Source organism: Engystomops pustulosus, chromosome 7 (genome assembly GCF_040894005.1).
Source record: "Engystomops pustulosus chromosome 7, aEngPut4.maternal, whole genome shotgun sequence".
In the NCBI taxonomy this organism is placed as follows: Eukaryota; Metazoa; Chordata; class Amphibia; order Anura; family Leptodactylidae; genus Engystomops; species Engystomops pustulosus.
Window position 1 is genome coordinate 134,060,970 of NC_092417.1, and position 72,089 is coordinate 134,133,058.

At 43.8% G+C, this 72,089-nt stretch overlaps 1 long non-coding RNA gene across 1 annotated transcript; it reads left to right on the forward strand.

Annotated features, from left to right (window-relative positions):
• Positions 1 to 18,380: 18,380 nt before the first annotated feature.
• LOC140068962 (uncharacterized) lies at positions 18,381 to 42,061 on the forward strand. The gene is made up of 3 exons (XR_011848659.1): positions 18,381 to 18,452; positions 39,385 to 39,826; positions 40,916 to 42,061. It is a non-coding gene; the product is annotated as an uncharacterized lncRNA (long non-coding RNA).
• The last annotated feature ends 30,028 nt before the right edge of the window (positions 42,062 to 72,089 follow it).

A 72,089-nucleotide genomic window follows, 5' to 3' on the forward strand; every position in this document is an offset into this window, starting at 1 on the left:
GTGAGCAAATCAGACAGATTGGGGTATGTCTTGAGGAAACGCTGCACTATCAGATTTAACACATGGGCCAGGCATGGCACATGTGTCAGTCTGCCGAGTTGCAGAGCCGCCACCAGGTTACGGCCGTTGTCACACACAACCATTCCCGGCTTGAGGTTCAGCGGTGCCAGCCACAGATCAGTCTGCGCCGTGATGCCCTGTAATAGCTCTTGGGCGGTGTGCCTTTTGTCGCCTAGGCTCAGCAGTTTGAGCACCGCCTGCTGTCGCTTAGCGACGGCACTGCTGCTGTGCCTAGAGCTACCGACTGATGGCGCCGTGCCCACGGATGGTAGTTCGGAGGAGGAGGTGGAGGAGGGGTGGGAGGAGGAGGAGGCATAGTAGGCCTGAAACACCTGGACCGAGGTAGGCCCCGCAATCCTCGGCGTCGGCAGTATATGAGCAGCCCCAGGGTCATACTCGGTCCCAGCCTCCACCAAGTTAACCCAATGTGCCGTCAGCGATATATAGTGGCCCTGCCCGGCAGCACTCGTCCACGTGTCCGTGGTCAGGTGGACCTTGTCAGAAACGGCGTTGGTCAGGGCACGGATGATGTTGTCTGACACGTGCTGGTGCAGGGCTGGGACGGCACATCGGGAAAAGTAGTGGCGGCTGGGGACCGAATACCGAGGGGCGGCCGCCGCCATGAGGTTGCGAAAGGCCTCGGTCTCTACTAGCCTATAGGGCAGCATCTCCAGGCTAAGCAATCTGGAGATGTGCACATTAAGGGCTTGGGCGTGCGGGTGGGTTGCACTATATTTGCGTTTCCGCTCCAGCGTCTGGGGTATGGAGAGCTGAACGCTGGTGGATGCTGTGGAGGATCGTGGAGGCGACGATGGGGTTTTTGTGCCAGGGTCCTGGGCAGGGGGCTGACTAGCAGCTGACACAGGGGAAGGAGCAGTGGTGTGCACGGCCGGAGGTGAACGGGCTTGTTGCCACTGAGTGGGGTGCTTAGCATTCATATGCCTGCGCATACTGGTGGTAGTTAAGCTAGTAGTGGTGGAACCCCTGCTGAGCCTGGTTTGGCAAATGTTGCACACCACAGTCCGTCGGTCATCCGGTGTTTCCTTAAAGAACCTCCACACTTCTGAAGATCTAGCCCTCGCCGCAAGAGCCCTCACCACGGGAGCTTCACTAGTTGACAGTGGCGCTGATGCACCAGCTCTGGCCCTGCCTCTCCGTCTGGCCCCACCACTGCCTCTTCCAACCTGTTCAGGTCGAGGACTCTCCTCCGTCTCAGAAGCACTGTGTTCACCCGGCCTCTCAACCCAGCTTGGGTCTGTCACCTCATCATCCTCCGATCCCTCAGTCTGCTCCCCCCTCGGACTTCCTGCCCTGACAACAACTTCCCCACTGTCTGACAACCGTGTCTCCTCATCGTCGGACACCTCTTTACACACTTCCACTACGTCAAGAAGGTCATCATCACCCACAGACTGTGACTGGTGGAAAACCTGGGCATCGGAAAATTGCTCAGCAGCAACCGGACAAGTGGTTTGTGACTGTGGGAAGGGTCCAGAAAACAGTTCCTCAGAGTATGCCGGTTCAAATGGCAAATTTTCCTGGGAGGGGGCAGACTGGGGGGGAGGAGGCTGAGGTGCAGGAGCTGGAGGAGTGGGGATTTCGGTGACATGGGTGGACTGCGTGGAAGACTGACTGGTGGTGGACAAATTGCTCGAAGCATTGTCAGCAATCCACGACATCACCTGTTCGCACTGTTCTGGCCTCAACAGTGCTCTACCACGAGTCCCAGTAACTTCAGACATGAACCTAGGGAGTGTAGCTCTGCGGCGTTCCCCTGCTCCTTCATCAGCAGGTGGTGTCTCACCCCGCCCAGGACCACGGCCTCTGACCCCTGCAGTAGTTGGACGCCCACGTCCCCGCCCTCGTCCTCTACCCCTAGCCCTCGGGTTAAACATTTTTAAAATGAGAGTTATAACTTTTTTTTTTTTTTTACTTCTTTTTGTTTTTTTTTGTGTTTTTTTGTGTTTTTTTTTTTTTTGTGTTTTTTTTTTTTTTTTTGAGTTTTTAAAACCAAACAATCCTATCCTATTGCTATGGCTATTTTCTAGCCAAGTATCAAAGGAAGCACACTACTATGCCAGATGAGATGACACTGAGTTAGTGCCTAATAGAAATCCAACCCCTACTGAATTTTGCCACTTCGGCCTTTGCTATGGATATGTGCGCCACTAAGCGCAGAACACAGCGGTCGCAAGTCTCACTACAAATTGCTCAGAATTGGCAAGTACATGCACTGCAGAAACTACAGCCACCAGCAGATCAACCAGAAATCAAATATATAGAACGCTACTGTAGGCTTCAAGAAGCTGTTTGTATTCTCCTATGGCTATTTTCTAGCCAAGTATCAAAGGAAGCACACTACTATGCCAGATGAGATGACACTGAGTTATTGCCTAATAGAAATCCAACCCCTACTGAATTTTCCCACTTCGGCCTTTGCTATGGATATGTGCGCCACTAAGCGCAGAACACAGCGGTCGCAAGTCTCACTACAAATTGCTCAGAATTGGCAAGTACATGCACTGCAGAAACTACAGCCACCAGCAGATCAACCAGAAATCAAATATATAGAACGCTACTGTAGGCTTCAAGAAGCTGTTTGTATTCTCCTATGGCTATTTTCTAGCCAAGTATCAAAGGAAGCACACTACTATGCCAGATGAGATGACACTGAGTTATTGCCTAATAGAAATCCAACCCCTACTGAATTTTCCCACTTCGGCCTTTGCTATGGATATGTGCGCCACTAAGCGCAGAACACAGCGGTCGCAAGTCTCACTACAAATTGCTCAGAATTGGCAAGTACATGCACTGCAGAAACTACAGCCACCAGCAGATCAACCAGAAATCAAATATATAGAACGCTACTGTAGGCTTCAAGAAGCTGTTTGTATTCTCCTATGGCTATTTTCTAGCCAAGTATCAAAGGAAGCACACTACTATGCCAGATGAGATGACACTGAGTTATTGCCTAATAGAAATCCAACCCCTACTGAATTTTCCCACTTCGGCCTTTGCTATGGATATGTGCGCCACTAAGCGCAGAACACAGCGGTCGCAAGTCTCACTACAAATTGCTCAGAATTGGCAAGTACATGCACTGCAGAAACTACAGCCACCAGCAGATCAACCAGAAATCAAATATATAGAACGCTACTGTAGGCTTCAAGAAGCTGTTTGTATTCTCCTATGGCTATTTTCTAGCCAAGTATCAAAGGAAGCACACTACTATGCCAGATGAGATGACACTGAGTTATTGCCTAATAGAAATCCAACCCCTACTGAATTTTCCCACTTCGGTCTTTGCTATGGATATGTGTGCCACTAAGAGCTAAACACAACGGTAGCAAGTCCCCCTGCTAATTCCTCACAAAATGGTAATAGATGCAAATTAAAATAAAAAAAGTAGAACGTTATTGTAGCCCTAAGAAGGGCTGTTGGGTTCTTTGAGAATCACTCCTGCCTAACAGTAAGCTAATAGAACACCCTAACGCTTTCCCTGACCAGCAGCAGCTCTCTCCCTAGCGGCATCCAGAGACAGAATGATCCGAGCAGCGCGGCCAGCGGCTAGTCTATCCCAGGGTCACCTGATCTGGCCAGCCAACCACTGCTATCGACGTGTAAGGGTACCACGTCATGCTGGGTGGAGTGCAGAGTCTCCTGGCTTGTGATTGGCTCTGTTTCTGGCCGCCAAAAAGCAAAACGGCGGGAGCTGCCATTTTCTCGAGCGGGCGAAGTATTCGTCCGAGTAACGAGCAGTTTCGAGTACCCTAATGCTCGACCGAGCATCAAGCTCGGACGAGCATGTTCGCTCATCTCTAGTAACCATATAATATTTAATTATGTAAAAATCCTGTTTTACAGTCAGGATTACAGAAACCAAGACTGTCACACCTTCCTGAATGGGAAGTAATATAATCTTTTGTACAGTGTGACAGTAGCATCTTTTAATGAAAATTTCTGTTAAACATTTAGTCATATGACTCTAAAAATAAGAAAAAAAAATATGGAAATAGAATCAAGGAGTAAGTAGTATTTTAATATGATGGATTAGAGAAGAACTAGAAAATCCAGATGGTAATGCAGCTTTAATCACTGAATGAGATATTAGATTTCAGCCTCACACCAGACCCTTTGGTAGCACACATGGATAAATCCATTCTAAGGGAAACATAAAGCAATTACCCATATGTTCCAAGCTTTCAATTCTGTATGACACCAATTAAAATCACTGATAATATAAAAGGCAATCAAGGGAGTTGTGCGATATGGAAATCTGTGAAGAGCATAAAGCAAACACATCAACAAATGCAGACATTATCTATCTACTGTATATTCAACAAAACTGCTCCGAGAGCTGTGTCATCACTTTATAGTATAGTATATGGAAATAACTGCTGTTAGCCTTGAGCTCTCTAGATTCTAATCATCCATGTACATTTTTTTCATCCATGAAAATACTCATTTTCTTTTTGTATTTCTGTTCAGTAGTTCACATCCATTTAACAAAATGGAAGGCAAAGGAATGGAAGGAGGTTAATTTTGGGCTCAAGACTGAACAAATGCAGTGTAACCTGGTAAAGCAATGGTCCATTATTAACAGACCCCACACAGATAATATCCATGTCCACTGGGATAATATTTACATATACTATATATCTCTGTGAGAGTTCCAGTGGAGACTAAAGCAAAAAAGTTCTGCCAGTTCCGACCAGTTTTCTGCCCATATTCAGAGGACAGTCTTTTAATAAATTCCCCCATCCCCAGTGTGTATATCAGGTTCTTGGGCTTGACTGAAATAAGAATGGTGGGGTGTCTCTTATATACAAAATCCTGCCTTAAAGGAAATCTAGCAACAGGATCGTAAACCATTTGTGCTGTCAAATGTCTGATAAAGGAGGGCAAGCTGTAGGAATATTGAATGGATAGAAGAGTGAACCTGTTAGATGATGAACAGAGGTATTGTTTGGGTGACAGTGTCGTTGTCTATTTGCAGGTTGGGGTCATCAAGGATTTTTATTTTTTTTTTAAGACTTAAAAAGTGTGGTTCTTGCCTTCACAAGCATCAACTTGGCTTAAAGTGTAAAATGGAAATGGTCTCCCTAAAGGACATTGTTCCACAAGAAATATTGTGGATTGTTCAGACAACAACTTTTACAAGGTTAAAGGGGCATTTCCATTTCAGAAAATGATGGATATTGTTTGTATAATGAAAAGATATGCAGGTGTATGGCACATTATTACACACTGCTCTGATTAATCTTTGTGATACTTGAGAAGTGCACCTGTGTGACCATGGTCAGATTTCTGTCCACTGGAAATAAACAATGAAACTATCTATCTATATAAGGACAGCAAGCAGAGATCCAGAAAACCATGAGGAATTGATACAGAAAGTATACTGGAAATATTATTTTTTATCATACAAGCAATAACATTAATTTGCCGAAGTGGGAATACCACTTTAAAGAGGACCTGTCACCTGTAAAAACTGCACTAGGTGCTTCAACAGACGCAGCAGTGTTACACTGCTAGCATTATCGGAAACCTCTGATAACAAACACTGCTGCGATATACAGTAGAAACGCCGGATCGCTCTCAAAGCATCCTGGTCTCATGAGGGGGAGGGATTAGGGTCGGTGACTTCAGAATGACGGGTGGCAGTCAACGCTGGCCTATGGAGTGAGCGGGGCAGTCAGATAAGGTTTCCGGGGCGGTCCGATTAGGTTTCCAATAATGCTAGCAGTGTAACACTGCTGCATCTGTTTAAGGGTCACAGGTCCTCTTTAAAGCTTTGCAACTTTCTATTTTTGTTTTGAATTATTTCAAGGGGGGTTGTTTGCTTGCTTTTTTTTTCTAGAAAGAAGAGGCTTTCTATAGACATCACTTCCAAATACTAGTATTTTTTATTGTTCTGTCATGAACATGAACATTTAAAATGCCTGTAGAGCATAACATGTGAGCCTTGCAAGGTTTGTATTTGGGGTGAATTTGTTGGGAACTCCACTCCTGGTAAGCTTGTCAACTATACTGATTGTTTTACATTTGTGAGTGATCTTTGATGGACTTTGATGAAATTTTTATAAAACATTTTGCATATTATTTAATTACTGATATATTCATTGTGTTAACATACATGCATAGATCAACACATTTCCATACTGTTTGCTTTTATATAAGTGGTCACAATCAGGATCATTTGATTAGTATAACCAGGCTTCTGCTGGATAATTCCTACGAAAGCAGTAAGGGTGAACTTATTTTTTCAGACATTTCTTCTGGTGTCTTTTGGACTTGTTTTTTAAAAGTACAGTGGAATTTGTTATGAGAAAGACCTAGAACTGTGTTTACAATAACCAATGGTGTAGGTTCCAACAATCCCCATTATGCATAGATGTGCTTTGGAACCTCTAGAGGGTTTTTGTGAAATTTGCCCAAGAGGGGACAATTCTAATGCTCTGGAGTGCTCCTGGTGGTGCTAAAATACCAAATATCAGCAACAAAATTGTTGGTAAATTTGTAATAGGTAAGAATTTGAAATGGTATAAAAAACAGACATCAACATCACCAAAACAATGTGAACAAGGCCCGAATGATTACTGTTTACATTTCCATGTGTTACTTACTTATGTTGGCATTTAAAATCTTATGTTTTGGGGTCCACAACAACAAATATTAACTCTTCAGTAATGCTCTTATCCTGCATCCTTAAGCATGTGATGTACATATACATTAGACAATTAAACATATTAATATTCACGGTGCCAAGATAGGGCAATACTCTAGGGGGATTCTGTCTTCTAATTAATTGTTTCTCTACATGTTTCTTTTATTAGACCTTACTAGAAAATGTGCTGCCACAAATACAAATAGAGAGACTAATAAGAAACGTTTTCTCATGTGACTTTTTTCTCGAATATTTTCTTTAACCCTTTCATATCTGGATGTATATGTTCCAGACGAGCAGCCAATAAAACATGCAAGTCACAAACTAATTGTCACAAAAACAGACAATCATGTTTAGTACTAAAACCATTGTTTGAGGAAAACTACCATCAAAACCAAGCATGATTAACCAAGGGCATTTACTCTTATATCCAGAGACTGTGACTGTGGTAATCTTCTTATATTGGTTATCCATTGCCTCCTTACTTCTAAAATCAACTTTTACAATTATGCTAATGAGCCTTGAGTGCCCCAGAGCCTCTCTGTTCTCTGGATTCATAGGTTGTTACACTATGGAGGAACACTTCTCATCCTCCGTCATGTTCCCTTGACACTTCCTCCCCTCCTTCTGCCTGCTGTTATCTCATGAGGTTTAACACAAAGTGGGAGGGGGAAGTGCCCTTACGCAGTGTAACAGCCTACAAAGAATGACTTTTGTATAGCACCCTATTATAATAATTTTAAACATTAATTTTAGGAGGAATGGGGCCATGGATAAAAAATATAAGAAGATTACCACTGTCATAGTAACTGTATCTAGGAGTAAGCATAAACAGGTGGGCAAATGTGTTCTAGAACATATAAACACATCCAACCAGTAAAATGTACACTATATAAAAAAGTAGATGTGTATAGAAAGAAAATGATTTATTATAACACCAAAGTGCAGAATTAAAAACACCTAAAATAGGCAACCAAACCAAAACATTCCTAAATACCCTGAAGCGGCACTTAGTACATGTAAGTGGTAACAATGAATGATAATGGACAACAATAGGCAGAAACTGTATCCTGTATCATGTTCTTAATAAATATTTTACTTTTAAAATAGTAAAAATCATACAAATGAATAATAGTGGTCAAATAAAATGTGTACATGAGTCTAATATAGACACTGCAAATATCTATCAATGAGACCATAGGACAAATACATTACCAGATTCAAAGTCATCAGGAAGGGAGTGGATAAGACCCCATGCATATTGCCTGTCAAGAAGGCTTCCTCAGGGGATATTACAGATATACAGATTCGTACCTGACAAATGTTAGTCAGCCTTGGCGTGGAACAACTCTGGAGACCACTCCCGATCTATTAGTAAGTGTTCCCCATTTATCATCCATCTTGATAGATTTCCTTTCAGGTAAGTTCCTGCAGTTATTGGGTCCACTGTAATAGAACATGGTGATGTAATAAGAACATTACCAAAATCCAACTGTGACACAGACAAGAGAATGTCTGTAGGACATCATATGTAAGCAGATCTGTATATGAGGGATATATCATGCCAACAATGCTTTCTTAAGAAAGGGTATCAAGTAAAAGTATATCTATAAAAATGAAAACATAACAAAATAACATGATTAAGAAAATTAAGAAACAATCCTACAACTACAATTTAAAACTAATTTTCCTAACAGGTCTGTGTCATCAAGAACGTCCTGCATGGCACGAACTTTCCAAACTTTTATTACTTATGCACCAATATCAGGCAAAATATATTATCTCAAATTAAATTTGTAAATTTTTTATCTATTTGGTCCCCTTAAAATGTGATGTCATTGGGGATGATCACTTGCAATGACAGCCGTGGGTATCTTTGATGGTTCCATGCCATGTCATTAAGCACAATCTATTACAGCCTGCCAGAGCCCATCAAACTCCATAAGGTTCAAACACCTTAGGGGGTCATAAAACATGGCCAACATGGCCGGACGCAACTGAGCAGAGCTCCGTGTGGACCCCTACACATCCGCCTAAAATCCTGCAGGACCGGTGACCCAGAGGTGACATAAGCCCCCTGTGCACCCCTGAGGCCACTTACCACTTACCGGAGCAGACACAGGATGACGCGGAGGAACGGGAGTGAGGCGCCCAACATCGCGGCCCGTGACACGTGTGTGGGCCTAGCCGGAAGTGTCGCACCGCTCGCTGTAGTTCTGGCGCACGGGCTCCCCTGGACGAGCACACTAGCCACTTCCCGGAGCGGTTACAGGACGGCGTGGAGGAACGAGAGGGAGACGTCAGCCCGAGACTCGTGTGCGGACCCAGCCGGGAGTGTCGCACCGTTCAGCACAGTTTTGGCGCACGAGATCTGGCGCACGGACAGTGAGTGGCGCGAAACCCAGCATCCCCAAGGCAGGAAGCTGCACTTAATCAGCGCTGGGTAAGCTGAGAAGAGGGGAGCGCAGCACCTACAAGCAAGGGCTCACAATCTGAGGAGCCGAGGAGCTGTGGCAGCACATCCACACAGGGCTAACAGGGGCAGGGGCAAGGCCACGACCCCGGACAGAACAAGAGATTACAATACCTGGGCTATCACACAGGAATAGACAGTGCCGCAGTATATTCAGAGCACTACAGGACATTATACTCCCAGAGTGCACACGAGAATCCATAGGGCTGCAGCCCTCAACACCCTTCAGAATGGGCCCCACCAAAGCAAATGCAGCGGATAGGCTGCGAGAATTTGCCCGTACAGAGCAGGGAGAAACGTCCCGTGCCTCACAATCCCAACGCTCATCTCAGGCTAGAGCAAAGCAAAGTTCCAGTGGCCCTGCAGCAACTGAGGAGGAAACAGAAGAACCCAACCTGAAGCAGGTCACCTCTCAAGTGCTAGCTGCGATAGACGCATGCAAAAGTTCTCTGACTGGGAAATTAGATGAGGTCAGGGTGGATGTCAGCTTGCTCAGGCAGGATCTTCAGAGCTTGAGAGACAGAGTGCATAATGCGGAGGAGAGGATATCGCAAATAGAAGACAGAAATGCTAATATACCCAGAACTGTCACCACCTTGAAATCAGACTCTGAGGCACTGAAACAAAAGGCGGATGATATGGAGAATCGCCTGAGGCGTAATAATATAAGAATCATTGGCCTCCCTGAACGTACTGAAGGCCGTTCTCCAGAAGACTATGTAGAGAGATGGATAAAAGGCTTATTTCCAGAAGCGCACTTCTCTACAGCTTTTGCAGTTGAAAGGGCTCACAGAGTGCCAGCCACAGCACCACCTCCTGGTGCTCCACCAAGACCGTTGCTAGCCAGATTTCTGAATAGTAGAGACCGGGACATTATTTTGCAGCAGGCCCGCAGAAAGGCGGACATCAGAGTAGACAACGCAAGAGTGTCCATTTTTCCAGACTTCTCGCTGGAGCTGCAGAAGAAGCGGGCAACATTCCTTGACGTCAAGAAGAGGCTTCGCGACAAGAATCTTCCGTACTCTATGGCCTATCCTGCACGTCTCAGAGTTGTGGATGGCGACAGAGTCTTGTTCTTCGTGACCCCGAGCGAAGCCAACGACTGGCTGGCACAACATAGAAGATCTCCAACTCGCTAAAGGAGCGGTGTTACATATGAGACTTCTAGTATCCTTTTTGCTTCAATACTGTTCTACATGGGCATACTTGAAGCCCTGTGGGTTTGGTTATATGTTATACGTCATATGTTACATGATATATAAGATCTGGGACTAGATTGCGCAGAGACTTAGGGGTACCTTTTTATTTTTCTGCAAAATGTTGATTGATTATGTTGCCCGGGCACCTGGGTCATGGTTAAATGGTAAGGGTCCATAGAAATGGAGTACATACTACATGCCTATGTTACATCCCACGAGGCATGAGTATCCCATAACGCTAGCCAGTTGTGCCCTGATCCACCTTGCGCGGAGGAACCGGAAAGGTTACTGCCTCCAAAGCAAAGGGGGATTGGGAGCATTCACGTTACAATGCTGTTGTTATTACAGGTTTTTAGTTATAGTTTATAAGTGTCGTGTCGGACCCCCACATGCTCAGAGTGGAGTAAGAATGGTGACAGATACTCAACCCCTCTCGACAACTCACCTCTGCACAAACATGTCAATGACTCGACATGTCGGAGCTTAGATTCCTTACATGGAACGTCCGAGGCCTAGGTAACCCTAATAAACGACTGATGGTAGCTACACACCTGAAACAATTGAACCCGCACATAATTTGTCTGCAGGAGACACATCTTATCCCTTCCAAGGTACAGTTTCTGCACAAACCTTGGATCCAGTGGGGTGCACACTCCTGTTATAACACCTCATCAAGAGGGGTCTCAGTGTTAGTACACAAAGCAGTTCGGTGGGAGGTGAAAATGCAACTAACCGACCCAGAGGGTAGGTTCGTGTTCATACATGCTCATATAGATGGAGCCCCATATAATGTGATGGCACTGTATATTCCACCACCTGCTTCTTTGCAGGTCCTGCGGCAAGCAGCTTTATTTGCAGTGTCTCACCCACAAGCGAAAAACATATGCCTGGGGGACTTTAATATGTGCTTAGACCAATCACTGGACAGGTTCCACAACACGCGGACCCCCCCAGTAGGAACGCAATATAGTAGCCTATCAAGGTTCTTGGCAGAAATGGGGTGGGCGGATTTCTGGAGGCAAAGAAACCCAGTAGCTAAGACCTTTTCATGCTACAGTGCCTCCCATAAGTCTTTATCCCGGATAGATTACATCATAGGATCTACAAACATGATTCCACACATACAAGACATACAGTATCATCCCAGAGGCATATCCGACCATTCCCCACTGACCTGTGTCATGGGGAAGCGATCTGCCTCTACAATGCATAAGGTCATGATCCACCCCTTCTGGTTAGAGCTCATAGGTCCATCAGACAGGGTGCCTGAACAGTTAGACGCATTTTTCCAAGCCCACAACCCAGAGACTGCCTACACATCGCTCTGGGAAGCAACAAAGGCCTATATGCGCACTTGTTTACAATCTGCGATTTCCTTCATTAAGAAGGAATCAGTAAAGAAAGAGATAGAACTAGCAACACGATGCCAGTCCCTAGAGCAACAATACATCGAAGATCCGTCCGAGGCAAACAGAGTAACATGGCTGCACACGGGTCGCCTGTACCTTCATGCTTTAAAGGAGAAAGCGGATAACAAGATGTTTTTTATAAGCAGACCGCGTTTGAATTAGGTAACCAGTCAGCGAAATTACTAGCGCATCTAGCGAGACAGCACACTATGTCCCCACCTATATTGGAGGTTAGAAATGAACATGGATCACTTTTAAAAACCCATGCAGAAATACTGAATAGGTTCACAGAATTTTACACAGACCTATATAATACCAAATTAGAGAAAACAGATAATGACATCAATGCATATCTAGAGAATATACAGTTCCCATCACTAACCCAGGATCAGCGCAACCAATTGGAGGTTCCAATAACCTCAGAGGAGATAGAAGATGCGATAGATAGCTTAAACAACAACAAAGCATCAGGCCCTGATGGACTCCCCAAAGAAGTGTATGCCAGATACAAAGACCTTCTTGTTCCCCGTTTACAAGAGATGTACGCTGCTGCTTTTGAGGCAAAGGCCCTACCCCCCTCTCTATATGAGGCCACGATAGTACTAATTCTAAAGCAAGGAAAGGACCCCACAGACTGTGGGTCCTATCGTCCCATAGCATTACTCAATATTGATTACAAAATCCTTACTAGGATTTTTGCGACTAGACTGAACACTGTAATTCTCTCTCTAGTCCACCCGGATCAATGTGGCTTCATGCCAGGCAAATCCACGTCCGACAACATAAGAAGGGTGCAAGTGGCGGCACAGATAGGACAGGTGAAGGGGAGAGGGCAAGCCCTGGCTTCTTTAGACACGGCAAAGGCATTTGACTCTATAGAGTGGGCCTTTCTTAAACAGTGCATACGAAAGTTCGGATTTGGGCCTAGATTCTCCACCTGGATCGATATCCTGTATGCGTCGCCAGTTAGTAAACTGTTAATTAACGGCGAATTGTCAGACCAATTTACTTTATATAGGGGTACCCGACAGGGGTGCCCGCTTTCCCCGCTCCTCTTTGCCCTGGCAATAGAGGCTCTAGCGTTGAGACTAAGGCAAGACACAGTTTACCGTGGCATAATAGTGGGAGAAAGAGAGGACCGTGTTGGATTATACGCAGATGACATGGTGCTGTTTATGTCTGACGCAGAGACCACCTTACCGCATGCAATCTCCCTCATTAGCGAGTTTGGGAAATACTCGGGACTATTGGTGAATTGGTCCAAGTCAGTGTTCATGCCTCTGGGCTCCTCCCCATGGACGGGACCTGAAGTTGTGGAAAGGCTGAAAGTGGTAACTGAATTTGTTTATTTGGGGATCACTATTTTTAAGACATATCACAATACAAGTAAAAGGGTGACAGACCCATTGCTGGCTTTTGCTGGAAGTAAAAGCAAGGCATGGAAAACTCTTCCGCTCTCAACAGCTGGGAGAATAAACCTAGTGAAATTAATTATTTTGCCCAAATGCCTATATGTATTACAACATGCTGCAGTACCGATCCCGAAAAGGTTCTTCAAAACATTACATTCCCTTATAGGCACCTTCATATGGGGTAAATCCAGAGCCAAATTAAGTCTCGCTACCTTACAGCGCCCCAAAGAAGAGGCGGGAATGGCTCTACCAGACTTCTATCTCTACTATGTAGCAGGCCAGCTCAAATACCTTAGACACTGGGTCATTGAACAGCCACTACCAAATGCAGAACATCATCTTATGCATCACTTGGGCGTCTCTAGCCTATGGTCGGTATTAGTACCAAACCCTGACCTAGAACTGCCCCTACTCCCCCTACACAGATTAGCTAGGCAAGTATGGCAAGCTACGATTAAAGTAACGGGGTTTACAAGCACCATAGCGGAAATGCCACTCTGGAACAACCCAGTTTTACCGCAGCTACAACAGCTGGAGGGGGGCCCCCTTTGGGAAAGCAAAGGCGTACGTACACTGGCAGATATTTATGGCGCGAACGTTCTTCATTCTTTTCAGGAACTACAGCAAAAGTTTGCACTTGAGAGAAATTTTTTTTATAGATTCCTACAACTGCGACATGCCCTGGAATCTCAGTTCCCACCCCCTAGGATACCCATCTCCTCCTACCCGTTAATCGGGATATGCAAAACACAGGGCCCTAGGGGCATCATCTCTGCATTATACACCCACCTCACTCAGGGAAAGCTGGCCAACAACAAACTACCAGTATTAGATAAATGGAGGACACTTATTCCCGCATTAGAGGATGAGTCGATTGATGAGCTACTTGCTGCCCATACCAAGGTGTCCCCCTCAATAAATAATAGAATGACTCAACTATATTTCACCCATCAGGCCTACTTAACACCTGTACGTATGGCCAAAATGGGCCGAGTCCCCTCGACCGCCTGTCCAAGATGCGGTGAGCTCGGTGCAGACTTCTGGCATATGAGCTGGGTCTGTCCACCGATTCAGAAGTTCTGGAAGGACATTACTAGCTTTTTGTCCACTCTATTACATATTCCCATCTCCGAGTCCCCTGAAGCATGCCTCTTGGGCCTTCTTCCTGAAGAAGATTGGTCTCATTACCAAATCATTTTCCTGAGGGAAACTCTATTTATGGCCCGAAAGTGCATAGCACTCAGATGGTATGACCCTAATACCCCAAACGTTAACATGTGGAAAGCACAAATCAACCAAATACTACCATATGAAAAGCTAGTATATAAACATCGCAAATGTCTTGACAAATTTGATCGAGTGTGGGGAACTTGGTGTGAGTCGAGGGACACAAATTACTCCGTTCGTAGATTGAGGCAAGAACTGAGAGATATAACTTCTATAATATAGGGAAGTAGTGCATCGAAGAAATCAAATACTACCTCACCACTAGGGGAATACCCCCCTGAAACGAGGGCTAGCCGACTATGAGTGCGGCGGAGAGAGAGATAAAGGGAAAAAGTGACTGAGAATACAGCAGGGGCGATTGGAGAGAGGGAAATAAGATTAACAAGAGGGGTCACAAGCTGAGACTGGAGAAGTTGGTTGGGTCTCTAGTAGAGATGAGCGAGTATACTCGTCCGAGCTTGATGCTCGTTCGAGTATTAAGGTACTCGAAACGGCTCTTTGCTCGGACGAGTATTTCCCCTGCTCGAGATCGAGCATTTAATTAAAAAAACACAGTGAAGAACAGTGAAGAATAGAATAAAAATAGTGAACACAGTGAACACAGGATCATTTAAGTTAAAAACACAGTGAAGAACACAGTGAAGAATAGATTACAGATGTTCGGCACATCTGCTTACCTGTCGGAAGATATGCGCGGAACGGCAGCAGGGAGACATCAAGCAGCAGGGAGACATCAAGCAGCAGGGAGACATCAAGCAGCAGGGAGACAGACATCGGGCAGCACCACGGGGGACACAGACATCGGGCAGCAGCCCTGAGGACACAGACATCGGGCAGCAGCCCTGAGGACACAGACATCGGGCAGCAGCCCGGGGGACACAGACATCGGGCAGCCGCCCGGGGGACACAGACATCGGGCAGCCGCCCGGAGGACACAGACATCGGGCAGCCGCCCGGGGGACACAGACATCGGGCAGCCGCCCGGAGGACACAGACATCGGGCAGCCGCCCGGGGGACACAGACATCGGGCAGCCGCCCGGGGGACACAGACATCGGGCAGCAGCCCGGGGGACACAGACATCGGGCAGCCGCCCGGGGGACACAGACATCGGGCAGCAGCCCGGGGGACACAGACATCGGGCAGCCGCCCGGGGGACACAGACATCGGGCAGCCGCCCGGGGGACACAGACATCGGGCAGCAGCCCGGGGGACACAGACATCGGGCAGCCGCCCGGGGGACACAGACATCGGGCAGCCGCCCGGGGGACACAGACATCGGGCAGCAGCCCGGGGGACACGGACATCGGGCAGCACGGGGGACACAGACATCGGGCAGCACGGGGGACACAGACATCGGGCAGCACGGGGGACACAGACATTTGCCAGCACGGGGGAGACTTCAGTGGAAGAAGAGGAGCGGATCCCGGGACAGCGTATCACCCCGACAAGTAAGCAGATGTGCAGAACATCTGTAATCTATTCTTCACTGTGTTTTTCACTTAAATGATCCTGTGTTCACTGTTTTTATTCTATTCTTCACTGTTCTTCACATCTGTTAACTTGTCGGGAGATAATATACGCGCGGAACAGTGAAGAATAGATTGCAGATGTTTGCATACATCTGCTAACTTATCAGAAGACATTCTTTTTCAGTTAATTAACACATTTTATTCCCGAACCATGGTCCCTTTGAAAAATGCTCGAGTCTCCCATTGACTTCAATGGGGCTCGTTATTCGAGACGAGCACTCGAGCATCTGGAAAAGTTTGTCTCGAATAACGAGTACCCGAGCATTTTAGTGCTCGCTCATCTCTAGTCTCTAGTCAATTTTGCAATATAATATATTGTTTTTTTTAGTTGCTTTGTTGTTGTTTGTATTGTTCTTGTAATTTGCTAATTATCACATGTCATAGCACATTTGTATTGCAAAAAGAAAGGAGACTTAGCAGGTTTTGTAAAAGAGAGATTTTTATTCTTGCTATGTACACATATGTCATGTGCTATACCGCTGTAACTCCATCGCTTCGCGCGATATGACACAAATGCTAATGTTTCCTTGCATATTGTATTTTGTATGACTGCTATGAACATGTCGCACAATAAAATCAGTTTAAAAAAAAAAAATATTAAAACATTTTTTTTAAATACAAAAAAATAAAAGCTAAACAAGCTAAAGTTCTTATTGCACCCCTTACCTAGAATGCACATATAAATTAGTAATCATATAAAATCATAAACTTGTATGTTATCCCCACATACAAAAATGCCCAAAATATTCAAATATTAAAAAGAATTATCCCATAAGCTAAATCATGTAACAGAAAAGCTTCCAAACCAACAATTTCCACCTATAAAGAATAAAAATGAGGTACAGTTCTCATAATAAAAACAGCATGATCAACAAAAGATGACATCAAATACAACTCTGTGTGCTACAGAATGCAAAAGGTTATGAAAGTAAAGGCTTTTTTATTATAGATAAATTTTTAATTAAAAAAAAAACTATTTAAAATGTATTTTTCATGTATTAAGACCTACAGACATCAAAACATTTGGGTTTATTCAGCTTAAGAGTGACCTTATCACAATATACAAATACATGGGCAATACATAACTTTACTGTTAGAGCAATGAGTTCATGGAATTATTTTGACTGTAATATTGGGGTTGGGAAGGATTTTTTCCCTAATTTAGGTCCAGTGGCTTCAGCCTTCCAGGGTATTTTAGATCAATCCTGAAATCTTTATAGGTTGGACACCATGAAATTATAACAAAACAATATATATTTGGCATCTCTTTGATTGTAGTGAACCAGAGAATAATGTGGACAGAACATAATAAAATCCGAAAAAACAAAATGCTGTAACTTTGTTTTTTGTCAATACCACTTCAGCTTTCCAGTACATTACTAATAGAAAGTACATTATTTCCTAAGGATAACAAGTCCTCATACATCTCTTTAAATGGAAACCTATTTAAATATGGCATATGGAATGAGGGAAAAAACACATAAACCCTTGATTAATGTGGCACAAGACATTTCAGACATTTTTTGGGGGTGCAATCCTCATAAGCTGAATGGTAAATTTTCCCCAATGTAAATTGCGTTGCATTACAATTTATTTCTATTATGGATGGAGCCAGAACTAATGCTGACAATTAGCTTCAGTGTTAAAAAGTATTAGTCTTAGTCATGCTTCTATTTCCCTATATTAGGAGCAGCACAAACCTAACTGCTCATACCCGATCCATCCTAAAGAGTAATTCTAACCACTAGAAGTACACTTCATCCACAGCAGCAATGACCTCATGTGAACTTGCGATGTGTTTAGTGATTAGAATCAGGTCTCAGCAAAGATGGCATTTACAGTATGACTTGCCCTTAACCTGAGCTACTTTGAGCTAAACTCTGTTAGGGATTACTACATTTATGTTACTCTTGAGACAAAAGATAGGTCAGTTCAGAATAAAATGTCTTATTGTGAAGCAGTTGCTCTTACTCTAGTCACACTTCCATACACAGTATTTTAATCCCTTAACACAAAATCAAATTGTTTTGTGTGTCTGAATGGTGTATCAAAACCTACATTAATAATGAATGTATCAGTGTGAATTTATGCCTGTTAATAAAAAGTTAATAAATCATGTGTATCTAACAAATTGTGCCATTGAAGGCCAGGGCCGTATCTGCCATGAGGAAATATGAAGATGCTGCCTCAGGCGGCGGATGAGGGACCCTGTGAGGAGGCGGCGGGTTGCCTGAAGTATGGACACTGGCAAGTCCGTGCTTTCAGAAAAAAAATCATTTTCATTGATGTCTCTTCCCAACACTGATGCAAATGATGTGGGGAGCGAAGCTGCAGTGACACTTCAGTCAGCACTGCTCTGTCGCTCCGTATGACTAACTCGTTGTGACATCATATAGAGCGACGGAGTGTCTCTGCAATCAAGATGCTGTGCGGCTGCCTGGAGAAGAGGAGAGCAGCAGCGAGGGAGAGCAGACGTGAGTATTACTTTTATTAATTTCATTGTGGCTTACTGTATACTAAAATCATGGAGGAGGTAGTGTATTTGTAAAACCCTGGGGGATATATATTCATAAAACTCAGGCTATAGATTGGACTATGGAGGCAGTATATTAATGCTATGGGGGACTAAATATATTACTGCTTTTGAGGACTGTATATAATTTCTATGGTGGACTATATATACATAACTGCTATGAGGGACTGTATATATTACTGCTATTAGGGGACTATATATATTACTGCTATGGAGGACTATATATATTACTATTGTGGGGGGCTATATATATTTCTGATGTGGAGGGGGCTATTTATATTACTGCTATGGTGGACTATAACTCAACTAGAGGGGGTAGTATATAAATAAATTAAAGGGGCTGTATATATATAAATTTTAGGGGCCTGTATATATAAAATAGGAGAACTGTATATAAAATGGGTGGTATAAAATAAGAAGAATACACAATTAATTAATGGGGTTGCTCACATCATTTGTTTTAAAACACATTGCGAACGCATCAGACAAAACACATCACCAAATACATATTAATTTTGTAAAAAGTATGCTAATGTGTCTTGCATTATTAATAATTATTACTAATGTTGAAGGCCAAAACACATGTTGAAATTTGTATAAATAACTTACATATGTATGCATTTGGTGATGCTTTTTTCCTGATGCATTTGCACTGGATTTTAAAACAGTATATAAAAGCATCATACCTTAGGGGAGCTCTTTAATAATTAATTAGGGGGTGCTGCATGTAATCAGTTAATGGTAGTCCAATATATGTAATAAACTGGGGTTGCTATATGTACCATAATTTGATCATGGGACTATATAAGTCTATGTATGGGAATTCATATGTGGTGCCCAGAGTGGTTAGTTGTTATCCATATGACACTATACAATAAGTGATTACTCACAATGTGTGAGACAGCATCAGCCTGTATAGAAGCAATCCCAGAGCATCAGTGAGCCCCTGGCACTGTGTTGGTTATCCACATATTCTGATAAGTTTGTAGATAATAATAATCTTTATTTATATAGCGCCATCAGGTTCTGTAGCACTACAGATTGCCGGAAACATATACAAATAAAATAATGCTTGCAAAAGCTTACAGAATGAGGGGGGGGGGGGTGGACTAAAGAGGTATAAGAACTTGTATAATGGTCAAGCCAATTTTTTAAGGGAATGGAATAAAAATAATTTAATAAAAATAAATCATTCCTGCTGCTTGAACCAGCCATCACCTGCCATCTTATATACATGGGACTGCAGAGAAGCATTTTCCTTTTTGTGTATATAATTTAATGGGCTGAATATGGAAGGAGATCAGGGTATAGAGTGCGGCCGGGGGGCAGCATTACATGTTTTGCCTCGGGCAGCAAAAAGGCTAGAATCTGCCCTGTTGAAGGCTATAACTCACCCCAAAAGTTCTTTTGCTTTAATGGACAGTAAAAATGGAAATCTACTATCAAAACCAAGCATGATAATTTAGGGACACTTACTCATAAATCCAGGCACTGTGACTGGAGTAATCTTAGATTTGTCATCCATGTCCTTATGTTAATAAGCCAGAATGGCTCTGGAGTAGAGATGGGCAAATTGATTCTAACGAATCTGAAATCGGAATTTGGTTAGAATTTCAGGAAAGCTTCAATTCGTCACGAATTCGAAGTTTACGGTGATTCGTGGGAACAAAGTTTTTTTCCCCCTCCTTCATTACCAAAATGGGTACGAGCACAACGTGTTACATGGGGCAGAGAACACTGGGAAGGAGAAAGGAACACCCTCGATGACATGTGCAGACCTGTAAGCCAAGCAGCGACCGGCAGCCCTATAAAAACAGGCAGCCATTTCCAATCGCGGCATTTCCCACTGCATGTGCTGCCTGTAGCGTTCAGCTGCTTGTACTGTAATATACTGTGTTGCAGTGATTTTTGCTCCAAGTGTGTCCGTTTTGGGGGATCTGTATACACCAAATAGCAGTTCTATTTTGTTGCTGAAGTGAATAGGAAGAAATCAGTGTAAAATCCACATACTTTCTGTAGTGATTTCTGCTTCAATCCCAGAGTGTCTATTTTGGGGGATCTGTATACCACAAATAGCAGTTCTATTTTGTTACTGAAATAAATAGAAAGAAATCTGTGTAAAATCCACATACTTTCTGTAGTGATTTCTGCTTCTATTCCAGGGTGTCAGTTTTGGGGAACTGTATACCCCAAATAGCAGTTCTATTTTGTTGCTGAAGTGAATAGGAAGAAATCTGTGTAAAATCCACATAGTTTCTGTAGTGATTTTTGCTTCTATCCAAGGGTGTCTGTTTTGACAATCTGTATACACCAAATAGCAGTTCTATTTTGTTGCTGAAGTGAATAGGAAGAACTCTGTGTAGAATCCACATATTTTCTGTAGTGATTTCTGCTTCAATCCCAGGGTGTCCGTTTTGGGGGTTCTGCATACCCCAAATAGCAGTTCGTTTTTGTTGCTGAAGTGAATAGGAAGAAATCTGTGTAAAATCCACATACTTTCTGTAGTGATTTCTACTTGTATCCCAGGGTGTCAGTTCTCGTGCTTCTGTATACTCCAAATTTAAAGTTTTTCTGGTAGATAAAATAGATCCTTGTCAAATCATTATAGTTGCTTAACCAATATGTAACGCATAGAGGTGGCAGTTGGAGCAGGCACAAGTCGCAGCACAGGGGACGTCACGGCAGGGGTGACTATGTGAGGCCAGAACTGACATTGACATCTAGCGGCAGTGTGTTGATAAACAAAGGTTGTTGATTGGTTGACTCAGTCAACCACTTCCTCCCAGATGACATCTGACAATCCAAGCCAAGAGTCCGTGGGTTCGTCACATACAACACTAAGTGCTCAAGCAGCCTCTGTCCTGTTCATTTCCCTCAGCCAAAGATCTCCTAGGTGGTCTGGGCTCAGCACCATGATACAGAGAGAACAAACTCCTTGAGGACAGTCAGCAGCTGCTTGGCAGTGAAGAGGTTGGTAGACATCCTCTGCCATGTGCAGTAGAAGGGAAAGTAGAGATGTGGAGAGTGGTACGGGAGGTTATGTTGCTCTTGCAAGTAGTCGGGCTGTGCATACTGTGACCATTGAGGAAAATAGCAGTGAAAGGGAAACACAAATCAATGATGATGTAGCCGATCGCACTTGGGAGCCGGGTGAAGCCAGGGATTCATCATCATCATCATCATCAGGGGAAGAGGGTGTGAGCTTGCATGTCAGGCAGCGAAGCAGGCAGCAAGTCGCTACTGTAGCTGTGAGTCAGCAGGGTGGTAGCAGTGCGAGGACGGGAGCGAAGTGGCTGCAGGGTACAAAACCCGCTTCCCAGGTCCAAGTAAGCAGTGGCACAGGGGCTCAGCGAGGCAGGGGCATTAGTAGTCACTCAGTGCAGAGTGTTGGCAGTAAAATCACCACCTTGTCGGTATGGGAGTTTTTTTTTAAGACACCAGAGGAGCCGAGCGTGTGTGTATGTAGAATCTACGGGCAGAAAATGAAGTGTGGCCAAGGAGCTAACGTTGGCACCACGGCAATGCATCAACATATGCAACGTCACCATCCAATGGCCTGGGAGATACGTGGTACAGATGTGGAGGTCCATCCTGCTACTGCTGCAACAGCACCTAGTGGCACACATGCTGTTTCAGCCATTTAGGGCTCCAGCACTTCTGCCGAAGGGAGCTGTTTGCGTTTGACATCATGTCTGGTCCAGATGCTCCTGCTCCTCGCTATGCATGGCAGCAGCAGTCGTTGCACAAGGCGATTACAAAGAGACAACTGTATACGTCCAGCCATCCTAAGGTGCAAAAGATGACCATGCTCCTGTCCAAGTTGTTGGTACTGCAGTCTCTACCTTTCCAATTCTTGGACTCTGCATCCTTCAAACGAATGGCTTGTGCCAAACCGAGGTGGAGAGTCTAAGCTAAAAAAAAATTTCCAAAAAGGCAGTACCAGCCTTTCACAAATATGTAGAACAGAATGTGGGCCAGTCCTTGAGCTTATCGGTTTCTTCCAAGGTGCATGGCAGCACGGATGTGTGGAGCTGTAACTAAAGTAAGGGCCAGTACATGTCCTTTACGGCCCACTGGGTGAATGTGCTTCCCGCCAAGCTACACCAACAACTTGAACAAGAGACCCCGGTTTCTCCTCCACTTTGTCAAACTGCTGCTCCTGCACCAGTGTCCGCCTCCTCCGTCTCCACCACCACCTCAGCCTCCACAAGTCTAAGTGCTGCCCCGTCATACCACATGTGCAGGGCACATCAGTGTCACGCAGTTTTACACCAGGTTTGCTTGGGCGAACAAAGTCACACAGGGGAGGAAATCAATCTGTGGCTTTCTCAGTGCCAACAGAAAATCGGAATCATGGTGACAGACAATGGGAGGAACATGGTGTCCGCGCTGCAATGAGGAGGGATGACCCATGCGCCCTGCATGGCGCACATGTTCAATCTGGTTGTCAACAGGTTCCTTAAGTCTTCCACCTATCTGCAAGACATTCTAAAAATGGCCAAGAAACTGCACTTCAGCCATTCTTACAAAGCCAAGCACACCCTCCTCGAGTTGCAGCAGCAGCAGTCTGATATGCGATGTTTCCACCTGTTGGAATTCCAGCCTCCATATGTTAGACCGCCTGTATGAACAGAGAAAAGCCTTTAATGATTTTTTTGATGATGCAAGCGGACCGGAGTACTCCCCTGTGTAACTTTGATGTCAACCACTGGCAGCTCATGCGTGAAACTTGCCGTTTGTTCAGGCCCTTTGAAGGGGCCACGTTATTTGTCAGTAGCCAGGATTGCAGGATGAATAACGTCATTCCACTGCTTCATGTACTGGAACTCATGCTGCAAAATCTGTCTGGTCAGGGCACTGGAGAAGTGGCAACTACATCTCATAGCCACATGAGTCCAGTGGGTGCTGAACTGGAGGAGGAAAAGGAGGACATTGGAGCTCAAGCAGAGTCTGGTGAAGTCAGGGATTTTTCTACTCAGGTGACAAGAGAGGAGGAGCAGAAGCATCCAGCATCCGGAGGAGGTAGAAGATGAGGCAGATGACTCAGAAGCACCATGGAAGTATACAGTGGAGATGGAGGCCTGGTGTCCCTCAGAGTCACTTGTGCAGATAACCCACAGCATGCTGCTTTGCCTAACTAGTGACAGCCGAATAGTCAACATGAGTTTTGGTTCTTCACCCTCTTGGACCCTCGCTACAGGTCAAAAATAGGTGCCTTTTTTCCAGCTTTCGAGAGGGTGGAACAACTGCCATACTATAGAGAAATACTGTGCACACAGTTGACCGCTGCCCATGTGCGCCATTGTCCATCCTCAGTCAGGTCTACTGGGGATTCCTGGCAGTCATCGCTCACGTACTACTGACACGGCTGCTGTGGGAAGATGGGGGGGGGGGACCAGTAGCAGCTCCATTCGCAGCAGCTTAAGTCTGGAGTCCTTAATGAGCAGCTTCCTTCACTCACCTAGAGAGGAGGGTAGCTGCCACCAGCAGCAGCAGGACATAGAGTCTACCCTGTACCAACAGGTGGTGGCCTACTTGGAGAGCACTTTACCACCCCAGGTAGAGGATCCCCTGGACTACAGGGCAGCCAAACTTGATGCATGGCCACAACTTGCGCAGTTTGCAGTAGAGAACCTTTCCTGCCCGGCCAGTAGTGTGGCAGCAGAGCGGCGGGGGCCATCGTTACCCCAAGGAGAACCCGCTTGTCCACCCGTAATGTGGAGAGACTGACCTTTGTCAAGATTAATCAGGCTTGGATAGGTCAGTATTTCAACACACCAATGCCTTTTGCATCAGATTAGATCAGCCATGCGCCTCCCCCAAACGTTGAGAAATGAGTCTGGATTCTAACTACCTACCTCCGCCACTATTCTGATGCTGCCACCCGCCTGATGCCACACATCTGCTGCCAGTTGCTCCATCTGCCTCCCACCATCTTTACCAGGGACTGAAATTGTCTGCCACCTCTACAATCTGTCATTGTGCCACTCTGTGGCTTAACATGTGCTGCCACCTCCACACTGTCATTGTGACATTTTGTGGGCTCCTGCTGCTGATGATGACATCTCTATTCTCTAGTATTGTGACACACTGTGGCTCTCCATGTTACTGCCACCTCAAGAATTTGTAATCTTGCCACTCTCTGACCTCTTACTGTTTGTCATTGTGCATTCTGTGTGGCCTACCAGGTTGCTGCCACCTCCACACTTCGTCATTGTGCCACAATGTGGCCTCCCATGTTGCTTCCAGCTAAAGAATTTATCATCGCGCAACTCCCTGACCTTATGCTGCTGCTGCTGGTGCCACCTTTGCAGTTCTCTTTTGGCAAAGACATGATATTTTCAGGAAAATTGTTATGTATGATGCATGTGGCGTCTGTAATCTTCACATTAAAATTGAAAATTTCAACTTTAAATTTGTTTCAAACTTTGACATTGTGCCACACTGTGGCCTACCATGTTGCTGCCACCTAAAGAATTTGTCATCATGCCACTCTGTGACCTTATGCTGCTGCCGCCACCTCCATACTGTCATTGTGCCATTTTGTGGCCTACCAGGTTGCTGCCACCTCCATACTCTGTCATTGTGCCACTCTGTGGCCTCTTGCTGCTGCAGCTGCCACCTCAGCACTCTACTCTGTAGGCATTACCAGAGCCCCTTACTGCTTTAGTTTAACAGGCTGTTATACTGTGTGACCCACGCCCTCCCCCCCCCCCCCACTACCCCCTCCCTTTGGCTGCTGTAATCTCACACAGTGGGAGGAGGTAAGAGTTCCAGTACAGTGTAATAGACTGTGAAACTACAGCACAGAGGGTATTAATTAAAAATGATCTTTTTTTGAAGCATTTTTTGTGGGTTTTTTTACGGGGTTCACTTTGTGGATCTAATAACGATTCAGTTTTATTATGCAGATTGACGCAGACACAGAGATACAAAATATGTGTATATGTTTTGTGCGTTTTATTCAATTTTACTGAATAAAAACTAATTTGGAGAACATCTTGTTCATTTTAGCATCACCATATTTTCATATGCAGAACTTTTTTATTTTTCAGGTGACAAATCTGGTTGAGGGCTTATTTTTTTGCAAGAAGAGTTGTTGTTTTTGTGGTCTTATTTTAGAGTGTGTAACATTTTTTTCCACTTTTTAGTGCATTTTTTTAAAGGTTTTATTTTAAAATTATCTTTTTTCAGAATGTTTTTTGTGTTTTTTCCCCCAGGCATTTATCGTGCAGGTCCAGTAATGATTCTGTTTTATTGTTACGGACGCGGCAATACCAAATATGTGGCTTTTTTTTGTGTGTTTGTGTTTTTTATACTTAATTAAATGTTTTTATGGGAAAGTGACATTTTAGGGGCTTATATTTTTATGTATTTATTTTTTATTTTTTCTAATGTTTGAACTTTAGTGTTTTTAACTTTTTTTTACTTACACATAACTCGAACCAGCTCTGATCGTCCAATACACTACTCTACAATACTTTTTCATTGTAGACGCAGAATCATGTACAGACAGTTTACAGTCAGACCCAGAAGGGGTCTGACTGCCAAGGAGATCGGGCAGCTCCGGGGCACTTGGCAGACTTCGGGGGTGCCCAGAAGAGGATCGGATCCCCCGGTAAGCGGCACACGGGATCCGATCCATAGGGGGAAGACCCTTACACTCCGCGGTCAATCGCGGGTGTTACAGCGTGGTGTCAGCTGTATTAGACAGCTGACAGCCACTGCTTCTGGTGTCAGCTCCGTTTGTGAGCCGGTGCCAGAAGCAGGACGTTATAGCACGTCCTGGAGCGATAAGTATTTACCCGCAGGGTCATACTATAACGTCCAGGTGCGTTAAGAAGTCTCTGTGCCACCGTTCTGGTGCTCAGTCAGACTATATGTCAGTCTACATTTAACATGCAACGACCAACAGAAATGTGTCGCATGAACCATGTTAAAGGTTCACCAAAAAATAAGCGGTGCACTTGGGGTAGTGCAGAGGGCGCCGGATTCATGAAGAACGGGCACCGGAAATACTGAATCTGGCGCCCCTGCACACTACACAGGCAAACTGCATATAGTGCACTGTTCTTAGTAAATGTGCCCCAATGTATTACAGGATCTTTTATTAATCTGGAATGTGTGATAGGTTCAATTTCATATGGATTCTCTTGACTTCACATTTCAGGCACAGAAGGACTTGCTGCAATGTAGTGTATTTTTCATTTACTTTAATATATGATATCATTTACAAGATTAGCAGCACATGATAGCATATGCAATAGGTAGAATATATAAGAAACAGAACCCCTAGTGTACAATGCAATCGTATTACCTCCCCCTTGTTGAATAACCTTTCTTTTATCTACTTACAATCTAATATATCAGTCTATCTCAATCCCTGTGGAGATAACATTTGAGACATTGTTTTCTGTTTTGCATCTTGGCTGCTGTAGTGATGGAAAATATTCCCCAAAGCACAGACAAAAATTGTTTTGATTTGCCAAAAAAATACAGGACAATCATTACAGTGGAAATTTGTGGAAATGCAGAACCCACCACATTGTGTTTCACTGCTTTGAAATGCAAATATATGTATGATACAGTCAATAGATGTGCGTTACGGCTAAGCAATGCTTCATAATAGATGAGATTGAATAAAGACAAAGACCTAGCAAGACCAACCTACGAGTGGTGATCATGGGGAAGGTAAAAACATAAGGTGTCCCTTGTCATTGTCAATTCTCACACATGTAAAACTATAGCTTGCATCAGCAGGAAAAGGTTTACAAGCAGCCATGATATAAGGGGGGACATCATGAGGAATTGGTTATAGCCGTATATACTCGTATATAGCCGTATATACTCGAGTATAAGCCGAGTTTTTCAGCACAAAAAATGTGCTGAAAACCTCAAACTCGGCTTATACTCGAGTCAAAAAAATAAATAACTCAAAACTCACCTTTCCGGCGGGCACCGATCCACCGTCCTGTCGGGCAAGCGCTCCCCCGTCCCCGGAACCGCTCCCTCGTCCTGTCGGGCACCGCTCCCCCGTCCCCCGTTGTAGAGATAGTTGATTAACAGAATAAATAAATCTAAACTCACCTTTCCGGCGGCCCCCTCAGGTCTTCTGCGCGATCCGCCCGGCAGCAGCAGCGGTGGCAGCTCCGGGCGATGTCACATGGTATTGTGTGTGCCGGCAGCTGGCACACACGCGTGATGTCTGTTGACATCAGAGCTGTGCGTCGCACAGAGCTGCCGCCGCTGCTGCTGCCGGGCGGATCGCGCAGAAGACCTGAGGGGGCCACCGGAAAGTTGAGTTTAGATTTATTTATTCTTTTAATCAACTATCTCTACAACGGGGGACGGGGGAGCAGCTATTTACTGGGGCAGGGGCCGCTGTCAGGCTGTATACTGGGGCAGGGGCCGCTGTCAGGCTGTATACTGGGGCAGGGGGCTGTCAGGCTGTATACTGGGGCAGGGGGCTGTCAGGCTGTATACTGGGGCAGGGGGCTGTCAGGCTGTATACTGGGGCTTGCAGGCTGTATACTGGAGGCAGGGGCTGGCAGGCTGTATACTGGGGCAGGGGGCTGGCAGGCTGTATACCGGGGCAAGGGGCTGGAAGGCTATATACTGGGGCAGGGGGCTGGCAGGCTGTATACTGGGGCAGGGGGCTGGCAGGCTGTATACTGGGGTAGGGGGCTGGCAGGCTGTATACTTGAGGCAGTGGCTGGCAGGCTGTATACTGGAGGCAGGGGCTGGCAGGCTGTATACTGGGGCAGGGGGCTGGCAGGCTGTATACTGGGGCAGGGGGCTGGCAGGCTGTATACTGGGGCACAGGGGCTGGCAGGCTATATACTGGGGCAGGGGGCTGGCAGGCTATATACTGGGGCTGGGGGCTGGCAGGCTGTATACTGGGGCTGGCAGGCTGTATACTGGGGTAGGGGTCTGGCAGGCTATATACTGGGGCTGGGGGCTGGCAGGCTGTATACTGGGGCAGGGGGCTGGCAGGCTGTATACTGGGGCAGGGGGCTGGCAGGCTGTATACTGGGGCAAGGGGCTGGCAGGCTATATACTGGGGCAAGGGGCTGGCAGGCTAAATACTGGGGAGGCTGTGACCAAATAATTTTCCACCCTCGGCTTATACTCGAGTCAATAGGCTTTCCCAGTTTTTGTGGTAAAATTAGGGGCCTCGGCTTATACTCGAGTATATACGGTATATGGGTCTATGTATATTAATGAATCTTAATATCAAGGGTCTATATACTACCTATGTCCTTTTCACTTTGATATAGACAAGCCTGAAAAGACAGTTTTTAGCTCCATGGCGCTCATTAATGGGTTTGGCCACTTTACCTCATGTTTTTTGTAATGTGGTAATGTGTGTAAATGTGCAGGGCAGTATATTAATTTACCAATATACATCTATTAAAAGTTCTGCACTGCTTTATTAAATATGTAAAGTGAAGCCTCCTGTCCTTTACCTCATCAGCCAGACATTCCTGCCCAAAAAATGGCGACTGAAGTAGATGTGATCTATATTTGTCCATAAAAAATCACCCTACCAGACCTTGATCTTATATTCATAAATACCGTCATAAGGTTCTGGCAGGGCAATTGTTTTTGGACAGATAGAGATCACATGACCCTCCATCTGCAGCCATTTTATGGTCAGGAATGTCTTGCTGACAAGGAAAAACAAGAATGCTTCACTTTACATATAAATAAAGTGGAACAGAACTATTAATAGACGTACAGTATATCAGTAAATTACCTAATATCTTGCCCCCACACTTACACACACATTACAAAAAACAGCTAAAGTGGCCAACCCCTTTAAGGAATCTGGATAAAACAAAGCATCTATGTTCCTGCTTAAAGACATCTGCTCTGATTTTCTATACATACTATAGGCACAAATTCTGATCAGATGAGAAACTATCCCTTCACTTCACAAGTTTTACTGCAAGATATAATATTTGGAAGAAATATATTTCTATTTTCTAGCTATCATATGTCATTCATTTCATTTTATTTCTTTAGGCTACTACTCTGCACAGAAAGGGGTATAGCGGATCTGGTTAATACAACCAGTTTCTTCTTTGTACAGTTCTAGACTTTCTATCTGTAAAGAAAAATAAGTTTCTGGTGACAGAATTACATACCTCCCAACATTTGTGAAAGGGAAAGAGGGACAAAATGGCGGCACGCGTAGCGATCCCCCTAAGCCACATCCCCAATCACTCCCTGGCCACGCCCTAAATTTTAGCTATATTATAATAATAAAAATCAGCTCAATAAAAAAAAAAAAAAAATTATCCTCATTGGGATTTGAACCCAGAACCTGCAGTGTCCATGTACAATAATGACGCAGCACCTCAACCAACTGAGCTATAATCTCTGTGATTATCTAGGTGTAGAATTTTGGTAACTAAGAACTATGACTACTGTTACACTGTGACACAGATTTAATGCTTTGGTATATAGGGAGGGATCTTCTCAGAAATTATTGTATTGTTGAGACTATTATTATTATTATGGAGATTATTATTATTATTATTATTATTATTGAGATGATTATTATTTTTACTATTATTAATAATCGTCTCCATAATAATAAAAATAATAAAATTTATAATAATAATAATAGTTTCAATAATTAACATAAATAATCTCTGAAAAGATCCCTCTCTATATATCAGGGCAGTAAGTCTGTGTCAAAGTGTAACCCTGGCAGATAACATTTCTTAGTTACTAGAAATCCTCAGCTCTGTATCATTGGGCTTATAGCTCAGTTAGTTAAGCTCCTGTCTACAGTGCAGAGGGTCCCAGATTCGAATCTCAGCCTGGGCAAAACTTTATTTAATTTAATTAAATAAAGAGCTTGTGCCTGGGGAAGCCCTGGAGACCATATATGGGCAGATACTGATCTGACCTGATGACGTGGTCCCTGCTCTCTCCGCTAAGCCGACACTTCTCTGAAAAGGATTCCCTGCCCGATGTCTGCTCTGGGAAACCCTAGGACAGTGGTGGCGAACCTATGGCACGGGTGCCAGAGGTGGCACTCAAAGCCCTTTCTGTGGGAACCCAGGCCTTTACCCCAACACAGAGTTTGCCAGATAAGACTCAAGGCTTTCTTCTGTGGTCCAATACAGACCAGAACATGCCATGCTCAGCATCATTTTAGAGCAACATCCTTGGCTGTCAGGACTACAGGAGGAACAAGAAGGTGTGGATAGAGATGGATTATCGTTGGAGCTCCCTCTCTGGCTCCACTGATTCTTCCTCTTCAGGGGAGCCTGGAGCGAAGCTACAATCCAAATTTCTTCATCATCTTTCTATCTTATTGGTGAACTCAGGGCGCCAATACGATTAAAACCTGTGATACAGCAGGGATCAATAAGTTATTGCTTTAATTGTCATGTTGGCACTTTGCGACATATATGTGGGTTTTGGTTGTAGCTTGGGTACTCTGTCTCCAAAAGGTTCGCCATCACTGCCCTAGGAGATGCAGTGACCATATATGGACAGATGCTGATCTGAAGCTGATGACGTGGTCCCTGCTCTCCGCTAAGCCCGATACTTCTCTGAAAAGGATTCCCTCCCGATGTCTGTAGAAGCCATTCTGTACTGTGAGTTCAGGCTTTCAAAGTATTTACTGACACAGCGCCGGGACACAGCGGGACCTGGGGGGAAAATCCGTGACAATCTCATAGCTGCCCGTGACGCGGGGCAGAGGTAAGAAAAACTGGAATTCCCGGCAAAATCGGGACGGTTGGGAGCTATGGAATTATAGAGAACTGGAAACTAAATACAGTATGTAAAAAATATGCAGGCAACTTTGGAGCAAGTAGACTCACTTTAAAGGGCCTGGTTGCAGTAAAATGCAGTCCTAACAGCAAGCAGAATGTTATACAGAAGGAGAAGCTTAACAGATGGATATAAAGTCTTGTGAGAAAATACTTAAACTGTATAATAGGACATAAGAAGGGCATCTGAAGTAACTCTTCACTTGCAGCTAAAAGTGACTATTCTCAGAAAATTTGCATATGATTTTTGAGTCGATTTTTCATTACATATTTTTCTCCGTACAGAAAACTTACAGCCACAAACTCTATTTTAAGAGCTGATTCCTGTCATCAAAAATCAGTAATACAAATAACAGTAGGTGAACTAATCAGAACAAAAAGAAACTGTTCAGCTGTAACTACATTCAACAAAGAAAAAAATAGAGTATACAATATTTTGAAAAAAAGAAAATATCCTTATTGAATGTTACAGCGGGCTAATGAAATTGTTTCTCATATTCCAAGAACTGACCTCATTTTTCGTGACAAACAAAACATAACTACATTAGAGTCCAATAAAGACCCTAAATCCCTCATTGTTTTTTCCACAAATTATAGTTCACAATTTCATCAGGTTGTAAATATAATTAAAAAAATATATCCCCATTTTACTAACTGATACGCAGTTTACAAACATATTTGATACAAAAATTAAATTTGTAGCCAGAAAGGCACCCACTTTAGGCATGCAATTGTCTCTGAACTTTTTTTGCAGCGGTAATGGTAAAAGAAATCATTGGCTCACAACACAAGGGTCGTTCAAATGTGGCCATAACATCTGTGTTGCCAATACATGTCTCCCTCCAAATATTTTTGTTCCGTAACGACAGGTAAACAATATAAAGTGCAGCAATACATCAATTGCAACACAATGTTTGTAGCACTTGCAAAACATTGTAGCACTTGCAAAATTCAATATGTGGGTTGTACAACTAATTCCCTAAAAACGAGAATGCGGAGACACTTCCCCGATATCGAGAATACCACCGCAGTGAATATATCAGCCGTCTCAAAACACTTTCGGGATTGGCATGCTGGTAACTGTAGTTCTTTTTCCTGTCAAGCCATTGAGAAAGTTCATAAACCAACCTGAGGAGCGGATCACCAAAAAAGCTTCTAAATAGGGAAGCGTTTTGGATCTTTACCCTTGATACGAGAGTTCCCCACGGATTAAATAAAAGACAAGATTTGATGTATTTTTAGCAGGATGAATGTCTTTGAACTGTGCAAATGTTTTTTTGCAATAAATAGTCAGCATTTTGTAAGGGTAAAATGAAAAGGATATTTACACTGTATTTATTTGTGAATTAACATTATAACACTAATTCCCTATATATCATTTTGCTTTCTTCTCTCACCCTTTCTGGGCGCTGATTTTCAATACCAGCTGAATAGCTCTATAGCATCGATGGCGAACCTTTTAGAGACCGAGTGCCCAAACTACAATCAAGACCCACTTATTTATCGCAAAGTGCCAACATAGAAATTTTATTCGTGATTTATACTCCCTGCTCTGTCACAGCTTTCATTCATACCAGCACCCTGAGGACACCAATAAAGCAGAAAATAAAAGAAATGTGGATGATCATTGTAGTTTCCCTCCAAGGTCCCATAAACAGGAAGAATTGTCAGGGCCGGAGCAAGAGCTACAATGATAATCCAGATCTTCCCACTCCTCCAGTAGTCCCAGGTAGCACTGTCACTTTAAAATAGCTCTGTGCACAGCAAGTCCCGGGCTGTCTGGGACTGCAGGAAGATACCTGGAGTCCTCTCTGGTGATGGCCTGAGTGCCCACAGAAAGGGCTCCGAGTGCCACCTCTGGCACCCGTGCCATAGGTTCGCCACCTCTGCTCTATAGCAACTAGCTAGTTTCCGGGGGTGAGTGTTTTTAACAGGAAATATGAGATAGTTTGTCTAGCCATGATTAATATTATATCGAAACGCGGAGGTATTGCCTGGTAATCGATCTTGTGCCTTCCCTGTTATCTACTGCATGTATGGATGTCTCCAGCGGGATCTTTAGTTTTTTATGGTTCAAGCCAAGTAGAAAATGGTCAGCACAACCAGCTGACCAATACTGTGGTCGCTGGTGGAATTGTATGTATATTATATTTTAGATGTTTTTAACTGTGTGTAATGTTTCTTTTTGTCAGGAAATAAATCCATTTGTTATTACTTTTCCATTGATGTTGTAGAGCCCTTTCTGGTGGAATATTTTTTATTTTTTGTTGTGAAACTTATGGTTTAGTTATTTGAAAGTGGTGACAATCTCCCTTTAAGTGGAATCCCCCATTTTACAATATAGATGCTTCCATGGCATTTCTGTTATAACCAAGCCAAGTAAACAATTTACTGCTTTATTTATTTCTTTTTACTTGTGTTAACATTACATTTGTAAGAACTGCTTTTGAGAGATGCGCTGCCTTCACCAGGTCAAAGCTTCACATGGATTAAGCAGAATGTAGAAACAAATCTTACAAATCAATATCGCAATCAGAAAACAAGGGAAAACACTTGAGGCGATGTAAATAGCTAGTGAGGGGTATACTAAGTAGTGATTGGAGTAGTGTCGCAGAGGCGACAATGATCATGGGTTCAAAACACTTAGTCCATTCTTCTCTTTGAGAAATGTTTTTTTGCAACTTTGAAAAGTTTGCCCTTAGGATGTTTTCGTGGGATTCCATAAACTGTGTCTGATATTGCAACTCATAACGAGTGAAATAAAAGAATGTAATTTCAGAAAATAACTTTAACTCCCTCTCACCCAGCTCTACCATTGTTTGCAGGAAGTGGGTAATTTTTGCAAAGTGCTGTTATATTATGGCACATTGATGTGTGTACAAGAGCTGAATGTTTTTTATCTCTAGCAGTCTGTTAAAAGAGACATCCAGCTCTATGGCTGGCAATATGCAGAGGCCAAAATGCAGGTGAAAGATAACCATTCACCTAAAACAATACAAAATGTTATAAAGGTATTGTGCCTGTTACATGCCATGACCATGAGTGACAGTCACACGGTCCATTGATGTCTGCACAATACAGTCTTTTTGGGATGCCAAAGTATTCACATTTAAATGTGTTTAAATTCTAATTGAGGGCCAACTTTTTCTGGGAAAGAGGGAGAACAGGGAAGAGTATAATATCGTGGAGTATTATGTAAGAGATATGCAAAACAAGTAAATGTATGACACATACCTTACCACTTATCTGGTTGCACTATGAACACAACACGATTTGTGGCAGGATAATGGTGGCAGTTGACCACAATGCACCGAAATCCAGACTGCCATGCAATGTTAAAATTAGTCCCTAACCTGAAGATGAGCACTTGGCCTTATGGGGGCTTCTTCTTAAAAACAGACCAAGGAGAGAAGAGGAGATCCAAGGGTAAAAAGTTTTATTTATACAACGTGCATTGGATGAGGAATTGAGCCTTCATCAGTTCTCAAGGTGAAACTCATTGAGGGTCATTTATCTTTATTTTTCTTCCTTTTTTGAAGCATTTCAATATTTACGCCTTTTGGGTACATTTTGAAATGTTCACCGGACATTTGTTTATTGTCAGTAAAACACATTTATCTTCTATTCCAGATGTGCTAAATGTCCCAAATGACATTTATCATTTCAAATTGTCTAAAATTTGAGAAATTTTTTGGTGTAAAAAACTCCAGACGAAACCATACTTAAGGAAAACTTAGAAAATGGAAAGAAATTACTTGAGACATCTGTGCAACATTTTTGAGACATTTGTAAAAAAAAAGGTATCAAAGAGAGATCTGAAAAAAAAAATACCCATTTAACACAAGGAAAAAGTCAGATTGATAAATTACCAAAGAAGCGGACGGAAAAAAGACAGACATTTACATTGCATTTTGACCTCATTGCGTGTGACCTCACCCTTAGAAGTAGCCAATACATTTAAAAAAAGATTTAAATGCATGTAAATGTATGAATTTTGGAAAATAAAGATACATAAGGCAACCACACAAGGTGCAGACTAAGGCGTGCTTGAAAAAACGACAGAAACAGAATACATTTTCTGAAATGTATCTATGTGCAGCTACCCACTGCTTGCACTGGAAATTGTAGCATTTGAAAGGGGTGGGGGCATCTGCAAACACAATTCAAGCAGGTTAATAAGGCACATAAACATAATGTAATTCTCATATGATTAAGTTATTGCACTGCAGACACATAAAGAAACATTTAAGTGATCTTTGCTCTTTAAGAATTTTAATAAAATGGGCTGGTTTTCTGCCCAAATTATTTCTTTCTTTCATTTTGCAATTTGGGGCCTGTATCACAAAGGCTGGGTTTGTGGTGACTAGTAATTTACATCTGCAAAAATCCAGTACATGAAACATTTACACAGCATGTTCCATAATGTTTCACTGTATCCATTAGAGTCCATACATTAATCACTGAAAGGAAACTTTCTATATCTGGTCCTCACTTAGCTGTATTCTTTGTGTTATATTAAGTAGACAATTTTACAGCCACTGCTGTGATAATGATTCCATAGATCTTATTTCTGTAAGGAGGGAGCATTGTGAGTTTGCCTGTACTTTCCTTTGTTGGCTATGTAGCTCCTATAATGTAGGTGAGTTCCGTGGTCATGTTTCTTCTGTATAAAGGGAGTCTATAGTCCCTAAGGCTTCTGACTGACCTGATTTACTAAGATCCCTAAAGTATGAATAAATATTTTAACATTACAGTAAACCGACCTCTTCACCCAGGTGAACCAGCACCACATTGCTAATAACTGGAGTAGGTTTTCTTCCATTCATGGTCTTTACCCCTACTGTACCGAGGAAGAAAATAATATTATATGATGTAACCGAGAGCAGGAGAGAAAGTATGAAAAATAGCAAGTCTGATACAATTTAGGCACATATATATATGGTCGGCTCCAGGTTTCAGTAGGCCCTTAGGCGACAGAGCCTCAGTGGGCCCCTTTGCTGTGATCTCATGTGGCAGCAGAAAAAATTGAGAAACGAGAACAGCCTGTTCCCTAAAATATTCCCTAGTTTACCATACCAAACAGCTCCACCACGGTTATTTTATATAAAATCACCCCATGGATTCCTTATGTACAGCCTTATGTGGGACCCCCAGCAGCTCTCGACCCTGGCACTTGCTAAGGTATGCCAGCCCTGTGTATATATAATCACGCTAATAAAATATAAATATATATTATAATCACACTATATATAATAAAAGGTTAACAAGGGCTGAAAGTTAGTGTGATATTGTACAGAAAATACAAGAGAGATGCGTGTGCAGCATTTCCTTGATATGTTATAATTAAAATAATTTTTTCTTTGTGTCATCAAAAAACGCAGCAGGTCCGCAAGAGGATTCTCAATCTCCCCATGGCACAGAATAGAAAGTGCTAAATAGCATGAGGTATCTGTTAGCACACTGGTGTATAGCTGGCTGATGATGGAAAATCAGGGTGAATTCCTTACAATGCGTTTTTAGAAGCTGCATTTATACACCATTTATACCAGTGGCATTTAAATAGCTAACCCGCAAAACCAAAATGACATCATCATGAGCAACAACCTTTTCAAATTGGTGGCTTGCAGCTAGCACCAGTCACAGATGTCCCTGGTGGGGTATCTGCGAACAGCATTTAACATTTTTTGTCGGGTCCACTCATTATTATAATCGGAGGTGAAAACAAAAAACAGCGTATTATAATAAAGATATACATTTCCTTTCCCCCATCCATGCGTTATTTCCTGACCTCGCAATCTGTACCAAAATTGCAATAAAAACTTCATGTGCATTATTTGCTGATATACAGTAGAAAGAACGAAAGGATTTCTCCACATGTTCTGCTCTATAGTGGGATTACAGAAAGCATGTTACTATGGATAGGAAAATATTTTTAAACTGTTGTGAGGGGTAAGGTTACTCCTACCATTTAATACAATGTGAGGAAATAACGTAGAATTACATTGCAAAAGGTAAAATATTAAGCATCTGGTCGCATGAATGAAAAGAAACAAGACACATAAGGGCACATTTACTAAGGTCCTTGCGCCAGTTTTCTGGTAAACTTTGCACATTCTTTTATGTGCAATCTGCTTGCACATGTATTTAAGAAATGTCTGCGCCACATATGTGTCGCACGCGGCTGCACTTTTCTTCACTCGACACAAATTTTGTCACCGAAATGGGCGTTCTGGTGCACAGTTGAGCACCACATTTAGCATGCAAAGTCTGACAGAAGTATGTCGCACTCCCAATGTTAAAGGTGTACCAAAAATAGTTGGTGCACTCTGTCGGGGCAGTACAATGGGCGCCAGGTTCCTCAAAGACTCAGCTGATTTAACCCCTTGTTGGCCGATGGTCACTAGTGCTTGTGCCTGGTAAATTTTTGACATTCTGCTATGCGCTTCTTTAAATGACGATATCTCTACAAAAGCTTTGCGTATCATAAGAATTTTGACTTTGTTTTTTACATGGCATGTGAGACTAACTTGATAGGATAGTTTTATTGATTACATATTTTTTTCTTTATAAAATTTGTCAATAATTGAAAAAAATAAGCTTTTTTGTCATTTTGCCAAAGTTTTTTTTTAACAAATTATGTTATAAATATGTTCTGTACAGCATGATTTCATCACCCTTTTCTAGGTTCAGCTACTGATGCAGAGGTTGCATGTACTTCTGCAAAGTGAAAGTCCCTAGCAACTCTTTCTACATTATACCTTCAGCCGACAGGCTGGAGAGGGCTACATTTCAAACGCATATATCTCCTGAACCCTTGCACATAGAAACTCAATTTTTGTCATATTAAACAGGAGACTTTTCTCTTTAATATGATACATAGATTGTCCATGGATGTGCAACAGCCCTCACCAGGGTCTAGCCTTTTCTTGGTGGCCTGGAGGCAGCAGGGGCCCAGAATACTGGCTGCATAGTGTGGCCTTGGGCATACTATGGTCGCGGTGCTTGATATGGGGACCAGAGGGCTGACCTAGAGCCTGGCAGGTCTCCAGCAAGTGGTGTGTGCAATAAATATGGAGGGAGAGGCTGATGCAATGGTTTCTCCCTGGGGCAACTCCTGCTGTGTCTGCACAATGAGTCCCTGGGTAAGGGATGGGGAGTCCGTGGTGATAAGCAGCTGTATCCAGGGATCAGACAAAGGCAACGTTGTGCAAATAAACTTACAGTTCTTTATTTAACAGAAGGCAATGGCCAAATTAACAGCAGATTTGAAAGCTGGAAGAGTCATGGAGAACTGGTCCACAGGAAGGTTACATGCAGCCTAGTAGTAGCTTCAGGCTGGGCTGGTAGAAATGGAGCTGAGTCCTGGTGATGGATCTCAGCTCTGGGCTTAAGTCGGACTTGCCCTGGGTGGTTGGCGATGGCCTTAGGCACCTATAGTTCCTGGAATTAGGACACTGGCTGAGGCAGACAGACCATGAGGTCTGGTTGTCTCTGAAGACTCTAGAAAAAAGACCATGTGCTACCGCCCAGCAGGGGTTTACAAACTCCTCTGGTCAGGTGGTAGCACCCAACTTCCAGCTTTATTTACAAGAACATAATTGGACAGTAACATCTCACAGTGTTAACTCTTGCCTTACCAGGCAGTGGCTACAGCTGCAATCACTAAGTTCTCCTAGAGGTAACTTCCAGATGAGTTGTGCAGGCTCACCAGGTAGATCCTGACAAGGAGAGGGCCCTATTCGCAACACCTATGCATGGGCAGGGGTGTTGCAGATTCTTAAGGGAACCGGAGATATTCATTCTTAAAATGACATCGGGGATACTAAGCTGTACAAAAAAAATCTTTTTTTTTGTAATACTTTAAGCGTGAATATTTCCGGTTTGGTTAAGCATTCATTCACAATCCACACATCTAGGTGCTAGGGTTCAGAAAATATGACCATTTGAGGTTGGTCACTGTCAAGACGTTTATAGACATTGATTCTGCATGGGGAATATTCAAATAGGACATATATAGCCTTATGGCAGGCATGAAGGGGTTAAAAAGTGAATTATTTCCTTTCTTTATCTTTCTCTTTATAGCCCAAAGACAATAAGGTATGTCAGAAGATCTAATTAATGGACCCACTAACTAACAGAACAAAGAAACCATGTCACTTATTTAAAAACTACTTCCTGACTTCTGGTCTGGTGCTGCATGGAAGCAGACACGTGAGCCGAAGCTCCCACTCCCGGTCACCATTACCAAGTACTGTAAGCCTTTAAAACTGGTGGGGAACTGAGCCCCCTGAAACAACCTGGTGGCGCAAACTTCTCCCTGGACCGCTTCCTTACCAGGTTGGTGGAGATCCCGCCATCACAGCCTCCGGCTCCTTGGGTCTTGCCATCTCAGACTCGCAGCTCTGGCGCAGGAAAAAAGACTCCACCGTTCCCTGCTGGATGGAGAGCTGCTGCCCCAGCATTGGAACATCCAGCTGCCCCGAAGCAGCAACAGCCGAGGGAGCAGGCACAGGATCCGAGTCGGGTAGGTACCTCTCCCATCTCCCATGCCCCGGACCAGATGACATGCGGAGAGGCGCCATCTTGGGCAGAGGTAGCTGCGGCTGCGGCCCCTGCCCTCCTATCTGGAATATCCTGGGTAGATTTGGCCAATGCTCCTAAGAACAGGGACTGTGATACTGGAGCCCCCCCCAACCTCTCCACCACAGGCTGGGCTTATACAGGAGGTCGACTCACCCATTCCCCACCTGGGATCGCTGGCTGTGACCCCCACTCAGCCTCCCCCTTTCACAAACATCAGGAGGGTGGAGGTTCACCTGAGGGGTCTCAGGGGGCTCCCTCCAAACCCACAGTACAGCATCCTTTGCCCTCACCAGACAGAGGTGCTTCCCCTCCCCAGGCTGTAGCACCCCTGATGCACCACTCCCCCAACCACAGGGCTGCTCCAACATACCCCTCCAGAAGAAAATCTGAGCGCCACTCCATCCCTGACAGGTCTGACATTAGGGGTCTCCCAGTAGCTCCATCTCCTCAAGCGGACAACCTGTAAATTTCTTCCCCAATATGTCCTCAGAAATGCAACTGCTGCTCTAGAATCTACCTATTAAAGAGGACTTTAGGGGCCTCATAGAAGAGATAAAGGACACATTTTGTCCTGAGCTGCATTCAGTAAAAGAAAACCAGTGCTCCCTGGTAGAAAGACTGGAAGGTCTGGAGCCTGTTCATGATAATACAAGGCAATATATTCGGCCTGACTCCGGGACAATACTGCAGCACAGGCCACCACTATAAGGGATATAAGCAGTCATATAGAGGACCTGGATAACAGGGGGCGCCGCAACAATCTAAGAGTTAGAAGAGTGCCCGAACCAAAAGGTCCTGAACATGTCAGAGCATTGCTGGAATCCCTATTCAACCAAATTCTTGATCAACCTCCCACCCACAAGATCAAATTTGACAGAGCCCATCAGGCACTAGGTCCTCGTGGCGCCGCCATCAGTACCAGGGACATAGTTTGCTGTGTGAATGACTTTGAGCTTAAAGAACTAATAATGAGCGGATGTTGGAGGAATAATGGTTATAGATAAGGAATTTAAACTGTCTCTCTTTGCAGATGACATTCTGTTGACCGTCACTAAACCACATCTCTCACTCCCCAACCTGCACAGACTGTTAAAAGAAAATGGCAAACTAACACGGTACAAGGTCAATGTTGGCAAGACTGAAGCCCTCCCTATTAACCTACCCCAGGATATGTTGGCGCTCCTAAAAACCCATTAAACCTATAAATGGCAAACAACCTCCTTAAAATAGATGGGAGTAAATTTGACTCCTAGCTATAGATTGTTGTACTCCCACAACTTCCCTCCCCTCTCTGAGAAAGTTATTGGACAAGTGGAAGAAAATGCTGCATACCTTCTTTTGGAGAATTTCAGCCATAAAGATGACAATCCTACAAAAATTGATGTATCACTTTGAGACTCTTCCGGTCCCGATCCCCCTTAGGGTTCTCGGGGCGCTCCAGGCTTCTCTCCTCCAGTTCATCTGGGTGCATAAATGCCACAGACTGTCCTGTAAGGTAATGATGCAACCTAACGATCTGAGGGGCTTGGCAGTCCCGGACACAGTTAAATACTATTGGGTGACCCACCTCCGTCGGATACTGGCGAGGTCCACTCTGCCGGCCTACTCTAAATGGATGGAGGTGGATAAGCTTTGTAGTGCCCCAGTTCCCCCTAACAACTTTCTTTGGGCCACTGCCACAACTACTCCTGATTCCCCACTGCTGGGTCCTATGACACATACAAGATTGATTTGGATCCAGTGTAAACAACGTTTCCCCACTGGAGTCCCAACACTCTCCCATGACCTCCTTTCTATTTAATCCGCATCTGCCCTCCAGTCTTACGGGGCAGATGTCAAGACCCTGGTTCCTTAAGAACCTTTTCCGCTTTGCTAATATTATAGACTTCAGCTCAAAAAACATTCTAGACTTCCCAGACCTACAAGCTAGATTTGAGCTCCCATAATCCTCCCTCTTCAGTTATTTGCAAATTAAATCGTATCTCAGTTCACTCTATGGCTCCACTAAGGTCTCTATACCTACATAATTTGAGAGGCTATGCAAAATGGAACTATCCACGGCAGGCCTCATCTCGGCTATATATAAAATTTTGACCTATCCATCTGATACCCCAAAGCACGACTGTATGCAGAATTGGGAAACATACTTGGGTAAAGAGCTATCTCAGGAGATCTGGAGGATAGGGCAGCGAAATTGTCCCAATGTGTACAATTCAAATAAAACCAATATAAACTATTAATGGTCTGGTATCATACTCCAGCTTTGCTACACCGCATAAACCCTGACACACCTGATATATGCTGGAGGTTTGGAGGAGATGGAGCATCTGTCTGACACACTTTTTGGCACTGCCCCATAATTCATGAGTACTGGAGAATGGTGGTCAATATGATGCCCTCCATCCTGATAGGGATATTTTATGCAGGGCCCCAACAGCCCTCTTGACTTTTGTAAGGTGAGGCCTAATTAACCATTTCATGATTGTCCTGGTACCAGGAACTTTAACACAAACTAAGACACGTCAGTCAATCTCTTAGTGTATGTAAAAATCTTCTCCCGTTTAATCATCAAAATGCATAATATATAACAGACAGAAGAATCATCAAAGGGCGTGAATAGTATACTCCAAAACTATTGGTCATCAGCACATTCTGGGAAAAAAGTTAATTAATTGTGCTCAGTTCTCAGAGACCTTGTACACAGATATTGTTTATACTAATTTCCTCTGCCAGAAAGTGATAAGTGGGCTCCAGAATCCTAATATCATGCAGCATCGAGGACAGACTGGCTTCTCATTAAATGTCAAAGGGTATTAGCTGACAGGCCAGCAAACAGGTTACATAAAATGAAGTTTGAATGATGACATTAACTTGACAATGGTCAGGGAACATGGCCGCTGTATCTAAGATGGCGGACAGTAGTCAAGATGGCGTCCGAAACCAGTGCGATCTCCTTAACAATCCTAAATCCCAACCTCTCTCTAGATGCCATGTGCATATTGAACCTGTTCCCCAAGTAGCTAAATAAACAGACCTCCAAGCTACTTCTACACTTGCTTACAGCTGCTAAGTGTCTGATCTCGGCCAAATGGAAACAACCTACCCCCCCCCCCCCACCTCCCCGGTAGAGCAATGTGCCAGGATACAGGAAGTGCGGGAAATGGAATACCTTACTGCACTCCTCCAAAACACTGTAGATAGATTTAACCTCATCTGGGCCCCATGGGATGATTTTTGGAGGGGGAGAAATGAATGCTGAGGAGAGGACCCATCACTGGGTCTGTCCCCTCCAATAAATGCTTAACCCCTTAACGCTCTGCGCCGTAGCTCTATGGCGCAGAGGTATAAGGAGTGTATGAAGAGGGCTCCTCTTCATACAAAGGTGGGGGTTTGTGCATTTTGCAGAAAACCCCCACCACTAATAACCTATTAACCCTGTCATTAGTGCAACTTTGCCGGCGGTGTTTAAAAGACGGCGGCGAGCGGGCGCCGCCATATTTTTTATGATCGCCACGCCCCCGAACGTCATCGGGGGGGGGGGCGGCGATTGGTTGCCTTGGTAGCCTCAGGTCTTCTTTTGACACGAGGCTACATGGCTTCTGGAGATTTGTTACAATGAGCCAGTGGCGCATTGTAATGAATGACCTGCAAAAATGCCATATATTGCAATACAGAAGTATTGCAGTATATGGTAAGAGCGATCTGACCATCTAGGGTTAAATGTACCCTAGATGGTCTAAGAAATAGTGGGGGAAAAAAAAGAAAAAAAAAAGTTTAAAAAATAAAATTAATAAAATATTAAAAATTCAAATCACCCCCCCTTTCCCTAGAACTGATAAGTAAAAATCACAAACATATTAGGTATCGACGCATCCCAAAATGCCCGATCTATCAAAATATAAAAACGGTTACGGACGGCGGTGACCTCCGAGGCAGGAAATGGCGCCCAAATGTCCTCAAATGCGACTTTTACACCTTTTTACATCACATAAAAAATGAAATAAAAAATGATCAAAATGTCGCACAGACCTCAAAATGGTAGCAATGAAAACGTCGCATCATTTCGCAAAAAATGACACCTTACACAGCTCAGTGCGCTAAAGTATGAAAAAGTTATTAGCGTCAGAAGATGGCAAAAAAAAAATTCTTTTTTGTAAACATTTGTTTAATTTTTGAAAATGTATTAAAACACAATAAAACCTATATAAATTTGGTATCACCGCGATTGTGTTGAACCAAAGAATAAAGCTGAGGTGTTATTTTGAGTGCACAGTCAAAGTCGAAAAAACTGAGCCCACAAGAACCTGACGCATGTGTGTTTTTTTTTTCAATTTTTCCACATTTGGATTTTTTTTTCAGCTTCTCAGTACACGGCATGTTAAAATAAATAACATTAGGGGAAAGTAAAACATTTTACGCACAAAATAAGCCCTCACACAGGTCTGTACACGTAAAAATGAAAAAGTTATGGATTTTTGAAGTTGGAGAGCGAGAAATGAGCGGAAAAAACCTGCGTCCTTAAGGGGTTAAAGGTACCACTTCCCCCCACCCTGCTCCCTTCCTTTCTTATCCTCTTGTGTTTCAGCCTATGCCCCCCCCCCCCCCCCCCCCCCCCCCCGTGTCTATGTCTATATGTTTAACAGTTATGTAGTGTTATGTAACACTATGTAACACGTCCTGATATTCTTTAAGATCTTGTTATCTTGGTTTCATATTCTCCATCATTATATTAACTTGGATTGTGTATTCATTATTCACTAATGACATGTTTGAATTAGATCATATCTCATTGACAATATTTTAAAAAGAACCCTTCCTTTAAAGTGTTGCAGAATGCTACACAAAATATTAGATAAGCAAAAGATCATATTCTGCATTTAACAACAATCCTGTATTTGACTTGTGCCCACACATTCAGGAATTCAATAAAGAATAAGAGAGAAAATAAAATCTAATGTTAAGCTCCAAACAATAGAGACGCCTCTAATGGAAATCTGAAGACTAACTGTTAAAAACAAAGGTTGGCTCTTTTGCACAAGTCTCAAGGCAAAGTATAAACCAGATACGTGTACTTCTAAAATACATTCTGTAGCCATAAACCTTGTTCACGATAAATAGCATTCACCTGGTCCACTGAACAGAAAGGAGGTAGACAGGAATCAGAAGTCAAGTCACCAGCAACAGAAAACACAATTATTGTACAACTAGTCTCCATATTTCCTTTCATTATCAAAGATATCTAAAATAGACTGCAGTTCAGAATACCAATAAATAAAACTTTATTCTCAGAAAAAAGGACTGATTTGTTACAGCAGTCCAACACTTACAGTTATACACAGGGCCGGATTAAGGCTAGGTGGGCCTCTGGGCGCAAAATCTGGTGGACCCCCCCCCCCCCCCACTGAATGTAGCATAGATACATGTCCCCTTGCTCACTATCCACTATCCCCCCAGTAATACATCTATATACAGCAGCCTCGCCCCCCCCCCCCCCAATAATACATCTATATACAGACGCCAACCCCCAAGAATACATCTACATACAGCCGCCAACCCCCAGGAATACATCTGCATACAGTTGCCAACCCCCAGGAATACATCTGCATACAGCCGCCAACCCCCACCCCCTCCCCCGGTAATACAAATATGTATTTTATATATATATATATATATATATATATTATGCAGGGTATATATATATATATATTTTATGCAGGGTTTGGGGGTAACTTAGCATCAAAGGTAGAAGCTTCTGGACCTCACAGGCGACTTTTGTGGTGCAAAAACAATAACATAGGAGCTTGAAGCATTCCAAAAGAAAACGGCTTTATTCAGCTTTAAAATATTTACAGGAACAAAAATAATAAACAGCTTAGCCTCTACTTAGGGCACTACCTCACATCTTGAACCCTAACTCCCTTCTAGGTTTAAGGAACACTGCTGGAGTTCCTCCTCAGCGCTCTGGCTCTCAGTGAGCTCAAACAAAACAATGGGGCCAGTCGCGTTCCAGCGGCCGCTTCTCCGACGAGCGCTCGGGTCTTCCAGCGATTCATGAAGGTCCTACACCCGATGTCCACCAGGTGGCGCTGCTGCGCCGAAGTCCGCCGAGGTGCCCCGGAGTTCATCGTCTTCATCGTGGTGCATGTGAATATGGCCTGTGCGACCAATATTTTTTAATAATTGCGACGGTTTTTCCGAATCCGTCGGGTTACCGTTCGGCCACGCCCCCCGATTTCCATCGCGTGCATGCCGGCGCCGATGCGCCACAATCCAATCGCGTGCGGCAAAATCCCTGGGCAATTCAGGGAAAATCGGCGCAAATCGGAAATATTCGGGTAACACGTCGGGAAAACGCGAATCGGGCCCTTAGTAAATGACCCCCAATGTCCTTTCTGGATCCCAGTCCTCTTGGGACAGACCACCTGTCTGTCTCCAACTGGTCCCAAGTCCTCCTGCTGACTGCAGGACACACAGCACTGGCTTGCTGTGAGCTCTCCCTCTGGAGTTGGCCAGGGATGGGAGTGGTCAAGGTCCTTTTCAACCCTGGTTGTGGGTCGCTCTCCAGTGCCCCCTTGGTTCACACTCTTACTATATATATATATATATATATATATATATATATATATATATATACATATATATATATATATATAGCCCCCAACCCCAGTAAAACATTTTTTGAAATTCAGGCACCCTGAGACTTTCAGGAAGAAGCTGGATTCGAACCAGGTAAAGTTTAAGAAGGTTTATTTAATAAACAACAGAAGACTAAGGTATTGTAAAAGCATGCCTGCAATCCACTTTACAGTGTGTATGAGAACCTGTACCCAGTGAAATATAGCCCTCTAGTGACAGGTTCACCTTGAAGGGGTGTTCCCGTTTAAGTAAATATATGTTATTGTTTGTATAGTGAAAAGTTATACAGTTTTTCAATATACTCTCTGTATGAATTCCTCACAGTTCTCTAGATCTCTGCTTGCTATCATTCTAGAGGAAGCTTCTATGTTTACTTCCAGTGGACAGAAATCTGACCATGGTCACACAGGTGCACGGCTCGTTATAACACACAGCTCTGATTACTCTCTGTGACTGTAGTGAGCCGTGCAACTGTGTGATTGTGGTCAGATTTCTGTCCACTGGATGTAAACATAGAAGCTTCCTCTAGAATGACAGCATGCAGAGATCTAGAAAACTGTGAGGAATTCATACAGAGAGTATATTGAAAAATTGTATAACTTTTTATGATGCAAACAATAATTTGCCAAAATGGGACAACCCAATTGAAACTTAGTAGAAGTGCTTATCTCATGATCCTATTCTGCTAATAATCTGTATAATAAATCATGTGCAACTAGTCCCAGGGGAAGGCAGCAGCTCTTATGGTACATGGTGCCCTGTAAGGTGTTTCTGACATTTCCCTCACTGTCAGCGATTAGCCTGATGTCCTCTTAAACTGAAATCAAATCTAATGTTATTTGACACAATGACTGCACTTTTTTCCGCTTCTCTCATATAAACCTTATTAAACCTCAAATAGTAGGAAAACCAATTTTTTTTTCAGGTATAAAGCATAACAAACCTATATATATTTAGTCTCTCCATTTCCACACTGACCCAAAAAATAAAAAGGATGTGTCATTTGGACTGTAGAGTAAAAGCCCTAAAATCAAAGCCAGTAAGAAAATGACGTAACTGCATGTATTCATGAATTTTGACATATTTCCATTTTTTACAGCTTCCCATTATATCAAATACTCGTACACAAGTTATAATATTATAATAATAGATCTCACCACATACAATAAAGTAAGTAAGTTACTTTACCTAATCCATGGGGATGAGGAAGGGGGGGGCTTTATTCAATGAATCCATAGGGGGTAAGTGGGGCTTTATATAAAGTAACCATGAGCTGTTTGATATGATAAACTTGAGAATATATTTTAGGGAACAGGAAACTGTTTTAGTCTCTACATTTTTACTGCCACCATGCAAGTTCACTGAAAATGGGCCAACTGAAGCTCTGTCGCCCATGGGGTCACTGAAACCTGGAGCCAGCACTGCATTTTCATACAGCCACCCACCCCAAAGTAATACATCTACATACTGCTGCCAACACCCCCAATAACTACAGCTGCTTCACTCCCAATAATACATCTATGCACAGCCACCTACCCACCCAGTAATACTCTAAATACAGCTTACAACACTCCTAATAATATATTTACATACAGCTGCCTTACACCCCCAGTAATACATTTATATACACCTGCCTCACCCCCAGTAATGATTGCTTATTCATGTCCCATGGTAGAAATAGTAAAAAGTTTTAAAAAAATGTTTTTCAATAAAAAAATAAAGTAGTAAATCAAAAAAAATGTCCATAACATATAAAGAGACATATAACACTAAAAAAAAGTCTAAATCATAACATAAACCCCACATATATATAGTATCACTGCATCTGTAATAACCAGTAGAATAAAATGAAATAATTATTGAACACGTATGAAAAACCTGCCAAAAATTATGATTATTACCTATTTAATCCCACAAAAAATGCAATAAAATATGTACTCCAGAATGATACTGTTGCAAAGTAAAACATTTCCCGCAAAAAAATTAGCCATCAACCAGCTCTTGTAGCCAAAAAAGTAAAAATGTTATGCCACTTGGAAGACGGTGATGCAAAAATGATAGATTTTTCCCCACATTAGGGTTTTATTTGGCAAATTTTGTAAAACATAAGAAAAAATATTCAAGTATGGTATCCCTGTAATCATATCGACCCATAGAATAGAAAATAACATTATTATTAGGCTATACGGTGAACAGCAAAATAAAAATGTAAGAAATCCAGTACATAATTGATGGTTTTCTACTCCTGAGCTAAAAAATCCAGCAAAAAAAAAAAAACGCTGTCACATGGCCCCAATAACGAAAAACCGGTAATTACTCATCGGTAATTGTGTTTCCTTGAACCACGACAGCACCCAACCAGAATAACCAGGGTGCTGTCGTGGTGAGAGGGGGAAACCGGTAATTACTCACCGGTAATTGTGTTTCCTTGAACCACGACAGCACCCTGGTTATTCTGGTTGGGTGCTGTCGTGGTGAGAGGGGGAAAGCTTACATTTTATAGCCTGCAAAATGGGCCAATGAGGAAACTAAAATCCTGGCAGCTGCAGGGCGCTCCTTCCCTTCTGTGCCTCGCTGTGCACGCATAAAACATGTAATGGCTACATGTGGGGGGGTCTCTGTAATCGTGAAAAATTGCATAAAAAATTTAAAGATGGGTTTTCTCTTTTATCTTTTGGAAATGTGAAAATTTTAGGGCTAAATGAACCTATAACCGACAAAATTTGACCATTCTAAATTTCACCTCCATTTCGATTCAATTACTATAAAGATCCCAAGGGGTTAATAATCTTTCTAAAAGCTGTTTCTGAAAATGGGTTGATTATGTAGGGTAGTTTTATTGCTTAATATTTAAAATTTCATTCAAAACTGTATTTATCCCCAAAATGGTCAATTCTGAAAATACGGAAAATGGATTTGTAAGCCGCGCGACATTAAAATAAATTAGCTATACATTTCATAAGTGATGAAAATGTAAAGTAGACATATGGGAAATGTTATTCAGCAACTTATTTAGGTGGTAAATCTATCTGGCTGAAAACACAATAATTTCAAAATTCAAAAAATTCATCATATTGAAGTGCAATATGTGGGGAAAAAACAATCTCAGAATCGCTTTGATAATAAACAGTGTTCAAAAGTTATAACCATGTAAATTGACGCATGTCAGAATACAAAAAATGGGCCTGAGCTTTAATCTGTAAAATGGCTGCCTTAAGGAGTTAAAAGCTTATAGAAACTAAAACAATATCCAGGGAAATCGGAAAGGAAAAACAGGTTAGTCATGAATTGTTGACAAATTGTGGATATACACTCACCGGCCACTTTATTAGGTACACCATGCTAGTAACGGGTTGGACCCCCTTTTGCCTTCAGATCTGCCTCAATTCTTCGTGGCATAGATTCAACAAGGTGCTGGAAGCATTCCTCAGAGATTTTGGTCCATATTGACATGATGGCATCACACAGTTGCCGCAGATTTGTCGGCTGCACATCCATGATGCAAATCTCCCGTTCCACCACATCCCAAAGATGCTCTATTGGATTGAGATCTGGTGACTGTGGAGGCCATTTGAGTACAGTGAACTCATTGTCATGTTCAAGAAACCAGTCTGAGATGATTCCAGCTTTATGACATGGCGCATTATCCTACTGAAAGTAGCCATCAGATGTTGGGTACATTGTGGTCATAAAGGGATGGACATGGTCAGCAACAATACTCAGGTAGGCTGTGGCGTTGCAACGATGCTCAATTGGTACCAAGGGGCCCAAAGAGTGCAAAGAAAATACCACCAGCCTGAACCGTTGATACAAGGCAGGATGGATCCATGCTTTCATGTTGTTGACGCCAAATTCTGACCCTACCATCCAAATGTCGCAGCAGAAATCGAGACTCATCAGACCAGGCAATGTTTTTCCAATCTCCTACTGTCCAATTTCAATGAGCTTGTGCAAATTGTAGCCTCAGTTTCCTGTTCTTAGCTGAAAGGAGTGGCACCCGGTGTGGTCTTCTGCTGCTGTAGCCCATCTGCCTCAAAGTTTGACGTACTGTGCGTTCAGAGATGCCCTTCTGCCTACCTTGGTTGTAACGGGTGGCGATTTGAGTCACTGTTGCCTTTCTATCAGCTCGAACCAGTCTGCCCATTCTCCTCTGACCTCTGGCATCAACAAGGCATTTCCGCCCACAGAACTGCCGCTCACTGGGTGTTTTTTCTTTTTCGGACCATTCTCTGTAAACCCTAGAGATGGTTGTGCGTGAAAATCCCAGTAGATCAGCAGTTTCTGAAATACTCAGACCAGCCCTTCTGGCACCAACAACCATGCTGCGTTCAAAGGCACTCAAATCACCTTTCTTCCCCATACTGATGCTCGGTTTGAACTGCAGGAGATTGTCTTGACCATGGCTACATGCCTAAATGCACCATGTTGCTACCATGTGATTGGCTGATTAGAAATTAAGTGTTAACGAGCAGTTGGACAGGTATACCTAATAAAGTGGCCGGTTAGTGTATATACAATTTGTAACACTACATAGAGGGCTATGACCTCGATTTTAAAAACACAGATGACAATTCTTAATCAATCATAGTGGATTATTTGTGATCATACTTTGGAGAATCTTATATAAAGAATACTATTATATAACCATGCCTATCAAATAATAAATGTCATATAAACCAGAATGCGTCACAAATATTACCGCAATAGTCCAAAACTACCATTCACATTAGAGACGGACTCATGCAACAATCTTGACTCAAAAGGACCCCATTCACATTGGAGACAAACTTCTACAGCCACCTAACTTGATGACATAGTTCACATAGAAAATAAACATGTTGGCAGGCTTTGGAAACAGGTCACAGCTGATTGCGACTTTTTGGGGACTTTTTGCGATGGTTGTTCAAAAAGTCTTCACTAAAGACCTTAACCCCTACGGGACGCAGCCTCTTTTGGCCTTAAGGACGCGGCCCCATTCTTCAAATCTGACCTGTGTCACTATAAGTGGTTATAGTTTTGGAACGCTATGAGATATCCAGGGGATTTTGAGATTGTTTTCTCGTGACACATTGTACTTCAAATTAGTTTAAAAATTTGGATGAAATCATTTGTGTTTAGTTATGAAAAAAAGCAAAATTTGGCAAAAATTTGGAAAAATTCTTTATTTTCAACGTTCTAAATTCTCTACTTTTGATGCAGATAGTCATAGCTCCCAAATAAATTCATAACTTACATTTCCCAAGTGTCTGCTTTATGCTGGCATGGTTTTTTAAGATTCCACATATTTTACTAGAATGTTCTGAGGCTCAGAATTTAGGTATCATTTTTCACATTTTTTGTAAAATCACCAAAACCTGTATTTAGATGGACCTGCTCAACTTCTAATTGACACTGAGAGGCCTAAATAATAGTAAGACTCGTAAATTACCCCATTGTGGAAACTACACACCTCAACGTATGAAAAACCACTTTTAAGAAGTTTGTTAACGCTTTACGTGTTTTATAGGGGTTAGTCTCCAAATTGTAATATTTTTTCACAATACACCCATTTTGGGTGGAAAATTAAACATTTACAATGGATTAAATGAATAAAGGCTCCACAAAGTTTGTTACCCAATCTCTCCCGAGTACACGGATACCCCAAATGTGGTGGTAGCCTGCTGTATGGGCGCACGGCCGGGCATAGAAGGGAAGGAGGCGCCATCCACATCAGATTTGCTATGTCACATTGTACAGGCTATAATTTTTTTCTTTTTTTTATTGTGGACCTATAGGGGCTTATTTCTTTTGCCACATGAGATGCACTTTTCTGGTACGTAATTTGGGGGAATCTATAGGCTAATTGGTGAGATTTTATTAACTCTTTGTTGGTGGAGGAAATGAAAATCATCACTTTTCAGGAAGATTTTTATGGGTTTTTTTTTTTGGCTGTTTTCCATACCATAAAAATAATATATTATTTTTATTCTATGGGTCGCCACGATTACAAAAAGACCTCATTTATATAGATTTTTTATTTTTTTTCCCATTTTTATTGCATAAAAAGTAATTTGGCAAAAATGTTGTTAATTTTAGCATCACCGTCTTTCATATGCATAACTTTTTTATTTTTCGCCTCACAAATCTGTTTAAGGGCTTATTTTTTGCGAGAAGGATTGCTCTTTTTAGTGGTCTTATTTTAGAGTGCATAACATTTTTTAAATCCCTTTTTAGAGCATTTTTATAGGGTATTAATTGAAAATGATCTTTTTTCTGGAGCTTTTTTTTGTTTTGTTTTTTACGGGGTTCACTTTGCGGATCTAATAACGATTCTGTTTTATTATACAGATTGTTACGGACGCAGGGATACCAAATATGTGGGGGTTTTGTGTATTTTATTCAATTGTACTGAATAAAAACCAATTTGGAGAAAATCTTATTCATTTTAGCATCACCATCTTTTCATATGTATAACTTTTTTATTTTTCGGCTGACAAATCTGGTTAGGGGCTTATTTTTTGCGAGAAGAGTTGTTCTTTTTAGTGGGCTTATTTTGGAGTGCATAACATTTTTTAAATTACTTTTTAGAGCATTTTTTTATAGGGTATTAATTAAAAATTATCTTTTTTCGGAATGTTTTTGCGTTTCTTTTCTACGGCGTGTACCGTGTGGGTCCAGTAACGATTCTGTTTTATTATACAGATTGTTACGGACGCGGCAATACCAAATATGCGGGGTTTTTTGTGTTTTTGTGTTTTTTATACTTTATTAAGTGTTTTTATGGGAAAGTGACATTTTAGGGGCTTATATTTTTATGTATTTATTTTTTATTTATTATAATGTGTAGTGTTAAGTGTTTTTGCATATTTTTACTTATACATACTTGAACTTAAACCAGTGATGCTCTGATCACTGGTTTAAGTTCAATACACTGCTCTACAATACCATTTTATTGTAGAGCAGTGTAAACTGTCTGAGCAAGCTTGCGCATGCTCAGACAGTTTACAGTCAGACCCGGAAGGGGTCTGGCTGCCATGGAGACCGGGCAGCTCCGGGGCACATGCCAGTCCTCGGAGCTGCCCAGAAGTGGATCGGATCCCCCGGTAAGCGGCACGGGGGATCCGATCCACAGCGCAAACACCCTTACACGCCGTGGTCATGTTTGACCGCGGCGTGTAAGGGGTTAACACCCGCGATCGGAGCCGGCTCCGATCGCGGGTGTTAGCGCAGGCTGTCAGCTGTACTAGACAGCTGACAGCCGCTGCTTCTGGTACCGGCTCCGTTCGTGAGCCGGTGCCAGAAGCAGGACGTTATAGAACGTCCCCGTGCGCTAAGCATCTAGCCCCGGGGACGTACTATAACGTCCTGGTGCGCCTAGGGGTTAAAGGGGTATTTCCATGAAGACAAGTATACTCTGGATAACAAAATAACACATTCTCTTATTGGCTGTTATTAACAAAAATACAGCTTTTCACAGATATAATTCCAACTTGTCTCTATCCTAGTGTTTACAGTGTTTACAATTTGGTTGTTCCTGGATACAACCGTAAGTCCTGCCCCTCCCCCTGCTTTACAAGACTAGGTCAGACTTATGCACTTCCTTCTGGCAAGCAGCAGTGTGCAGAGACTTACTCTTCAAGCTAAACACATATAAGGTCTTTATAGCAGAGCTTACTGTGTGTTTAATTGATTGGGCGAGGGAGCAGAGCTGAGAGTGTCATTGTGTTTTATATCCATCTCATGGATTTCATCATCTCTCATCTCTGATTTGCATCATATCTGTTTTTCTGTTTCAGATACTAGTAGGATGTTCAGAGACCAAATGAAAGTGAAGATAAACCCTCCACTATGACAATCTAAGAACATTGTCAGCACACAGCATCTCATAGCACAGAAGGATCATGAATAGAGATGAGCGAACATGCTCGTCCGAGCTTGATGCTCGTTCGAGCATTAGCGTACTCGAAACTGCTCGTTGCTCGGACGAATACTTCGCCCGCTCGAGAAAATGGCAGCTCCCGCCGTTTTGCTTTTTGGCGGCCAGAAACAGAGCCAATCACAAGCCAGGAGACTCTGCACTCCACCCAGCATGACGTGGTACCCTTACACGTCGATAGCAGTGGTTGGCTGGCCAGATCAGGTGACCCTGGGATAGACTAGCCGCTGCCCGCGCTGCTCGGATCATTCTGTGTCTGGATGCCGCTAGGGAGAGAGCTGCTGCTGGTCAGGGAAAGCGTTAGGGTGTTCTATTAGCTTACTGTTAGGCAGGAGTGATTCTCCAAGAACCCAACAGCCCTTCTTAGGGCTACAATAACGTTCTACTTTTTTTTTTTTTATTTGCATCTAGTACCATTTTGTGAGGAATTAGCAGGGGGACTTGCTACCGTTGTGTTTAGCTCTTAGTGGCACACATATCCACCTCAAACACCAAAGTGGGAAAATTTAGTAGGGGTTGGATTTCAATTAGGCACAGTCTGCCATTTTTCCTTTTTTATTTTACGTTTATTTTGTTTAATAACTCAGTGTCATCTCATCTGGCATAGTAGTGTGCTTTCATACTTGGCTAGAAAATAGCCATAGGAGAATCCAAACGGCTTACGCCTACAGTAGCGTTATATATTTGATTTCTGGTTGATCTGCTGGTGGCTGTACTTGCTGCAGTGCATCTACTAGCCAATTGTGAGCAATTTGTAGTGAGACTTGCGACCGGTGTGTTTTGCGCTTAGTGACGCACATATCCATTGCAAAGACCGAAGTGGGAAAATTTAGTAGGGGTTGGATTTCAATTAGGCACAGTCTGCCATTTGTCCTTTTTTATTTTACGTTTATTTTGTTTAATAACTCAGCGTCATCTCATCTGGCATAGTAGTGTGCTTTCATACTTGGCTAGAAAATAGCCATAGGAGAATCCAAACGGCTTACGCCTACAGTAGCGTTATATATTTGATTTCTGGTTGATCTGCTGGTGGCTGTACTTGCTGCAGTGCATCTACTAGCCAATTGTGAGCAATTTGTAGTGAGACTTGCGACCGGTGTGTTTTGCGCTTAGTGACGCACATATCCATTGCAAAGACCGAAGTGGGAAAATTTAGTAGGGGTTGGATTTCAATTAGGCACAGTCTGCCATTTGTCCTTTTTTATTTTACGTTTATTTTGTTTAATAACTCAGCGTCATCTCATCTGGCATAGTAGTGTGCTTTCATACTTGGCTAGAAAATAGCCATAGGAGAATCCAAACGGCTTACGCCTACAGTAGCGTTATATATTTGATTTCTGGTTGATCTGCTGGTGGCTGTACTTGCTGCAGTGCATCTACTAGCCAATTGTGAGCAATTTGTAGTGAGACTTGCGACCGCTGTGTTTTGCGCTTAGTGACGCACATATCCATTGCAAAGACCGAAGTGGGAAAATTTAGTAGGGGTTGGATTTCAATTAGGCACAGTCTGCCATTTGTCCTTTTTTATTTTACGTTTATTTTGTTTAATAACTCAGCGTCATCTCATCTGGCATAGTAGTGTGCTTTCATACTTGGCTAGAAAATAGCCAAAGGAGAATCCAAACGGCTTACGCCTACAGTAGCGTTATATATTTGATTTCTGGTTGATCTGCTGGTGGCTGTACTTGCTGCAGTGCATCTACTAGCCAATTGTGAGCAATTTGTAGTGAGACTTGCGACCGGTGTGTTTTGCGCTTAGTGACGCACATATCCATTGCAAAGACCGAAGTGGGAAAATTTAGTAGGGGTTGGATTTCAATTAGGCACAGTCTGCCATTTGTCCTTTTTTATTTTACGTTTATTTTGTTTAATAACTCAGCGTCATCTCATCTGGCATAGTAGTGTGCTTTCATACCTGGCTAGAAAATAGCCATAGGAGAATCCAAACGGCTTACGCCTACAGTAGCGTTATATATTTGATTTCTGGTTGATCTGCTGGTGGCTGTACTTGCTGCAGTGCATCTACTAGCCAATTGTGAGCAATTTGTAGTGAGACTTGCGACCGGTGTGTTTTGCGCTTAGTGACGCCCATATCCATTGCAAAGACCGAAGTGGGAAAATTTAGTAGGGGTTGGATTTCAATTAGGCACAGTCTGCCATTTGTCCTTTTTTATTTTACGTTTATTTTGTTTAATAACTCAGCGTCATCTCATCTGGCATAGTAGTGTGCTTTCATACTTGGCTAGAAAATAGCCAAAGGAGAATCCAAACGGCTTACGCCTACAGTAGCGTTATATATTTGATTTCTGGTTGATCTGCTGGTGGCTGTACTTGCTGCAGTGCATCTACTAGCCAATTGTGAGCAATTTGTAGTGAGACTTGCGACCGCTGTGTTTTGCGCTTAGTGACGCACATATCCATTGCAAAGACCGAAGTGGGAAAATTTATTAGGGGTTGGATTTCAATTAGGCACAGTCTGCCATTTTTCCTTTTTTATTTTACATTTATTTTGTTTAATAACTCAGTGTCATCTCATCTGGCATAGTAGTGTGCTTTCATACTTGGCTAGAAAATAGCCATAGCAATAGGATAGCATTGTTTGGTTTTAAAAACTCAAAAACACAAAAAAAAAAAAAAAAACACAAAAAAAAGTTAAAAAAAATTAAAGCTATAACTCTCATTTTAAAAATGTTTAACCCGAGGGCTAGGGGTAGAGGACGAGGGCGGGGACGTGGGCGTCCAACTACTGCAGGGGTCAGAGGCCGTGGTCCTGGCCGGGGTGAGACACCACCTGCTTATGAGGGAGCAGGGGAACGCCGCAGAGCTACACTCCCTAGGTTCATGTCTGAAGTTACTGGGACTCGTGGTAGAGCACTGTTGAGGCCAGAACAGTGCGAACAGGTGATGTCGTGGATTGCTGACAATGCTTCGAGCAATTTGTCCACCAGTCAGTCTTCCACGCAGTCCACCCATGTCACCGAAATCGCCACTCCTCCAGCTCCTGCACCTCAGCCTCCTCCCCCCCAGTCTGCCCCCTCCCAGGAAAATTTGGCATTTGAACCGGCATACTCTGAGGAACTGTTTTCTGGACCCTTCCCACCAGGGCCGGATTATAGGCGGGGCTCCCGGGGCTAGAGCCCCGAGGCCCCCACCATCTTGCCCCCCCTAGGGGCCCCCACCAGCTCGTACCTCCCGTGCCCCCCCTCATGAGCGGAACGCCGCCCTCCGCCTCCGGGCATAGGTGAGCTCCTCCCCGGCGATCAAGCCCCTACATAAACTGCCCGCCCACTCATCCACTCATCCTGCTGTGTGGGGAGCCGCCCCCCGCCACTGGTGACCCCGCTCAATCCCAGGTTAACATCGCCTCCGGCTCCCCGCCCGGCTCGCTCTCCTCTCGCTCACCACCCCCCGCTCGCTCAGCAGCCCCCCCCCCCCGCTCCGCTCGCTCACCACCCCCCGCTCCGCTCGCTCACCACCCCCCGCTCCGCTCGCTCACCACCCCCCGCTCCCCGCTCCGCTCGCTCACCACCCCCCGCTCCCCGCTCCGCTCAAACTCCCCCGCTCCGCTCGCTCACCACCCCCCGCTCCCCTCGCTAAAAACCCCACCACCCCCCGCTCCGCTCCGCTCGCTCACCACCCCCCGCTCCCCGCTCCGCTCGCTCACCACCCCCCGCTCCGCTCGCTCACCACCCCCCGCTCCGCTCGCTCACCCACCCCCGCTCCCCGCTCCTCTCGCTCACCACCCCCGCTCCCCGCTCCCCGCTCCCCCCCCCCCCGTACGAAACATGCACCCGGCAACCCCCCCTTCCTCCCCGGCCGAGTAAGCTACCGACCGACTTCCTGGCGAACAAGCACCGTCAAGACCCCCCACCCGCCCGAATAAACAGGCACCCGGTCAACCCTAACAGGTAAGTATATACATATGTGTTTTTCTGTGTGTGTATATACAGTGTATATACAGTGTATATATACAGTGTATATATACAGTGTATATACAGTGTATATACTGTATATATACAGTGTATATACAGTGTATTTATGCATCTACTGTGTATAGATGTATATACTGTGTATAGATATGTGTGTACATTTGTATATGTGAATGATGTGGTTTTTGTATATACTGTGTATATGGAATGTATGTATATACTCTCTATATATATACATATGTACATATATATATATGTTTTGTGCTGTCGCCGCTGTATGTAGCTGTGTTACTGGGGGTGAGGCGGCTGTATGTAGCTGTGTTACTGGAGATGAGGCGGGTGTATGTAGTGGTGTTACTGGGGGCCAGGCGGCTGTATGTAGCGGTGTCACTGGGGGCCAGGCGGCTGTATGTAGCGGTGTTACTGGGGATGAGGCGGCTGTATGTAGCGGTGTTACTGGGGACGAGGCGGCTGTATGTAGCTGTGTTACTGGGGACGAGGCGGCTGTATGTAGCTGTGTTACTGGGGACGAGGCGGCTGTATGTAGCTGTGTTACTGGGGACGAGGCGGCTGTATGTAGCTGTGTTACTGGAGATGAGGCGGCTGTATGTAGCTGTGTTACTGGAGATGAGGCGGCTGTATGTAGCTGTGTTACTGGGGATGAGGCGGCTGTATGTAGCTGTGTTACTGGGGACGAGGCGGCTGTATGTAGCTGTGTTACTGGAGATGAGGCGGCTGTATGTAGCTGTGTTACTGGGGATGAGGCGGCTGTATGTAGCTGTGTTACTGGGGATGAGGCAGCTGTATGTAGCTGTGTTACTGGGGTGAGGCGGCTGTATGTAGCTGTGTTACTGGGGTGAGGCGGCTGTATGTAGCTGTGTTACTGGGGATGAGGCGGCTGTATGTAGCTTTGTTACTGGGGCGAGGCGGCTGTATGTAGCTGTGTTACTGGGGTGAGGCGGCTGTATGTAGCTGTGTTACTGGGGGCCAGGCGTCTGTATGTAGCGGTGTTACTGGGGATGAGGCGGCTGTATGTAGCGGTGTTACTGGGGACGAGGCGGCTGTATGTAGCTGTGTTACTGGGGACGAGGCGGCTGTATGTAGCTGTGTTACTGGGGGCGAGGCGGCTGTATGTAGCTGTGTTACTGGGGGCGAGGCGGCTGTATGTAGCTGTGTTACTGGGGGCGAGGCGGCTGTATGTAGCTGTGTTACTGGGGGCGAGGCGGCTGTATGTAGCTGTGTTACTGGGGGCGAGGCGGCTGTATGTAGCTGTGTTACTGGGGGCGAGGCGGCTGTATGTAGCTGTGTTACTGGGGGCGAGGCGGCTGTATGTAGCTGTGTTACTGGGGGCGAGGCGGCTGTATGTAGCTGTGTTACTGGGGGCGAGGCGGCTGTATGTAGCTGTGTTACTGGGGGCGAGGCGGCTGTATGTAGCTGTGTTACTGGGGGCGAGGCGGCTGTATGCAGCTGTGTTACTGGGGGCGAGGCGGCTGTATGTAGCTGTGTTACTGGGGGCGAGGCGGCTGTATGTAGCTGTGTTACTGGGGGCGAGGCGGCTGTATGTAGCGGTGTTACTGCTGGGATAGTGGAAAGGAAGCAGGAGGACGTGTGTGTACGCTCCATTTATTGGGGGCCTCCACCAGATTTTGCGCCCAAGGGCCCCCACCAACCTTAATCCGGCCCTGCTTCCCACAGTCACAAACCACTTGTCCGGTTGCTGCTGAGCAATTTTCCGATGCCCAGGTTTTCCACCAGTCACAGTCTGTGGGTGATGATGACCTTCTTGACGTAGTGGAAGTGTGTAAAGAGGTGTCCGACGATGAGGAGACACGGTTGTCAGACAGTGGGGAAGTTGTTGTCAGGGCAGGAAGTCCGAGGGGGGAGCAGACTGAGGGATCGGAGGATGATGAGGTGACAGACCCAAGCTGGGTTGAGAGGCCGGGTGAACACAGTGCTTCTGAGACAGAGGAGAGTCCTCGACCAGAACAGGTTGGAAGAGGCAGTGGTGGGGCCAGACGGAGAGGCAGGGCCAGAGCTGGTGCATCAGCGCCAAATGTGTCAACTAGTGAAGCTCCCGTGGTGAGGGCTCTTGCGGCGAGGGCTAGATCTTCAGAAGTCTGGAGGTTCTTTAAGGAAACACCGGATGACCGACGGACTGTGGTGTGCAACATTTGCCAAACCAGGCTCAGCAGGGGCTCCACCACTACTAGCTTAACTACCACCAGTATGCGCAGGCATATGAATGCTAAACACCCCACTCAGTGGCAACAAGCCCGTTCACCTCCGGCCGTGCACACCACTGCTCCTTCCCCTGTGTCAGCTGATAGTCAGCCCCCTGCCCAGGACCCTGCCACAAAAACCCCATCGTCGCCTCCACGATCCTCCACAGCATCCACCAGCGTTCAGCTCTCCATACCCCAGACGCTGGAGCGGAAACGCAAATATAGTGCAACCCACCCGCACGCCCAAGCCCTTAATGTGCACATCTCCAGATTGCTTAGCCTGGAGATGCTGCCCTATAGGCTAGTAGAGACCGAGGCCTTTCGCAACCTCATGGCGGCGGCCGCCCCTCGGTATTCGGTCCCCAGCCGCCACTACTTTTCCCGATGTGCCGTCCCAGCCCTGCACCAGCATGTGTCAGACAACATCACCCGTGCCCTGACCAACGCCGTTTCTGACAAGGTCCACCTGACCACGGACACGTGGACGAGTGCTGCCGGGCAGGGCCACTATATATCGCTGACGGCACATTGGGTTAACTTGGTGGAGGCTGGGACCGAGTCTGACCCTGGGGCTGGTCATATACTGCCGACGCCGAGGATTGCGGGGCCTACCTCGGTCCAGGTGTTTCAGGCCTACTATGCCTCCTCCTCCTCCCACCCCTCCTCCACCTCCTCCTCCGAACTACCATCCGTGGGCACGGCGCCATCAGTCGGTAGCTCTAGGCACAGCAGCAGTGCCGTCGCTAAGCGACAGCAGGTGGTGCTCAAACTGCTGAGCCTAGGCGACAAAAGGCACACCGCCCAAGAGCTATTACAGGGCATCACGGCGCAGACTGATCTGTGGCTGGCACCGCTGAACCTGAAGCCAGGCATGGTTGTGTGTGACAACGGCCGTAACCTGGTGGCGGCTCTGCAACTCGGCAGACTGACACATGTGCCATGCCTGGCCCATGTGTTAAATCTGATAGTTCAGCGTTTCCTCAAGACATACCCCAATCTGTCTGATTTGCTCACGAAAGTGCGCCGCATCTGTGCGCATTTCAGGAAGTCCAGCCCAGATGCTGCCACTCTCAGGGCAGCGCAGCGCCGCCTCCAACTGCCCGCTCACCGACTGTTGTGCGACGTGCCCACGAGGTGGAATTCAACACTGACCATGTTATCCAGAGTTTACCAGCAGCGCAGAGCGATTGTAGACTGCCAGATGTCAACTTCCACCAGAAGTGGTAGTCAGGTCAGTCAGCTTCCTCAAATCTACAATGAGGAGTGGACATGGATGTCTGATATCTGTCAGGTGCTGAGTAACTTTGAGGAGTCAACACAGATGGTCAGTGGCGATGCCGCCATCATCAGCCTCACCATCCCGCTGCTTGGCCTGTTGAAAAACTCTCTGATCAGCATGAAGTCGGAAGCTTTGCGCTCGTCACAAGAGACGGGGGAAGAAGATTCCCTTGTTGATAGCCAAAGCACCCTCAGGTCTGTTTCTCAGCGCATATCGGAGGAGGTGGAGGTGGAGGAGGATGAGGAGGAAGAGGAGGAGAATGTTGGCGAGACACAAGAGGGGACCATTGTTGAGTCCTTCACTGTTCAGCGTGTATGGGCAGAAGAAGAGGAGTTGGAGGAGTTGGAGGAGGAGGAAATGGACAGTCAGGCCAGTGAGGGGAGTGAATTCTTACGCGTTGGTACTCTGGCGCATATGGCAGATTTCATGCTAGGCTGCCTATCCCGTGACCCTCGCGTTCAAAGAATTTATTCCAGCACCGATTACTGGGTGTTCACTCTCCTGGACCCACGGTACAAGCAAAATCTTTCCACTCTCATCCCTGCAGAGGAAAGGAGTGTGAGAATGCATGAATACCAGCAGGCCCTGGTGCACAAGCTGAAACAGTATTTCCCTTCTGACAGCGCTAGCGGCAGAGTGCGTAGTTCTGCGGGACAAGTAGCGAGGGAGAGTAGGCGAGCAGGCAGCTTGTCCAGCACTGGCAAGGGTACGCTTTACAAGGCTTTTGCCAGCTTTATGTCACCCCAGCAAGACACTGTCACCTGTCCCCAGTCTCGGCAGAGTAGGGCTGATCTTTACAGAAAGATGGTGAGGGAGTACGTAGCTGACCATACCATCGTCCTAAATGATCACACAGCTCCCTACAACTACTGGGTTTCAAAGCTGGACATGTGGCACGAACTGGCGCTGTACGCCTTGGAGGTTCTTGCCTGCCCTGCCGCTAGCGTCTTGTCCGAGCGGGTTTTCAGTGCAGCTGGTGGCATCATCACAGATAAGCGTACACGCCTGTCGACTGACAGCGCTGACAGGCTGACGCTTATTAAAATGAATAAAGGCTGGATTTCTCAGAATTTCCAATCTCCACCAGGTGAAGGAAGCTCAACCTGAATAATTGATCCACTCCTCCTCCTCCTCATTTTCCTCCTTCTCCTCCTCTTTGTACAGTAAAGCAGAGGAAACTGGCTATTTTTTGACAGGGCCCACTGGCTCTTGCTATAGTACTTTATGCATTTAATCTTTCTGGAGGGCCACCTACCCGGTCCTCTGTTTGAAACAATTTTTGTGAGTGCCACATACAGGCACTCAATCTATTCCATTTTTCTGGAGGGCCAACTTCCCGGTCTTCTGTTTTAAAAAAATTTTGGGACTGCCACATACAGGCACTCAATCTATTCCATTTTACTGGAGGGCCACCTACCTGCTCCTCTGGTTTGAAAAATTTTTGGGACTGCCACATACAGGCACTCAATCTATTCCATTTTTCTGGAGGGACACCTACCTGCTCCTCTGGTTTGAAAACTTTTTGGGACTGCCACATACAGGCACTCAATCTATTCCATTTTACTGGAGGGCCACCTACCTGCTCCTCTGGTTTGAAACATTTTTGGGACTGCCACATACAGGCACTCAATCTATTCCATTTTTCTGGAGGGACACCTACCTGCTCCTCTGGTTTGAAAACTTTTTGGGACTGCCACATACAGGCACTCAATCTATTCCATTTTTCTGGAGGGCCACCTACCTGCTCCTCTGGTTTGAAAACTTTTTGGGACTGCCACATACATGCACTCAATCTATTCCATTTTTCTGGAGGGACACCTACCTGCTCCTCTGGTTTGAAAACTTTTTGGGACTGCCACATACAGGCACTATCCAAATTAAATTGTCTCCATAGCAGCCTCCACACGTTGTCTCCATTGCTACCTCCAAAAGTCGTCCATATAGCTGCCTCCATACATCCTCCCCTTATCAAACGAGGTGTGTCAGGCAGAAATTTGGGTTGTTTTCATGGATTCCACATCAAAGTTGTTAACTTTGTCGCCACCCTGCTGTGTTATCCACAAAATATACTGGCAAACTTTTATGATTAACCGATATTATTTCAGCGCTTCTTGCGCAGCTGTTTACATTCCCCTCACCCGCCATATCCTAAACTTATAAGAACGCTACTACACTTGATCTTATACAAAAGGTTCTTAGAAGTGCTGTTTGGGGAGTAGCCTAGAGACAGGGGCTTGGATTGGCGAAAGCTCGCCTGGCTGCAGAGCGCCAGCTCCATCCCAAGATCCAACTAACATAGTTTTAACTGCAGCACCTTTAATCTACTACTAGTTCACTGCCTCCATAATAATAATAATAATAATCTTTATTTATATAGCGTCATCATATTCTGTAGCGCTTTACAAATCATAGGAAACAAATACAAATGTAATGTAACAGAGCACAACATTTGTATGGAACAACAGGAGTGAGGTCCCTGCTCGCCAGAGCTTACGGTTTATGAAGATGATGGGGTAACACGAGGTAAAAGAATATTTAATGGTCAAGCCATTCTTCTTAGGGAATAGAACAAAATATATTAAATGGAATTGCTGTCGCTTGAACCACTCAGCCGTCATCTTATATACCAGGTCCAGGGTGAATGGGACTGCAGAGAAGTCTGGTGCCTGTTGGTTGCTGGATAACAGATGGGAGGACGACACAGGACGGGTTAGTAGAAGAGTTAAAACTTCATGCAGTTAATGAGTGTTATAGGCTTGCCTAAAGAAATGGGTTTTAAGACCACGTTTGAAACTTTGGAGGTTAGGTATTAGTCTGATAGTCCGGGGCAGAGCATTCCATAGAATTGGTGCAGCTCTAGAGAAGTCTTGGGGACGCGAGTGGGAGGTCCGCACTAGGGTAGAGGTTAATCTAAGATCACTGGCGGATCTAAGAGCACGGGTTGGGCGATAGACTGAGATAAGAGAGGAGAGGTAGGGGGGTGCAGCATTATACAGAGCTTTATGGATGAGGGTTATTATTATTTTAAACTGTATTCGAAAGGAGACTGGCAGCCAGTGCAGCGACTGGCATGAACTGTAAGCATACATGGTCCCCTTATCAAACGAGCTGTGTCAGGCAGAATTTTGGGTTGTTTTCATGGCTTCCACAACAAACTTGTTAACTTTGTCGCCACCCTGCTGTGTAATCCACAAAAAATACTGGCAAACTTTTATCATTTACCGATATTATTTCAGCGCTTCTTGCGCAGCTGTTTACATTCCCCTCACCCGCCATATCCTAAACTTATAAGAACGCTACTACACTTGATCTTATACAAAAGGTTCTTAGAAGTGCTGTTTGGGGACTAGCCTATAGACAGGGGCTTGGATTGGCGAAAGCTCGCCTGGCAGCGGAGCGCCAGCTCCATGCCAAGATCCAACTAACATAGTTTTAACTGCAGCACCTTTAATCTACTACTAGTTCACTGCCTCCATACATGGTCCCCTTATCAAACGAGCTGTGTCAGGCAGAATTTTGGGTTGTTTTCATGGCTTCCATGTTAACTTTGTCGCCACCCTGCTGTGTAATCCACAAAATATACTGGCAAACTTTTATCATGTACCGATATTATTTGAGCGCTTCTTGCTCACCTCCTTTGGTTCCTCTCTGCCACCCATTGGTTTGAAGCCTGAGTCCATTTAGGGTATGTCGCCATGACACTCTCTAGCCTGCTGCCGCTGCCTCTGCATGCCGTCCCCTATAGTGTCAGGGTCAATTACTGGATGTTTTAGATGCTATCTAGCTTCATTCTGTCACTCTGTCATGGCCATGCTGTTGCCCATAATTTTGGCATAATGTTGCGATTATGCAGCCTCAGAGGCATCCATGCATGCTGCCCCTGCTGTTTCCTGTCCATTTCCGTGGTGTTTCCATCCTTTTCTGAGGTTCCCAGGTGTTTGGCCAAGCTTCCCTGTGCAGAGCCTTGGTCCCCTTGAAAAATGCTCGAGTCTCCCATTGACTTCAATGGGGTTCATTATTCGAGACGAGCACTCGAGCATCGGGAAAAGTTCGTCTCGAATAACGAGTACCCGAGCATTTTAGTGTTCGCTCATCTCTAATCATGAAGTCTGTTTAGAAAACGTTTTTGTGACAATTGCAAGCATAAATTGCACTGAGCTTGAATCTCATTATGCCTTGGAGAAGAATAGAATTGTGCCTAAAAAGTTGCTAATTTGCACAAAAATGGGGGATGAAGAAGGCCCAATTCAAAGCAAACCTCAGTTTTGCAAAGATACAACACTGCAACACACACCAGAAAACGTTTTCACAGCCAGGTGTAGGAATAAAAGAAATGCACAAATATTCCCAAAATAAGCTACAAAAAACAAAACGTGCTAAATGAAAAGAAAATAAAGATAGATGTCCCCCAATGAGGTGATAAAGTCCGCTCAATGTGTAAATGTTGCATGCTTATCTAAAGAAATTACTGATAACTGACACAGTGAGGCTGCTGTATCCTATCCTGTAAGCCACAATTCTGAAACCAAAAAGTAGTAAAATTTTACAGAAGCTGCAGTGCTACGGTAGTTTTGCTGTCGCAAGTAACAGAAGCCTAATTGAAGTGGTGTAAACAGAAACCAATAGATGTCCATTGAAATCAATTTTAAAGGATCCCTTATACTTCCTGCTATTACCATTTTCTTGATGGAATAGCATAGCTCCCAAAGCAGGTGTGAACTTGGCCTAAAACACCACACACTACGTCATTTGCCTTTATACACCAGATTTATCAATGTATCTTTTAAAATAATTTACATAATTGTAACTAGCTTACTCCTATTAGCTTATTAGCTAATTTAAAAATAAAAAATAGAATTTTCTCTTAAAGGAGGATCTACCACCAGGATGAAGGATTGTAAACCAAGCAAACTGACATACTGGCGCCTACCCCTCTGGCAGGATCTGCTTTTCTGTAAGCTTCCTATGTCCTTATACAAATGAGCCCGAGGGGCTCTAGGCTCCATTAACACCTATGGAGCCTGGAGCACCACAGTCTAATTTGCATAATTTCAAAAGCATAAGGGCATAAGAAGCTGAAAGAAGAGCGGATCCTGTCAGAGGGTGATACCAAAATATCAATGTGCTTGATTTACAATCCTTGAGCCTGGTGGAAGATGTCCTTAAAATGTCAGGTCTCTGGAAAATAGGACATGTCTAAAAAGCTACACAATGCTAGTTGGGAGGTGGTAGACTCACATTAAGAATATAGATAATAGTTGATAAATAAATGTAAAAGGAACAGCACAGATAACTGTAAGGTGCCTGTAACTGAATGTGTGGTCTTCGGGTGACATGGACAGATCTTCTGAAAGCGAATGGTTGTCCATCATTCCTAATCCTGTCCATTTCAGGTTTGTTTTCTATTGTTCACAGCATAAGCTTTTATTTGTTGTAATTATATTACCCCTTTAAATCTAATTTCAGCGAAATTTGCATACATTGTATGACAACAGATGGCGAGATAAAATATTAGCAGGAACAAACAATTTCATTAACAGATGCAAATCTTTATGAAAAAGGGAAGGGCAACAAAAATTAGGGAGAGTTTGATTCCCTGAGTAATATATCTGAAGTATTGTCAAGTATTATGTGTTATAATCAGCATTATTGTTATGCTTTACTTAACCCTTTAATGAGCACCCATTACCTCCTTGAAAGAGCTTTCCTCTAGGATGTCAGTATATTTACAGTGCTCAAAATTAGCAGCTGACAACAGATAAATGGACAATCCAACCTAGTTTCATGCTCATACTGTCTTACTGTCATGTACAGAGAGTGCTGCTTCCTCTATTGGTGAAAATGAACAGAATGGGACAGAGAGATGCTTTCTTTCTCTAACTAAAAAACTGACCTGTCATTAGGAGCTTGTTTTTTTCTGGTGCACCCATGACCCCATAGAGAATAGTGTGCACCTTGCCAAAGTGTTTTATAATAAAACTGTCTTTTTCTGATAAAAAGAAAAGTTAGATGAAGTTTTCTCTCTGGAGAGCAATGTCCATGTCCATTGGCAGTGGCCAGTGGGGAGTGCTTACCCTGGCCCCCTCCCTTGGGAAACCGCTCCATCATGTATTTATTACAAATTTTAAAAACGGCCATCTCCCTCCTATTTGAAATACAGGCAGTCCCCTACTTAAGAACACCCAACTTACAGACGACCCCTAGTTACAAACAGACCTCTGGATATTGGTAATTTACTGTACTTTAGTCCCAGACTACAATAAACAGCTGTAACCGTTATCACAGGTGTCTGCAGTTAAGCTTTATTGTTACTCCTGGTTCTTATGACAACCCAAAATTTTAAAAATTTAATTTCCACAGAGGACAAAAAAACTTTGCCTGTGGCTACAATTATAAATATATATACAAATTCAACTTAAGAATAAACCTACAGAACCTATCTTGTACGTAACCTGTGGACTGCCTGTAGATGCATGAGCAACAGGCTTTCTGGGGGTGGGGTAACCACTCCTCACTGGCCACTGCCATGGGACACTGCTCTCCAGAGAGAAGGCTAAACTTTCATCTAACATCTCTTTTTATCAGAATTTTTTTTTCCATTTTGTAGACAAGCTCAATAGTCACTGTATGTATCTTACATCATTACAATAATTAACAAGGACACAGCGTTGATCATGGCCCTAAATGTAGCAATACGAATAATTTAAAAAAAACTGTCTATATTTCCTCAAATGTAATTACCATAATTAGTTTCAAAAGGATGTACAGGCAGTCCCGGGGTTACATACAAAATAGGTTCTTTAGGTTTGTTCTTAAGTTGAATTTGTATGCAAGTTGGAACTGGTATATTTTATAATTGTAACTCCAGACAAAAATTTATTTTTTTGATCACTGTAACAAATGGATTTTATAAATTTCGTGCTTACAGCTGATCATTTTAGCCTCAGAGGGTCACAGTGGGCAGATTGGTCAGTCTGTGACTAGGGATCTTCTGTAAGTAGAGTGCCTTTAATTCAGGGACCGCCTGTATACAGAGCAGACAACTTAGTTCAAGGTTTTCCCATGAAAGAAAATTCTTACATTTCAATTCTCTAGTGATGTTAACACAAGATCATTTTAACCCCTTAATTTACAAATTTACTCAGTTTTATTGTTTTAGCTCCTATCCTCCTATTGGACCCGCAAACTGAACCCCGTAAAAAACAACCTCAAAAAACTCTCCGAAAAAAAGTTGATTTTTAATTAATACCCTTTAATGCTATAAAAAGTGATTTAAAAAAATTATGCACTCTAAAATAAGACCACTAAGAAGAACAAATATTCTCGCAAAAAAAACCCTAACCAGATTTGTAAGCTGAAAAATAAAAAAGTTATGCATATGAAAGTGATGCTAAAATTTACATTTTTGCCTAATTACTTCTTATTCAGTAAAATGGGAAATGTTTTTTTAAAAACCTATATAAATAAGGTCTTTTCGTAATCGTGGAGACCCATAGAATAAAAATAATATACAAAAAAAGTTCCTAAAAAATTGATGATTTTCATTTCCTCCACCAACAAAGAGTTAATAAAATCTCACCAATTAGCTATAGATGCCCCAAAATTATGTACCAGAAAAGTGCATCTCATGTGGCAAAAAATAAGCCCCTATAGGTCCACAATAAAAAAACAAAAAAAATGATAGCCTGTACAATGTGACATAGCAAATCTGATCTGCATGGCGCTTCCTTCCCTTCTATGCCCGGCCGTGCACCCATACAGCAGGTTACCACCACATATAGGGTATCGGTGTACTCGGTAGAAATTGGGTATCAAACTTTGTGGAGCCTTTATTCATTTTATCCATTAAAAATGTTTAATTTTACACCCAAAATGAATGTATTGTCAAAAAATATTACAATTTGTAGACCACGCCTCCATTTTGTTTTAACCCCTATAAAACACCTAAAGGGTTAACAAACTTCTTAAAAATGGTTTTTCATACGATGAGGTGTATAGTTTCCATAATGCGGTAATTTATGAGTCTAGCTATTATTTAGGCCTCTCACGGTCAATTAAAAGTTGAGCAGGTCCATCTAAATATTAGTTTTGGTGATTTTCCCAAAAATTTGAAAAATGGCACCCAAATTCTGAGCCTCATAACATTCTAGTAAAATATGTGGAATCTTAAAAAAACATGCCAACATAAAGCAGACACTTGGGAAATGTAAGTTATGAATTTATTTGGGTGCTATGACTATCTGCATCAAAAGTAAGGAATTTAGAACTTTGAAAATAAAGATTTTTTTCCAAATTTTTTCCAAATTTAGTTTTTTTTCATAACTAAACACAAAAGATTTCATTCAAATTTTTAAACTAATTTGAATTACTATGTGTCACGAGAAAACAATCTCAAAATCCCCTGGATATCTCATAGCGTTCCAAAGCTATAACCACTTATAGTGACACAGGGCAGATTTGAAAAATGGGGCCGCGTCCTTAAGGCCAAAAGAGGCTGAGTCCCGTAGGGGTTAACTACTGAACAACAATAAAATAAAAACACAAAAACTACACCCAATAGGTGTATACAGCTGACAAGGGAAAAAATGTGCCCTGAACTCCCTATCTCAATCTGCCTGAACGGTAAAAAACAAACAATTCATAAGCATAAATACAAAGCTATGCCTCAAGTGCAAACAACAGAATGGATGAGACAAGAAAGTGAGGTTTACAAATGTTTTCCTCCAGGTCTTATATGTTCCATGTTTCCCATATAGAATTAATCATGCTCAGTTCTTTACTGATCACATAGTTGTACATTGCATAGGTCACCAATTTCAGAGCAGCGTGGGTCTGACACCCATCACCCCACTGCACTGACCAGCTGTTTGTACCAACATTGTGGTCAGAGGAATACTCCCCATTAACATTCCATGCTTTACGTTGACGGGAATTCAATTACCTATTCCTAAAACACTTATCTAAATGAATAACTTAAGCGATAGATAAATGCTGTCTTGCAGACTGGTGCTAGATGAATGAAGTCTATGATATCTATTTAAATACACAATAACTGCAATCCTTTAAGTTATTCATGTCTGGGGAATTTTTGACTGCGATGCCAGCAAAATATAGACATGAGCAAGAACCAAAAGTGATAGGAGCAATCCCAGATAAAGAAAGTATATAATGAAATCTAAAGACACTCTAAAGATATAATAACATCTCATTATAATAAATCTTAGATAGTAAAAATATTGTCAAGCATGTTTAATGTTAATTTCCACAAAAGGCTAAACCTGTAATCAATGCAAAATATTCACATGTGAGGAGACCTAGAAGACATATTTTTTTGGTTAGATAGTACAGTCTTTGAAAAAATACATTTGTACACATTACAAAACATTGAATACTGTCACGGGTGGTCCCGCATCACCCGTGCTCCTCTGCCCCCGCCAGCGCATCTCACCCGTCCCGGCTCCTGGCTCGCTCCCCTCCGCTGTGAGCGCGCATCCCCGACTGCTAGGGCGCGCGCGGCACCTTCTCCAGATTCAAAGGGGCAGCGCGCCATTAATTGGCGCTGGCCATATTGCCCAATTCTACATAAGCCTGCCTCTTCCTGCAAGCCTTGCCGGATCTTTGTGCCTCATAGCCTAAGAAAAGGCTTCCAAGCGAGTATTCCTGCGTTCCTGTGTATTCCTGCTTTCCTGTGTATTCCTGTGTTCCTAGTTCTGAGTCCTCTGTTGCCGTGTTACCCAAGTTCCTCCGTGTTGCTGTGTTCCTTGTCCTTGTGTTCCCGTTCCCACCTGCCTGGACCTCCCGTTGCTGACCAGGGACTTGGACTTGACGTTTTATCTCTGCCGCCTGCCCTGACCCTATGCCTGGACCCGACTACGATATTGTCATCTGTTAAGGTACCTCGACCTCGGCTGCCACTGCGGGCTAGTCGCACCTGTGGAATGATCTGGTGGTATCCTGCAGCAGCAAGTCCAACCCGCTTTGCGGCGGGCTCTGGTGAAAACCAGGTGCCACTTAGACTCCGGTCCCAGGGGTCGCTAGTTCCATCTCCCGCGGTGGTCCAGAGGATCCACTGATCCTGACAAATACATATACCCATAATCCCAAATTTACATATTATAAATCCTATAGAAAACAGCACTATGAACAATAACACATCCACAACTGGTCTTGGTGTTTCAATCTTTTGCCTTGGGACAAGAGCAATGGATTATACTCCCTGGGGG